Consider the following 72,089-nt stretch of genomic DNA (forward strand, 5'->3'; position numbering starts at 1 on the left):
TACAGTCAATTGTTTGCCTCTTGATTTCATCTCATTTACAATAAAACCATGAGATTTGGGCTGGGTTTGAAGGGTATTTATTTGAACTCAGAAGGGTAATTTTGTCCCGAGGGTTTAGGACGGATTACCCCTTGATTTCACCTTATTTGCAAGAAACCCATCAGATTTGGGTTGGGTTGGAAGGGCAATTTTGTCTTCTCGGTTTTGAGCGAATTTGGGGGTTGCTGTGTAGGTTTTCATTTGTTGTCCTTCAATGAGGGTTTCGGGGGGATGGAAGCTCTGACAGAGAGAGGAAGAAAGAGAGAGAGGGAGAGAGAGATAGATGGCGATGGAAAGAGAGCGAGGGGGAGGGGTATGGGTGATGGATTTCAGAAGTGGGAGAGTGGGGATGGTCAGAGAAAACCATACGGGTCGTCTGGATTTGCCGCTGCATGCCTGGATTTTCCAAAGATAAGTTCATTTTTTTATTATCAGCTTAGATTGTCATCGTTTCTGCCTTTTTATTGTGGATTATTTTTTATTTTTTTAGTGTGTTAGGTCAGTTTTTGGGGGATTCATCAGAGATATTAATTTCCCTTATTTGTTTTGCTTTCTCTTATTTTAGACATTCATCTCTCTCTTTCTGTCTGTTTGTTCTCTGTTTTAAGGTCGGTTGCTTTTTTTTTTTTATTGGGTTTTTTTGTGTGGCTTTTTATTTATTTTTCCAAGTTATAGATCTAATGGTTTTTTGTATACCAATCTTGGTTTTGCTTTTCCTAGAAAATTGTTTTTATCTGATTGTGGGTTCATGGGTTTTAATTTCTTTCGTTCGTTTCAGGTTGCAAAGCTGGAGGTTTTGACCTGAGGGTTCAGTTCAAGGTATTGTTATTATTATTTTTAGTTCTTATAGTTTAATGTTTCGAACTGATGTGATAATTTGGTTGTGAAATGTGGGATTTCTGTTCGGCTTATGTTGCCTATGTGATGTTCTCTGTTTTTATTGCTGGGTAGAGATTCCATATATTCTAGGTCTCTAGACAACACCTCTTTAGTTCTATGTGAGGAACTAATTAACACATTTTTCCTGAATCTCATAAGCCTGCAAGAAGCAAAACAAGTTAAGAGTCATTTATACAATATAAATGCATGAACTCTGTTCGAATTCTTACTCTTATTCTCTCTATTTTTTGGCTGTTTAGTTTGAACTCCCACGCAGCGTCATCATTTTGGTATGCATATGTGCTTCTTGGTTTGAAGAACAAAAGTTACCTTTGTTTTGAAATTGCAATTTAGTTGCTATCTATGTCTGTGTCTGGTTGCTCCTTAGGGAGTGAGTGAGGGCACACAATAAGCAATCATGGGACTCACTCCATGCTGTTCTAGGAGAAATGAGAAAAGGGTTTGATTTTTCCCCATCTGTTTTGCAGTCTGAGTCTACTGAGTTTTTCAGATTCACTCAATTGCAATCATCTCTTCTGCAATTAATCTCTACCTCCATTGTTAGATGTATTAATACTTGGAATGTGGTTGATCATATTGCCATCTGTTTTGCAGTTGGATGTATTAATACTTGGAATGTGTGTGATCATATTGCCAGTGTTTGCTTATTTTTTTACAGCACTTGCACTGTGAAGTCAATGAAATCGGGTTCTTTTTGTCCAGTTTATAAAATTTGATATCGGCGCAGAAGTATGAATCATGATAATTTTATGTTTGTGCTGAACTGTTAGAGGCTACAATTGTTTTATGTGAAATCATTTACTTTCATCATAATGAGTTTACTTCTAGGACAATGCAACCTTTAAAGGGAAAGATTACGTTCAGACCAAAAAAAAAAAAAGGAAGGGATACATCCATTCTTTTCTTTAAGATCAAAACTATTTATGAGTCATATTTATAAGCAAGTGTTCATATTAGGAGGTGGTATGTTGACTAAGCTTTTCAGTTAAAAGGTGGAGGTGTCTTTGAGGTTTAATACAATAGATAGGTGGATTCTTTAATATTAGATTAGATTTTCAAAATTTTTAGTACGTTAGGTCCGGTTTTTTGGGATTCATCTCTCTCTTTATTCCCTTATTTGTTTCATTTTCTCTTATTTTGGGGATTCACTCTCTGTTCTGTCTGTTTGTTCTTTGTTTTAAGGTCAGTTGCTTTTTTTTTTGTGGGTTTTCAGTTCGTTAATTTGTTTAGTTGTTGTTAATTTTACAGTTTAATTGTTTCCCCTAATCTAGATTGTTAAGTTTTGGACCTTTTTTTTCCCAAAATCCACATGAACTGAGCTTTAGTGCTTAAAGGAGACCTGGGTTTTATTCTGTGCTGGAGTTTATAATGTATTTAGATTGGGAACAAAATCTTTGTTGAATTCTAAGTTTTTATCCATTTTTGCATTTTTCCCCTTCAATGGTTTCAATTAATTGTTGTTTTAGTATAACTATTGCTCTCTAAGCTGCGAAATTAGGTGTAAGAAAATCTTTTGTGTACTTACATGGAATTGTTGATTTCCATGGAAGCTAAGGATGTGTGTAATTGTATTGTGGGCTTTTGGATCTGTTGGCTTTTCTATTTTGATCAAAATTGTTGATTTCTTTTGTGGAATTGAGTTTTAGCCTCGAATCGGAGACGTGGGTGCTTGAGAACGTTTAATTTTTACATGCATTGGAAAGTGTTTGTAATTGTAAACATGTTTGAATCTTATACTTTCTTTTTTTTTTTTTTTTTTTGTGCATTTTTTAGGCAAGCAAAATGATGTAAACTGGCGATTTATGGTGGCTTTGAAAGGGTGACTTGCTCTTATAAAGTTCTGGAAGATAAACTGCTTTGGAGCCAGAAGCACTCAGTAGCCAGAACAGCGGCCTTTCTCTCCCTTATCGGAAAATGGGTGCTTTCAAGGTGAGCCGCAATGCTCTTAATTTCAAGTAATGGGTTTGTGTTACTGTGCAGATCTGCCGAACTTCGCATTTAGTTTCTTGGAATTGTTATTTTTTTTTTCAATTATATATTTTAGTGCTATTATGTTTGTCGTTCAGTGCTGGAAAATTGGAAAGCTTTGGAAACAATATAGTTTTTGAGCTAATGTGAAGATTTTGGGTTGAATACTTTGATTCCGTTTTTCTATTTGCACTTAGAAAAACAGAGGATTATGGTTAATTATTGTGATGTGAAGATTATTCATGGTTTGAAAACCCGCAGCAAAGCGCGAACATTCTTGCTAGTATACACTAAACGCCTAACTTTCTTATAATTCCCTTTGTGTCCTTTTCACTATTCTTTCGCCAGTGTGATTCCTTTTTTACCCCTTTTTTGTTTCTTTGGTAACTGTTTATTGCATGTTATCCAGATGAAAATTTGAATTTGCAAGGTTTTTTGATTTTTTTTAATTTGGGATTTCAATTTTTTTTTGCTTTTTCGCATATATGATAATGGTTATGATTTTTCTAGCGATTTCTGATTATTTTAACATCTGGGTTTAATGATTTTAGATGGGGATCAAGTATAATACGTGTGTAGAGGTTCTTCTTTTAATTGCTATGTGTGTAGCAGCTTTGTTCAGTTAGATATCTAATTGTTGATTATCAGTTAGGATTTTGAGGATCCAAATATCAATTATTTGTGGGTTTGATTTGTCAAGAGTTTTGTTTTATTTTTTTTAATGAAAGAATAAGAATTTACTTTGTTTTGATGCTTCCTGTGTTTATTGCTTAGTTTGCAGTTATTTTTTCTTTAGTTTTCATCTACTGATTGGTTTTAGGGATCGGGGCTTGGGCTAGCACCCTTCTTCACAGGTAGTTTTTAACTTTTTATATGTTTAAATTTTTTTAATATAAATTTTGAGTGATGTTTCATTCTTAAGCCGTGGTTTTCTTTACTTTGCAATTCCAGTTTCTATTTTCTATTTGCACAAAGAACTTTGAGACAGGGTATAACTTCTTCAAGTGTGTGCTCTGTATATTTCTCAAATTTAGATTTCTCAAATCACTATTGTTTATTAGATTTTCTTTCAATCTAATTCCAATTGAGTTCAATTTCAAACTTGAATTTATATTCGATTTTGATTTACATATGTCCTAATATTTTTGAAGAAATTTAGAGATGAAGGTATTCAAGTTGGAGACTTTGAGTTCAGATTTCTTCAAATTCAGTAGACTCATTTGTTGCCCCTCTCTCTCCTCTCTTTCTCTCTCTTAATCTCAATACTATTTCTCTCTCTTAAATTCAATATTATTTATTAGTTGAAGTTGACGCATCTTTTGTACCTCTCTAATGTTGCGGTTCAGATCAATTCCGGAAGGACTCCAATCTGGCAAAAGTCTAAGGTACCTTTTATATTTTGACAGCAAGATCCCTTTGCTTATCAGCATTTTCAAACATGTTTGTGATCCTTTCATTTATGTCTGAGATATATTTCTATACAATGAGTCCGTCTGCTGCTGGTGAGCTAAATAAAAAAATTAGTACTAGACTGTGACATAGTTGTATTAATTGATCCCTAATTCTAATAAATTAGAGATTCTCAACCCTGATATGATTTTGGTGTTTTCATTTTGTGCGTCACATTTTGTTGTTCTTGCCTAATTGTTATTTAATTAGTTTTGTTTTTTAACTTCGGATAGGTTTTGTTTCAGATTTTGTGTATCTCATTTTGGAAGTGATTGATAGGTGCTCTGCAAAGGTTAGTCTTATATTCATTTTTGAAACACTGTGCATAGTAGTTGTTAAATATGGTGGCGCTATGAATGTGTCGTTTGGTTTTGTTTTTGATTTCAGGAGGTGCGGCTCTTCGGTTTTTTGGCCTTTTTTTATCTGGTGTTATAACATTTTTGTGATAGAAGTGAGTAAATTTGTAACAATCCGTCTCTAAATTTATGTTTTTATTTATTTTAATTGAGGGAATTGATGAAAATGCCCCTAGAGGCATAGACTTTGATTTCCCTGGAGCATCGTCCAGAGAAATGTATGACTTATTCCTTTAGCGCATTTGTGTAGTAATCGTTGGTACGAACACATAGGTGAAAGTCGTTTGCAAGTCCGGATTATAACGGTATAGTTATGGATGTTTGAAAGTGGTTATTTATATTTTAGTTTATAAAGTGTTAAACTCCCACGTTGCAGATTAAAGGGTAAGGACCAATCAGAAAAATAGGAGAACATAAGCAATCAATCAGAGAAAAGAGAGAGAGAAACATCATTTCCCCATTTCTTCAACCCATGTACACTACAACTCACTGGTGACCCGAGTTGATATCGGCTAATCTCCACCATTTTTTCAGGCCAACTACACCCATCCATCACCTGCAACCTCTTCCACAACATCTCCTCTACCATTTCCACCAAAAATCAAAGGGTTTTAAGGCCTAAACTGGGTAGAACTTCACTGAAGAACCCAGAGGTTCTTGACGGTGATTCCTTTGATCTGGTGAGTTTCACCACCCACCATTACCCTTAATCAACTCCCCTTGGACCCAGGAACATGACCCAACCAGTGGTAGAGACATTGGAACACCGAGGTAGGAGAATCAAAGTTCACCCATTTTAGGGTTTCGACGAGTTTGAGTGAAATTGGAGCCTTTACTGGCCAAATTGGACTTGACTACAGGTATAAAACTTGCTCTACTATTTGAGATCTTCATTTTTGTAAAATTTGAGAATTTTTGGAGATAGTTGAATTTTCTGGCGAATCGAGATGGCCGACCGCCGTGTGCGGTGGCACGTAAGCCGAGTCATCCCCTAACCTTTCTAAGCTAAGTTTGACACCTTAATTCCATAGGTGAAGTTCGATTGATGAAATCTCATCGTTTGAACATAGTTTTGATAAGGACCGCTGCTTGAACATTATGTGAATTGACGATCCGACTATTGGATCGTCACCAAACTTTAATACAATATAGTAAGTAATATTTGAGGATATTAGAAACTTACGGATTGAAAATCTGACTTATGGATCTTCCCGAATTAGATTTGTAAGTTTGTAAAATAAAACATTGACTGCCACTTGAATTGGCAATTGGCAGAGATCCAACCGTTGGATCGTAAGGAAACTTTAGTATGATGTTTTAGAAGCACAATGTGTATTTTTGGAAGTTACGGAACGAAAATCCTAGATGCGGATCTTCCGGATTGAGCTACATAGGGTTGTGGACCCTACCGTTGATCTTTGACTGACGGTTGACTTTTGGTTAATGGGTCTCAAATCATTCTAGAACGTCCTTGGGAAGTGTTTTATGTAAGTTACGTGTTCTATTGATTAGAGTTCTAAGACATGACTGAATAATTGTTCTAGGTGAAAATCGTTTGTGATATCTCGATATTCGTGCTAGGGAATCGTAACGCGGACTTCAGGTGAGTGGGTCTTTCCCTTTTTATCGTATATATATGATTGATAATTCCACAAACGCTTTTAAATTGATTTACGCATTTTATGACATGTCATATATATATATATTTATATAATCTAAAATACTATGATATGGTTGAGTTTTAGATTGCATTATGGCATATCCATATGCATATTACCTATATATAATTGTTGTGAATGCTTTGAAGTGCTAAGGTGAACGCGGGACGCATAGGTAAGTTCAGGTGAGTTTATGGTGTTATTCGAAATAATTGATTGATGGCATGACTATACTTATGTTTTATGCAACTCCGACATTGTCGTACAGGTTGCAATGATAGGCACTTCCGACACTGTCGTAGAGGTTGCAATGATAGGCAACTCTGACACTATCTTACAGGTTGCAATGATAGGAAACTCCGACATTATCGTACAGGTTGCAATAATAGGCAATTCCGACACTGTCGTACAGGTTGCCTATGAGTTATAGAGGTTGCGTTAGGCAACTCCGACTCATGGGTTATCATAGATTGATGAGCACCTGATTTTATTATGTTGTTGCTGATTTGTAGTGATTTTGGATTATTCTTGGATTTAATGTTGATTTACACTTGACTTCATACTTATATGTAGTATGATTTCCTGAAAACTATACAGGTAGTACATCGAGGAGTTATATTGTTTAGAAGGTCTTTATTAAAGCTTTATACTTAGGCCCACTCACTCTTGTTTTTTTTAATCCCTCCAAGTTCTAGTAGCAAAGTTTTCGTATCGATGAGGATTCGTGGCAAGTCTTGGTATTGGAGATTACTTTCGACGGTATGATTTTCAATCCACTCTACTGTACCTTATTTTATGCTATGACGTCACGTGTGAAATGAGTTCATTCCTGTTCACAGCGCATTCTCGTATTTAAGCACTTTTAGGTTTAAATTTATTCCCATATTCCACATCACCACACATTATGGCTTCGTCACCTTCCAGGTGTCGCCCAGCACAACTCGATTCGGAGTTCTAGTGGACAATCCGGATCAGGATGTGTCAAATTTACATTTTTTTTTCAGGCTTTTGTCTAACAAATTTTTAATTTTTTTTTTAATTTTTTTTTTTTTATGAATGTTGTGAGTTGGTAATGAGCTATTCAACTTTTTTATTTTAATTGTGAGAGTTTTCTAACTTTCTTGCTGTGTTGGGTTCCTTTTTTGGATTCGTTCTCTGTGTTTATATAGGTTTTGTTTGTGAATTCCTTTTTGTGCATGTTGTTTAGATTGGTGGTCTAAATGTATCATTTGGTTTTCTTTTTTATTCCAGGAATTGTGGGTCTTCATGTTTTGGGCCATTTTTCTTTGCTATTGTAACATTTTCATAATAGAGGCAAGTAATTTAGAGTTATTCTTTTTAGGCTTTTCTGTAAGAAAGTAAGAATTCTTTTCGCATATTCTAATGTTTTGATTTTGTATGATCTGAACGTTAAATGTGTTTTCATGTTGTTTTATGTATGTATTGAATAACTTGGAATTTATGTGATTGGTCATAGGGAATACAAAGTACTTAGTTGCTATTCTTTCTTTTTTAGTAAAGCCTCGCAAAAGTGACTGATACAACATAGAATTATTTTGTATAACCAATCATAAAAAAAGTGAAGCCTTTCAATGAGTAAAGTGAAGCGTAGAGGGTAAAAAATGATAAGACATGGTTATATCGTTCAAGATTTATTAATTGGTAATCAGTTTTTGAACATTTTAATTTTACCTGTAATTTTTTAATTTTAGCTGTGATTTTATTTTGTTTGGTTTCATTACTCTTGGCTTGGTTTGATTAATTGTTATTTCATGTTGTTTCAATTTGAGGTTTTTTTTTTTTTTTTTTTTCTTTTTTGGGTTAACGTAAGTTGGACGATAGAACTGCATTAGTTCCTTTACTGAATGGAGCAATACAATTAGTAGATAGTAATTCATATGATAATTTTAAATATCTAGATAATTGATGTTTCGTTTTTTAATTGTAATTTTGGTTTAATTTGCCATTTTATGGTTGTTTAAATGCATATTACAATCATTGATATTGATATTGGTTTATTCTCTACAATCACTTTCTTGGTTGTCTAGAAATGGAGTTACATGGTTGCGTAATTAGTTATATGTAGCGGTCTGTTTGTTATGGGAAACAAGGCTTTATACATTCAGTCAGTCAAACTTTCGAACTCAGCTCTCTCTGTCTCCCCTGATATGCATTTCATTTGAGTAATATAATCTGCAGCAAATGCAGACGCAGATGCAGGTGCAGTTGCAGATAAACAAATCACAATGAACTGTTGAAAATATATCCTTACACCATGAAAGAAATTGTCAAGTTGTGGATCACTAATGTTTCTTTTTGGATTATTAGTTACAGGGCATCCCGCAGCCCAGGTTGGCGACCTGGTGAACGAAGCAAGGCTGCACCCCCGAAAGAAAGCAATAGAGCCTGTCTCCCTGACAGAACTAGCCGAATCATCAACTTCCCGCTAGAATCTTTTACAGAAATAGCTCTTCTACTGATTGTATAGGAAGGAACCGTAACCGCAAAAAATAGGAGGCGATGAGAGTGTATGGAAACTAAGAGTGTATTGTTAAGTTACGTTAATATTTTATATTGATTTTTTTATAAAGATAATATGACAAAAAATAATATTAATATAAAATGTTAACGTGACTTAACCGTGACCGCATAAATAAGAGAGGATGAGAATGTATGAAAACTGAGAGGGTAGATATGCCAGGTCTGTATAGGAAACCTCTCCTCTGGGTATTTTCATCAGATGACTTATAGGTATAGGAAACCTCTCCTTTAGGTATTTTCATCACATGACTTATAGGTTTACTTTATTTTATTTTATTTTAATTTTATTTTTGGTAGAATTCTTCGTTTAAATTTCTATGATTTGGGACAATTTTTCATTTAAACTTATGGGTTCTTTTGATGTGATTTCGTTTTATTTGAAATAATCCTTTTATTTTATGAGATGTTATACCAAATCTCCAAATTTGCTCATAGTCATTATGCCTTGCAGATTAACGAAGTACGGAATTGGGCTTTCAGGAAGCATCAAGCACCCGAAAGTTTCAAGTAGGCTCTAAAGTTTTCTTCATCTTTCTAAGTTAATCATTTTTTTTTTTTTTAGCATTGTCATTAATTTTCTGATTGAATTTGTTTGGTTCAATGGGTTAGTTAGCTAAAATTACAAGTGGGTACGTTAAATTTTTGCTTCCATTAAGCATATCCGAAGCTAATGTAATGTTGAATTATTTTTTTTCCAACATCAAGTTTGGGTGCCACTTTAAATGTAACAAAACCGAAAAAGAATCATCAATTGCAATTTTTTGACTTGGCTCCGGTGGCCTCGCTGTAAGTGTGAACAAACCTTTTTCATCCCAAATACTTTATTATTTATGCTTGTACATGCTTTGTTTAGACCGGTGAAATTGCAAGAATTTTTTGAAGTATTATGGATGACTTGCCTTGACTTTAATCCCAAGAGGTTTAAAAAAGGTATTTATGATATTGTCCATATTGATTCACCATGATTTAACAGGTAGAACTTAAAAAATTAAACAAGCACATTCTCAAATCAGGATTTAGTTTTGAATTTCTGTGCATGTGCTTTTTGTTACATCACCAACAACTACTACTTCACATTAGGGACAATTTAACAAGCACGTTGTAGAATCTATGAAAAAATCATGTAAATTGTATTTAGTTAGGACTTAGAAATTAGCTATTTTGATGGCACATAGGCTCTTAATGGAAATCCAATAGAATCTAGATGGAACTGAAAGACGTATTATACCATGTGAATTAAGTTGCTTTGATTGATTTCTGAATTACTTAGAAGTGGCTTTGATGGATTGTGGGTTACGATTCTAAAACCCGCTGCAAAACACGGGCATTTTTTGCTAGTATCTATTAAAAGTCAATGTAAGTTATAAATAATGTATTAACTAAGTAAAACAAAAATATATATAGTCTAATTAATTAGAATATTACCATTAGAGTATACGACAGGCCGTTCATGTGCCCTCCTTTCAAGTTGTTATGAATGGTGACCCACGTAGCTGCACCCATGCATACTGGCCAATAACGTTCATATCGTCCATGATGGCTAAGTAGTGGGAATGCACAGCCCGTGTTTGTATCGGGTACTATATAAGACCCGATAACATATAGAAAGTATGCCCTAAGGTAGTGTTTATTGGAAATGTTACTTAAACCCAATCATAAGATAATATTTTACGGACATTTCACATGTTAAACTAAACTAGCTTAATATAAGAGCGAAAATTAATTGTTTAAAGTCGTCTCATTAAATGTTCCACCCTTAAATGAAAAGTCCAAGGAACACCAAGTGAGGAAGAAGTACACCATCCAGCTCAGCGAGAACGAGCTCGTCCTCAAGGAATTGGATCTCCTCAGTGAAGACACCAATGTTTTCAAGTTGATAGGTCTGGTTCTTGTGAAGCAGGATTTGGCAGAGGCCAGGGCCAATGTGCAAAAGAGAATCGAATACATCTCTGTGGAACTGAAGCGGTTGGATGCTACTCTTCAAAATTTGGAAGAGAAGCAAAATAGCAAGAAAGAAACGGAACCAAATTATAGTAGTCCACACTACTGAGCCACATGCTTATGGTGACAAAGATGTTGGAAGATTGGAAGATTGACTGATAAGGAGCAGGGAACAGCTAAGGCTTAGAGATCCAACTGCAACAAATCAATCAAGTCATATCTTTTGCTCAATGTAGAACTCTCGGCTAAAGGCTAGGGTTTTATTCAAGATATTGTTTCTAGCTTGCTTTAGCCTAGAATTAAGGGATTGTGTTTACTTGTTATTGTAAATAGTTGGTAGTCCTTGTAGGAGTGATTTAAGGACTGATTGGAGGTTACTTTCCAGTTGCTCCCTTTTCTTTCCGTCCCTTTCATATATACTTGCTTAAACCTTGTAAAGTTCTTATGAAATAACACATCAGAAATTCAATATGGTATCAGAGCAGGAACCCTAAATTCCTGCTTCTTTAATTTCTGCTGAGTTTCCTGTGCTTTAAGCCAAGATGGCTGAAGACGGTTCTTCTGAAGCTGAAAGCTCACTGCTGCTTTAGCTTCAACCAGCGTTGAAGTTAACCCTAATCAACGTCTCAGTTCTGTTCTGTTAAATGAGTTCAACTATCTTCCTTGGACTCCACTTGCACTTGGAGGGAGATCAAAGCTAGGCTATGTAAATGGCACCATCGTTGCACCTGCAGCTTCTTCTCCTACCTATGCGTCATGGCTATGTAAAGACCAGCTGGTCATGTCTTGGCTGCTCAACTCCATGGAGCGTAAGATTGCTGAGATCTTCAGTTACTCAGAGTCATCTATGCATCTCTGGAAACAAGTTGAAGAGATGTATAGAAATCAAAATGATGTCGCACATGTCTTTCAACTCAAGAAAGATATCTCTAGTCTTCAACAAAAGGAAAAAACCTTTGTGCAACACCTTGGCAGTCTTATAAGCGTGTGGAATGAGCTCGATGTGTATCGTCCTTATACCACTGACGCCATTATGTTGACCAAGAGAGCTAAAGAAGACAAGATTTTTCAGCTCTTGGCAAGTTTGGGTTCAGAATATAAAGATCTCAAAAGCCACATCTTGATGAACGCTATGCTTCCCTCCTTCACTGGTGTTTGTGCTATCATCCAAAGGGAAGAAGTAAGAAAAAAGGTCATGAGTCAGGAGACCAAAGCCATTATCTCCGAAACAAGGGCTTATGTTTCCAACAACAACTGAGAGGGCAAAGTGTATAAGGGAAAGAGACTTGAGTGCAGCTATTGTGACACACTTGGGCACACAAGAGACAAGTGATGGATACTGCATCCATAATTGAAGCCCAAGTTCTTTAAAGAGACAAAGGGTCCACAAAGAAACCTGCACAACAATGCGTACAAGGCAAATCATGCAGCTACCTCTTCAACCGAAGGAATGGTGAACTTCACAGCCAATCCTGCTGCACTAATTAATGAATTTGCAACATATCTCCACAACAAACAAGCCCATAACCATGGAGATGAAGCTCCTGCAGTTGACGAGAAGAAGAGCACAACCCTACTTGGAAAATTTGCTGGCTTCTTAGCTGAACATGATCATGTCTCGCAGAAAGATATTCCAGGTATTTTAAGTGCCTTTTTAACTGCCTTAGATGCCAGTAATGAACATGACTATTGGATTATAGACTCAGGAGCCATAAATCACATGACAAATCACATTACCAACTTGCATGATTTTAAAACCTTGTCAAAACCTACTCAAGTGTCCTTAGCTAATGGTAAAGGTGCCTCAGTTGTACGAGAGGGAAAAGTCACTCTACTTTCAAATCACATAGAGTCAGTAGCCCTTTATATTCCTTCTTTTCCTTTCAAACTGTTATCAGTAGGAACCATCACCAATGCTCTAAAACGGCCTAGCCATTTTTTCTCCTCACGATGTTATCTTTCAGGATATCACCACCAACAAAATGATTGGTAAAGGTTTCTATTTCAATGGTCTCTACTACCTAGCTAAAGACACCAAGGATCCCAAGGTTTTTCAAGTCAATTCAAATGTTTCTCAAGATCAACAACTTTGTCATCAACGCTTGGCACATCCCTCTAAGAAAGTGATGTCTTTTTTGTTTCCAAAACTATGTAAAGACAAGCTACACTGTGATGTTTGTCACTTGTCCAAGTCAGCTAGGTTGCCTTTTGATTCCTCGACCTCTAGAGCTAGTCATCCTTTTGAAATCATTCACTCAGACATTTGGGGTCCAATACTAGAGTCCTTTGATGGATATAGGTACTTTGTAACCTTTGTCGATGATTTTACGAGGATAACTTGGTTGTATCTTTTGAAATATAAGAGTGAACTTCCAAATGTTTTTCAAGATTTTCATAAACTAGTTGGTACTCAATTTTCATTGAAAATTCATGTCTTAAGATCTGACAATGGCACTGAGTATATGTCCCATAGCATGTCTCAATATTTGAGTATTCATTGCATCTTGCATCAGACCACATGTGTTGGCACACCCCAACAAAATGGGGTTACTGAGAGAAAAAGTAGAGATCTCCTTGAGAAGACAAGATCACTCATGTTTCATATGAATGTGCCTAAAAAATTTTGGTCACAAGGAGTGCTCACTGCCACATATCTTATTAATAGACTACCAAGTAAAGTATTAGCTTTCAAGTCTCCATATGAAGTACTAAAGGAAAGAAAAATTGATCTCTCACATTTGAAGGTTTTTGGTTTCACTTGTTTTGTTCATAACCAACCTTTCCATTGTGACAAACTTGATCCCAAGGCAACAAAATGTGTCTTCATGGGTTATTCATCTACTCAGAAAGATTGCAAGTGCTACAATCCAACCATAAGAAAACTTATGGTCTCAAGGGATGTGAGGTTTGATGAAAACACTCCCTATTTTTCAAATGAACTGAGTGATGTAGGTCAGAGGGAGTTCTTAAGTGATTTGGTTCCTTTGCCTAGTGTTCCTCACTATCAAGAGACCCTTACACCTTATGTCACTTTACCTATATCCCCACAATTATCACCCTCTCCATTTACAAATCTTGAACCTCAGGTTCCAATTAGACGAAACCCTTCCAGAGATAGACAACCCTCACTTCGCTTACATGACTATGCCACCTTCACCTCTAGGTATCCTCTCACAGATTTTGTCTCGTACTAGTTTTTTTCACCATCTCATACTTCCTTTCTTAGCACCTTAGACAACACTTATGACCCTCAAACATTTCAAGAAGCAAATGAACTTGCAGCTTGGAAAGATGCAATGAAGGATGAACTACAGGCACTTCATAACAATAAAACCTGGAGCATAGTTAGACTTCCCAAGGGAAAGAAAGCTATGGGCAGTCGTTGGGTGTACAAAACCAAGTTCAACACGGATGAGGCCAATGAAAGACACAAGGCTCGTTTGGTAGCTCATGGTTTCACTCAGATATATGGCTTGGATTACAAGGATACTTTTGCTTCAGTTGCCAAAATGAACACTGTAAGGGTCCTATTATGGGTTGCTGTGAACCATGCTGCACCTCCAATCGGTTGTTGAGTACAGTGATTTACAAGTCTTTCTCCTCTACAGTCCTTGTGAGCCTTGCAATTGCTTCACTGATTTGAGCTAGTTGTTCTTCAATGCAGGTAACGCCGATGGTCATGACTTGTGCAACTAATAGACACAACTTTCCTTCAGACATCTAAGGTGCTGACGAAGAACCTCGTTGGCCATTTTTGGATGTTATCTTGTGTGCCTCAGCAGCATGCTTTGGTCCCCCCAGCGAGGTCAGGTTGATGATGGACTCGTACCTTTGATGCTCCCCTTGCTCCCTTAGTGGCACCAACTTTGAAGCGGCATGTTGAGGAGTGGTTGTGGAGCCAATGGATTGCCTATTCACGCTGGAAGTGCTCAAGATCCTTCCCTTAGTGGTTGCTAGAATGGCTTGTCCCTTGCTTAATGCCATGGATTTTGAGGTGTGTTTGGATTCCGTAACGGAGAAAGAGATGAGATGTCAAGATTGTCCCATCTGGCGTGCCAAATTTATAAACACGAATTTTCCTGAAACAAGAACACATGTACAAAATAATATTTTGTATTGATTTTAGGGTTACAATCTCTTTTACAATTTGATCCTCTAATTTTATCTTCGTAAGGTGTAGCTTTGTGAATGAGTTGTTGATCAAAGGGCCATCGGGGCTTGATCTGGGATAAATAGTTGTGTGGATTTGTTGATGTTGTTGATCTAAAGGGTCGTCGGTGTTTGATCTTAGGATGAACGGATCTTCAAGGGCCTTCGAGACTTGATCTTGATGAATAGTTGATGAAGGAATCTTCAAGGGCTTTTGGGCTTGATCTTGAAGAATGGGTGTTTGAATTTGTTGATGTTGTTGATCCAAAGGGCCATCGGGGCTTGATCTTAGGATGAACGGTTGATGAACGAATCTTCAAGGGCTTTTGGGCTTGATCTTGAAGAACGGGTGTGTGGATTTGTTGATGTTGTTGATCCAAAGGACCGTCGGGGCTTGATCTTACGATGAACGGATGATGAACGATGAACACTTTCTTTAAGGGCCGTCGAGGCTTGATCTTGAAGGTTGAGGGAAGTTTCTTCAAGGGCTATCGAGGCTTGATCTTGAAGGAGGATCTGACAAAGAACGAAGAGGGCTTTCTTGATCCTTAGGGATTTGCTTGAGAGCTTTAAGTTTCAAAGCTTCAAGGTTTTGGTGTGATGTCAATTGGTGAAGTGAAATGAATGAAATTGGCTTCTATTTATAGACTTTTTCAAGGCCTAATTTTGAATATAATATTCAGATGAAATAAATCATTTCTGCCAAGTGTTGACACATGTCCTATTTGATGACTTTTCTGATTTTGTTTGATTTTTTGTTGAGTTACATGATACGCGTAAAATTTATGTGATACGTGAACATTGAAATTTTAATTATTGGTCAACATTTATTTCACCGAAATTTCGATGTCTACAGACTTTCCCAAGTAGGACTTCACTTTTCAAACCCTCTGACTTGAGCTCCTGAGGGCAAAATTACCTTCCATACTAACTCTCCTTCCTTGAAGGTTTTCAATTTCACCTTCTTGTTATAAGCTCGGGGAACAGCTTTCTTCCCTTCTTGAATCTTGTTTAAAGCTTCTATTCGAACTACATCCAAATCTTCAATTCCTTGACACATAGCCTGAATGTATTCTTCACTGTGTAGCCCAAACTAATTTTGAATTCTAACAAAACTCACATTAATCTCCATAGGGAGTACAACATCTTGCCCGAAGGTTAAGGCATAAGGAGTAGTTCCAGTTCCTACCCTCTTGGAGGTTCTGTAAGGCCACAAAGTGTCTCCCAACTTCTTATGCCATTTCTCTAGACTTTCTGCTATCATTCTCTTAATAATGATCACCAAGATCTTGTTGCTAGCCTCTGCTTGACTATTTGATTGGGGGTAGTAAGGACTGGATTGGATCATCTTTATCTTGAACTCAGTTGCAAATTGCTCTACTTCTTTTGAAATAAAAGATGGCCCGTGGTTTGTAACAATTATCTCAGGCACCCCATATCTATGTAAAATCTCGGTCACAATGAACTTTTTGACAACAGTTGAAGTGATAGTCTTCATAGCTGAAGCTTTTACCCACTTGGTAAAATATCTGTTGCCATAATTATGAATGCATGTCCCTTGCTAGAAGCAGGGTAATTTTGCCTGATGAAGTCCATAAACCATCCTTTGAAGGGCCAAGGCTTTACCATAGGATTCAAGGGTACTAATGGTACGTGTTTGAGAGGTCTGTGCTTTTGACATTCTTCACACCCTCGGGCATAAGCCTTGCAATCTTTTTCCATCTCAGGTCAGAAATAGCCATATCTTCTGAGCAACCATCTCATCTTAGTTCCAGCTTGATGTACCCCACAAATTCCCTCATGTACTTCAGCCATTACATTCATTGATTCTTCTTGGCCTAAACATTTCAGCAACAATCCATCTAGGGTCTTCCTTAGCATAGATTCATCCTACATGACATACTTAGTTGCTTGTTGTTTGTTCTTCTTACTTGTGGGGAAAGAAGGATCTTTCAAGTACTGAGTAATAGAAGTTCTCTAGTCTTTTATCTCTGGTTCTTTAGTCATCACATCTAGGCTAAATCTTCTTTCAAAGATAGAAGGTAGATTTCTCCTTTGTAATTTCACATCTACCTTGACTCTTCTCTCTTGGATTTGTGCTCCAAAAACCAAATGCGCCATCTCATTGGCAATTGCATTTGATTCTCTTGGGATGTGGTTAACTGATATTTTAGTTCCCCAATAGCTTAATAGTTGTGTAGCTGCCAAATAATAACTAGCCACGGTGATATGCATGCACTTATATTCTTCATTCAACTGATTGATCACTAATTCTAAGTTACCAAAAACCTCAACTTCAGTTGGCCACAACACTATCTGGATTTCCAAGCCAATTATCAATGCTTCATACTTTGCCCGATTGTTGGTAGTATCTTGATAATCTAGGAGAAATGAATAGCAGTGGTGAACATCTTGGGGATCAATGATGACAATCCCAGCCCCAACAGCATGTTGAGTGCAAGATCCATCAAAATACATCCTCCAAGGAGTGATCCAGAGGCTGGTTATCCTCTTTATCTCTTATTGAATCCATTCCTCTTTTCCCAAGAGAGCTCTGCTTGGTGGGATCTAGAGATTGGCCGCCTCTAGAATCCTTGGGATATTGATAAGTTCATCATGTAATTCTTGGTGCTCGGCCAAGAAGTCTGCAATCGCTTGCCCCTTTATTGCTTTCTAAGGTACATATTGAAAACTGAATTCTGATAGTGCTAGAATCCACTTGCCTATCCTTCAAATTAGCATTGGTTTTGATAGCGTGTAATTGATTACATTGGTCTTGGCAATGACGTGGATGTGGCAAGGCAACATATAATGCCTTAGCTTACAGGTAGTGAAGTACAGGGCTAAACACAATTTCTCCAATAGGGTATATCTCATTTCTACCTCAGTAATGATTCTAATAGGGTAGTATATTGCTTACTCTTTCCCACCTTCATTGTTTTGGGCCAACAAGCCTCCTATTGACTTTTCAGAGGCAGAAATATAAAGCTTTAAAGGCTTCCCTCTCTGAGGTGGCATAAGCACTGGTGGAGAGGCTAAGTAAGTCTTTACTTTGTCAAAAGCCTCTTGGTGTGGTGGACCCCACTCAAACTCTTCTTTATCTTTCAATCTTAACAGAGGAGTCAACGGCTGAATCTTGCCTACCAAATTAGCAATAAATCTCCTCAGGAAGTTGATTTTTCGCAGCAAGCTTTGCAATTGTACTTTATTAGTGGGAGGGTGTGATTCCATTATTGTCGAAGCCTTGTTTTTGTCGACCTCCACCCCTCTTTGATGAACAAGGAACCCCAAAAAGTTGCCTGATCTTACCCCAAAAGCACATTTCTTAGGGTTCATTTTCAACTTATGGGTCCTCATTCTTGTTAAGGCTTGTTTGAGATCTATTAGGTACTGTTCTTTAGTTTTAGACTTCACCACGATGTCATCAAAGTATACTTCCATGCTATGGCCAATCAAGTCATGAAAAATGGCATTCATTGCTCTTTGACAAGTTGCACTAGCATTTTTGAGCCTGAATGGCATTACCAAGTATTCATATGCTCTAACATGTCCCAGGCATCTACAAGTTGTTTTATGTATATCTTCTTTAGCCATATTTATCGGATTATAACCAGCATTTCCATCCATGAAAGATAGAACTTTGTGTTTTGCAACTGCATGTACAGATTGGTCAGCCATGGGCATGGGGTATTCATCTTTAGGCGTGTCTCTGTTAATTTTTCTATAGTTAACACAACACCGAACTGCATTAGTTATAGCTTTTAATACAGGTACAATGTTGGCCAACCACTCAACATACTTGGCAGGCCTAATAAACCCAGCCTTTACCAACCTTTCAATATATTCTTTGAACTTTTCTTCTATCTCTTTTAACTTTCTTCGTGGTGCTTGCTTTACAGGTTTATATCCCTCCTTAACAGGCATCATGTGTTCTACTAAGGTTGAATCTAAACCTGGCATTTCAGTGTAATGCCAAGCAAAATAATCTTTAAACTCGTGTAAAAGGTTAACTATCTTTGCCCGATCTTCTGCTTCCAATAGGCCATTGATCTGTATAGGCCTTGGATCCTCCTTAGTTCCCAAATCAATGGTTTCTAAGGGTTTTGTACCTCTGGTGCTGGCTTGTCAAGTTCTGTACACAAAAATTCAATTAACTCTAAGCCCTCGGACATGTCATCGAGCCAATCCAAGTCATATATACACTCAGCCATGTGTATGGCTGCCTTTATCTCTTTCTCAAAAAACTCTTTTTCTCCGGTATTTTGGCTAATTGAAGCTTCTTTCTTGGATGAGCTCTCCCTTTCTTGCTTTCTCTCTCTCCCATACACCAACAGTTTTTTGATTAAGAACCTTACTGCAACTACTTGGTCCTTTTTTCTTTGTTCTGACATTATTTGTGTTGGGGAGCCAGGACGATATAGGGTCTATCATATTCTTCCCTAGTGAGAAACATTTGTTCTAAGAGCTTTTGGGTAGTCACTTTAGTCGAGCGGCTGGTCTCATCAGCTCTTAGGCACTGCAAAATCCCAACACTGGCATTATAAAAGCTGGCTTCTACAATATTGGCTGTAGGGAGAAATGGTCATGATTCAGCCTTTACCATCTCCCAAAATCTTTGTCCCAACCCTGTGGTAAACTGCTACTTATTGATGCAGGGCGGCGGAGGGCACCGAGATACATTGGTGAATCCAATCTCTACTAAGCAAGGCTCCATAAGTGGTAGCAATTACAGCTATTGCAATCAACAACTTCACTTATTGTTCTTCAATCAACAGCTTCTCATACTTTGTGGCAGCAATTACCAGCTCCTGCAACTCAATGAATTATACATCATAAAACTTCTTCTCAAAGGCAGCCTCAATGCCTTTTAAGCAATAAATAGAAGTTGGGCATGGTTGATAGGAAATTGGCACCTTATCCTTGTTCTCCTAAACCTCATCATGAAGTCCTCTGTGGACTCATACTCATATTGCTTCACCTCAACTAGATCGTTGATAGTCATCTCAGGCTCCATCCTATAGAACTGTTCATGAAAAGCCATCTCCATTTGCCCCTAATTAGCAATAGAATTGGGGGGCAATAGAGAATACCATTTAGACGCTAGGCCAACCAACGAGTTCCCAAACAATCTTAACTTATAGCTAGGATTGTCTTGAAATGCCACATTGACACATCCTGACCTGGAATGTCCACTAGGGCCCCGAATCGAGGCATGTTGGCCGACACCTGGAAGGTGACGAAGCCATAAAGTGTGATAATGTATAAAATGTGAATAAATTAAAATCCAAAAGTGCCTAAGTACACCAGTGCGTGGTAAGTAGGTCTAGACCCATTTTATGTGTGATACAGAGCATATGTATAGTACAGTAAGGTAAGATAATGATTATACCATCATAAGAAGACATTTGTACTGAAAAGTGCCATGAATCCTCGTCGATACGGAACTCTGCTGGTAGAACCTGGAGTGGTGCAAAAATAGAAAATGTGAGTGAGTGAAACAAAACTTTTCAAACCAATTTCAATTACTAAAGGCAGTAACCCCTCGCTGTAACACCTGTATAATTTCCCAGAAAATAATAGGCGTGACTATAACTCAAAACCATAACCAAAATAACAGTCTCACAGCTATGTCGTGTCAAATATCTCAACAAGAATAAGTAACCCAGGTGAAATAAATCAATATGAAATGGTATATCATCCGGAACCAACTATTGTGGCCTGTACGGCTAAACTAATAGCTCATCAACATGGTAGCCAGAGTCACCTCACATGACTTGTACGGCTGAATCAATAGCTCATCAATATACTAGCCAATAGCTCATCAACATGCTAGCCGAAGTCACCTTACATGACCTGTACGGCTGAAGTAATAGTTCATCAACATGCTAGCCAATAGCTCATCAACATGCTAGCCGGAGTCACCTCACGTGACCTGTATGGTTGAATCAATAGCTCATCAACATGCTAGTCAGAGTCACCTCGCGTGACCTGTACGGCTGAATTAATTGATCATCAACATGCTAGCCAATAGCTCATCAACATGCTAGCTAGAGTCACCTCACGTGACCTGTACGGCTGAATCAGTAGCTCATCAAAATGCTAGACAAAAGCTCATCAACATGCTAGTTGGAGTCTCTTCACATGACCTGTATGGTTGAATTAATAGCTCATCAACATGCTAGCTGGAGTCACCTCACGTGACCTATACAACTCATCCATAACTCATCAATCAATGCTAGCACAGAAGTCGGAGTCACTTATAGTGACATGTACTACTGAATCTATAGCTCAATAAGTATACCTGCACAAGAGTAGGAACCACATAAAGTGGTTTGTACGGCCGGACTGGGTGTAAATAAATACGCTCAAGTGCTACGATCAAGTGTGCGAATAATCACGGGTCGCCTACGAGTCGAAACCACCTATTGTGGTCTGTACGATAGGATTGTACACCTACCTTGGATCCAAGGTAAGCGTAAGGTACGAGAGGTGAACATCACGTGAAGGACTGTGCCCTGGCCACAGGTGGGAGCACTAACACCAGGGTGCAAGTTTATGAGCTCTCAATGCATCTCAGCATAACATGTATGACTCATAAGCAACTTTTACGACAGTGTCGAAGTTACCTATGATTGCAACCTGTACGACAATGTCGGAATTGTCTAAAAACATAATTGAGTAACACCATACACTCACATGAACTTACCTGTTTGTCTTGCGTTCCTCTTCGCACTTCAAAGCATTTACAGTAATTATGTGAAATAATATACATATAGATATGTCATGATGCAATCCAAAACTCAACCATAACATAGTGTTTCCAAATATATAAATATAACATGGCGTGAAATGTTTAATCTGTAACGCCCCATTTCCAAACTATTTATTTTCAGGAATAATTATCGGTGATAAGCCCAACTAGACACTAATTTAATTAACCATCATTACTTACGTTTCCTTACTTCATTTCCTTGATTCCTCACATATTGATTTATGACCAACATTTAACGACCAAAATCATAAGTTTAAATCTCACATTTTCCACCCATATCCTTTGCATTGCTCAATTCCCCAAACATGGCTATTGTCCCAATTAAGTAGTCTCGTTTATTGTATGGCTGCATCTAACATCTCGTTAGAGTACCTACGTACCCTAAATAGGGATCAAGCTATTTGTAGTTTGCACTAATCCTCCAAAGCATTCACATAAATTATATGAAATATTCAATTTATAAACGTTTGTGGAGATGTCAATCTTATATATATACACACGATAGAAGGGAAAAGACCCACTCACCTTAGGTCCGCGTTACAACTCCCAAGCACGAATATCGAGATGTCACAAACGATCCTCACCTAGAACAATCATTCAGTCACGTCTTAGAACTCCTATCTATAGAACCCATAATTTACATAAAACACATCCCAATGGCGTTCTAGAATAATTTGAGATCCATTGACCAAAAGTCAACCTTTGGTCAAAGATCAACGGTAGAGTCCATAACCTTACGTAACTCAATCTAGAAGATCCGCATCTTGGATTTTCGATCATGGTTTTGACGCGTCGAAAAATTGAAAAGAGTGGCCGAACATGGTTTTGACGCGTCGGATTTCGTGGCTTCGCCCTGCCACATTTGGTGATTTATAAAGGTGGTTCTTGGTTGGGTTTCGTAGAGAGGAATGAGAGCTTCAAGATGGTGGTGGTGGCATCGAAAAGCTCCATCGAAGTTGGCCGGAATCCGCATTAGAAAATGAAAGGTCGCGAAGGTGGTTTTGGGTTGTGCACGGGAAGAAGAAGCTGGGAGCTTCTCTCCCTTTCTTTGATTGGCTGCTGCCCTCCTTCCTCCCATTCTGATTGGTCATTCACTCCTTTATCTAATTGGTCATTTACTAACATAAATCTGATTAGGCCACTTTCCCACAAGGTGGGAATTCAAATAATTTATAACTAAACTTTAAATAACCATTTTCAAACATCCATAACTATACCGTTATAATCCGAACTCGCAAACAGCTTTCGCCTATGCATTCGTACCAACGAGGATACGCTAAAAGAATAAGTCCCACATCTCTCAAACCGCTGGTCAATGGAAATCAAAATCCTTGCCTTTAGGGTATTTTCGTAAATTCATGCCTTTAAAATTAATAAAAACGTAAAATTAAGGACGGGTTGTCACACACACAGTAATTGGAAAACTTAAAGATGTGATATCTAGAGGACACATTGCCATCTTCTCCACTAAACGTTGGAAACGCAGGCATCTTGAAGTTGAGGGGAAAAGGATTTTGCTCATCAATATACTCGGGATAGGGCTTCTGGTAGGTGATCCTGAACAACGGGCGAGCATGGGGTTAAGCATTTTGGACCACCAATCTTCTCAACTCGGCTAACTCATCTCTAAGTTGCTGGTTGGTTGTATTAATATGTGGGGTGTAAAAAGGTTCCCACTTCAAGCTACGCTCATTGCCCAAGAAAGCCTCATTCTTTGGATCAAGCTATCTCCATCTGGCCCCTCCTTCTTTATTAGCCAGTGGTGGTGGCCTATAAGGAAAAGGCTTGCCCGCAGTTGTGGACACAACTTTTCCACTGGATTCTCCAACTTGTTGCTTCATTATGTACTTCTTCTTGTCTTGCCAGGCTTGCCCCCTACTATCTAGTAAGGATAGTAGTGGGTCGAGCAACTCTGTCTCCAGGATTTCTCCTAATATTAGCTGGCTGGTCCCAAGCCCTACTTTCTCATTTCCTCTTTCCTTCTCTTCTTTAAGTACGGGAAATAAGGGAATAGTTGGTTCCTTCTCAGGGCTTACCTCTGTCATCATCTCTTTAGCATAACTATTTTTTGGAGTAGAGTACTCCAGATCTAGTATTCTCTGCAAACTTCTTGTTAAGGAACAGAGTCTGCTCACCTCTTTTATGGTCTCTAGAGAGATTTTCTCAATACTTTTCAACACCTGCACCATGGTAGCTTGTAAGTCTTCATTGGTCACCTTTCTTCCCGACTTCTCAAATGAAGTCAGGCTTTGTAAAATAGCTGGTCCTTGTAGGGAGGGGAAATCTTTTGGATGAACTGTCATTTTTTATCTTGGTAGATACTGGGCTGGTCCGTATTCTGTGTTCCACCTGAAGGTTCTGTCCTTTCTCTTTATTTTTAGCATACAAGACTAATGAGATCCCACTGGGCATGCCAAAATTATGTTCGGACAAAGATTTCTTTGGAGAAGTTCTTTGGACCTTAGCACAGCTCCTCAAGGGATTGGCACTTTGAATGTGTATGTTTGGTAGTCAGGCTCTTACTTGCCTTGCATGTTGCAATAAGAGCTTAAAGTTAGTTTTGAAAGGTGCCTTTGTGGTGCCTTAAGTGTAGGCCTTGAGGCTCGCAATCAAAACTAACTAAATGCTTAAGCATGCCATTGTTATCTCAGTATAGTAGATGTAGAACAAGTGTGTTTTAAAAGGATTACTTGCGCCCAAGTTACTCAAACTTCTTGATATCAAAGGATTGTCACAGATGAGTTAAGTCTGTATTAAGTTCTTTTTCTTGCCTTATGAGCAAAGACTTTTAGTTCATAATCTTGTATGTTCAAATGAAGGGTGTCCAGAGCCCCTTAAGTCATTTGTTTGGTTCCAAATTGCTCTAAATGAAACCATACCCATTAAGCTAACCAGATTCAGATGCAAATGAGACTCTTAAAATAGAAAAACAAGTGGAAATGACTTGAATACATGCTGAAGAGTGCATTAATCAATAGATCTACTAATTTAGAGAACAAACAAAGAGACTCGGGCAAGATTTCACTTTGTCTGGCAAGGTTGAACTTCTTACATCCACTTCTCTTTGAGTTTACAGGGGTTGTATGCTAAAAAAATGATGGATGGTAAACAGGTTTAAACGAGGGAATTGATACTACAATACTAAGGGAGGTAGTAGAGCTTTTATACTAGACAAAACATAGCTTTTGTAAGGAAACTATTGCTGAAAAGACTGAATCTAAGTTGATTTTAGGCTTGAAGAGCAAGAATTGGCTTGAGAGCAGAGTTTGTTTGCTTGTTTATTTGATTGGTTGAGTGTCCTTGTCTCTAGGGCCTATCTTCCCTTTTATAGGCAGTTTAGTCTGACTGCTGTAGCTTTTGCTCTTGCCCGAAAACACTAGGAAGGTAGTGAGTTATCAGCTTTTGACTTGTAATGCCACTAGAAAGTGCTTTTTGGCTGATAGTAGGTTGGTCTTCATCACTTGTCACTTCCATTATGGACACATGCCTTTTGTCTTGGCTGAGAAGACTTCAGTTTGCTTCTGAGCTCAATGCTGGGCCTCAGGCAAATCTTCAATTAATTTTAGCATCCTTGGGCTTGTCTTCATTCAAGCCTAATATTTAAATATTAATCCAAACATAATGCATAGCCGTTTATTTCAATACTAATTTTCAAATCCACAGACTACTTAACAAGTTCATTCGCTGATAACCAAAGCAGAGAAGTGCAACCATTTCCTTTCCCATATGTATAAATTTACAAATTAATCAAACCCAATCATTAATTAATTATACAAATTTAACACAAAAGCAGTCCAAAAAACGGTCCAAGTATGAGAACGTGTACAGCAGATCTAATTAACCAAAGTAATTTACCATCGTCGGTTGAGTCCTCCAATCGCTTTCTTCTCTTGCTTTTGCTTTTGCTACCCATTCTGATTTGGGCTTAGGAGTTTGGGATTTGGAGTTTGCGATAAGAATAGCAGAAGCAGCAATTGATTGAATTTCATGGAATCACGAGGGCAGGAAAGCGCCAACTGAAGTGAATCAGCTTTTCACCACCAAGTCCAAGGCGACGGACAGAAATAAACGGGTCAATAATTGACTTTAGGGGTAAAATGGGAAGCTTGATAAATTACTTTGTTTGGGCCTGTTTATTGGACTGGTTTGACATTAAGTTTTGTCGTAACCATTAAATAAAGTTAGTACATGACTTTTGGTTAAAATTCAAAGTTTTTGAAGCTTTTTTCATTAGTTTTTCATTAGTTTTCCTTTGAGGATGGTTACATCGCCTTTTTAATTTTTATTGTAAAAAACGTGCAAGGTTCCTCAACCTTGACACACAACTCCCTTCATTTTGCATATCCTTGAACATTTGGTATTTTAGAGTAATGTACTAATATTTTTTTCATTAGGCTCTCATTTTGGGTATGTAATAGTTGTTTTTTTTTTTTCTTTATGATTTGAAGTAATATTTATGTGACAATGGTGCATACCAATATAGTATTATGTTTTCCATTTTTTTTTTATGCCAAGTTATGTTTTTCATTTTTATTATTTATTGATTTAAAATATTTTCCTTTAACGAGTAATGAGTCGGGTCATATTACCTGATAATATTAATGGGTCGACTTTGGGCTAGGTCATATTACCCATTTACCTTAACGGGTATTACACGACATGACCCGTTAAGATAGGGGTGTGATATCCACACACCTCTTTTTACTTCTCACACACCCTTCTAATTTTCAACCGTAGGATCGAATGAATAAAAGAAGATCAACGGACAAAAATTAACAAAGGGTGTGTGAGAAGTAAAAAGGGGTGTGTGCATAGCACACCCCTTAAGATATCGGGTATGTCACGAACACGAAAAATACGACATGAATGCCAGGTCTAGTGGTTGTTGATGATTGGATTATTGCACGTTGATTAACATGCTTATTTCCTATTAGTGACACATCATTTGGTTTAAATTTTTGGTCTCTCTAGCATTCCACTATAATATATAGATGCTCTCTCTTGTTCATATAACTTTTTTCTCCTTAATTTGATGACATATTCATTTACTTGAAATAAAAAAATAATAAATTTGAAACACCAGAGACACGAGTGAGAATGAATATGCATTAGATTAACTAGTGTTCCCAAATCGATCTAATTGTAATATGGAAGTATCAAGCAAAGATGATTTTGCTCTTTTTTCTTTTATAGACTTTGCTTTTGCCTTCCCTAGGTTCTTTTGTTTTTGTTTTTGTTGGCTAAAAAGACAAAGGCTCTCACTAGTGCACCATTATAATAAGCACGTGAGGAATATTTTGCATTGCATGTTGTTCTTTGAGGACTAGTATCATCTCAGGAGCTTTGCCTCCAGAGCCAACAAACCCATTAATTCTGGCAATTGAATTTAATCGTGTGGCCATGAAACCAGAGTGAAATGGGTGCAGTCGATGGGAGAGGAAGGAGGAGGAGACGGGGGTGAGATGACCAGAGGGGAAAGGGTGCTGTGTAAAACTCTTATGTGAATGACAATGAGTTATGCCAAGAATAATGGAGAACTAAGATGACTTGACTTACAAGTCATGGATACGCTTAAGGATTCTCGGAGGCCTAGTGTTACAAATATATTGGAGTGGTAATAAGTATCATGGTAGGACTAATTGATTTGATAGTATTTGGGTGAATATCCTTTACGAAAATAGTGAGGAATTGATTGAAACCAAGCTATAAAATTAAAGGTAGTCCCTACTTCCATATCGATTAAAACTCACGAAAACTACAAGCCTATTTCGATTGTGAAGTTCATTGAGAGGTACTGGAAGTAGAAGATTACTTCTACTTTGTTCAATAGCATCTATGGCTGCAGGTAAGTTCTTTTGTGATTAACTCATGCATGACATAAATGCCAGGCTGTACGTATGCATATATATATATATATATATGTATATATATATATATATGTGTGTGTGTGTGTGTATATATATGTGTGTGTACATATATATATATATGTGTATATATATTGTTTCACTTGTAACCCTAGCTAGTTTCATAATGTGTGATCTTGGTTTAATCTTACATATGGTATAAGAGCCATTCAGTGTGGTTGCGGTTCAGTATTTGGTGATTTAAAATACCTGTATAAAATTGCTTCCGCTGTGTTCAAGTTTGTATAATATTTATACATCTCTGCATGTTGTAATCTGCACGATCAATTTAATTCATATGTATATATATGAAGTTATACACACACACACACACACACATACATGTTTTTGTGATCTTGGGCTAAATCATCTGCAGGAATACAACCCTCAGTGAAGGACTAATGAAAAGGAGAATTCACACGGATCGTGACTCTAAGATCAAAAACTGATGAATATAACTACAAGGGTCATAAAGGCTAATCTGCTCAAAAGTGTTTGGCATTATGATTGCTTGTTGTTCAAGTAAAATTGAACCTAACTTATTTGAAAGAATTGAATTATTAATCTGCCCAAAGGTGTTTAATTGCTCTTGAAGAAATCTAATGAGTTAGTGTATAATGAAACATGGAATTGACAAGGTTATGTAATCAATCATCTCAAAATTGACATGCCCGGATCCCACTATCCTCCAAATCACTAGGATGGACACGCACTGGCCAACACTCGATGGTGACAAAAGCCATTCTAATATGCTTATGCTAAGAACATGTAAAAGATGCATGCAATTTGTGCCTAAAAGAAACAAACGTAGATAAAAACATGTAATGTTAAATATTAAAAATATGAGAATGCATGGATATGTTCAGAGCATACAATTAATTAAGATTATAAGCGAAAGGAATATTGTATAAATGTGGGATTATAAAGAAAGGAGTCCAACACCGAGAGGAGGACTCGAAGCTACTAATATAAGAATGCCTCAACGCTGGAATCGCATGCCTCATTTCTAAGTTCTAAAGGGGGCGCAAAACAAAAGGTGAGTGGACCAAGTTTAAATATAAATAATAACTAAAACCAACTTCTCTGCAAACGTACTAACCCCCAGTTTTAGAAAAATCATATAGCATAATATGTAGTAGGTTTTCCAAAAACCCTAATGACACAACCCAACCCAAAATGTCCACTAGGACCCCGAATCGAGCTATGCTGGCCAACACCTGGAAGGTTACGAAGCCATCAAGTGTGATAGTGTATAAAATGTGAATAAATTAAAACCTAAAAGTGCTTAAGTACATAAGTGCGAGATGAAAGGGTCTAGACCCATTTCACGCGTGATACAGAGCATAGGTATAGTATAGTAAGGTAAGATAATGATTATACCATCATAAGAAGACATATGTATTGAAAAATGCCACGAATCCTCGTCGATACGAAACTCTACTGCTAGAACCTGGAGGGGTGCAAAAATAGAAAATGTGAGTGATCAAAACTAAACTTTTCAACTCAATTTCAATTACCAAAGGCAGTAACCCGTCTTTGTAACACTTGTATAATTTCCCAGAAAATAACAGGCGTGACTATAACTCAAAACCATAACCAAAATAACAGTCTCATAGTTATGCCGTGTCAAATACCTCAACAAGAATAAGTAACCCAGGTGAAATAAATCAATATGAAATGGTATGTCAGCTGGATCTACCTATTGTGACCTGTATGGCTGAATCAATAGCTTATCAACATGCTAGCCAATAGCTCATCAACATGCTAGTCAATAGCTAAAGAACATGCTAGCCAATAGCTCATCAATATGCTAGCCAATAGCTCATCAACATGCTAGCCAATAGGTCAATAACATGCTAGCCAATAGGTCAATAAGTATACCTGCACACGAGTCAGAAACACCTAAAGTGGTCTGTACAACAGGACTGGATTTAAATAAATACACTCAAGTGCTACGATCACATGAAGACTGTGCGAATAATCGCGGGTCACCTACGAGTCAGAACCACCTATTATGGTATGTACGACAGTACTGTGCACCTACCTTGGATCCAAGGTGAGCGTAAGGTGCGGGAGGGGAACATCACGTGAAGTTTTGTGCCTTGGCCACTGGCGGGAGAACTAACACCGGGGTGCAGGTTTATGAGCTCTAACTACATCTAATATAACATGTACGACTCATGGGCAACCTGTACGACAAGGTGGAGTTGCCTATTATTGTAACCTGTACGACAGTGTCGGAGTTGCCTAAAACATAAATGTAGTCATGCCATAACTCCATCATTTCAACTAATACCATAAACTCACCTAAACTTACTTGTGTGTCTTGCGTTCACCTTTGCACTTCAAAGCAAACACAATAATTGTGTGCAGATAATATACATATGGATATGCCATGATGCTATCTAATAGTCAACCATAACATAGTGTTTCCAAATACACACACACACACACAACATGGCGTGAAATGCATAATCTATAACGCCCCACTTCCAAACTATTTAATTTCGGGAATAATTGTCGGTGATAAGCCCAACTAGACACTAGTTTAATTAACTATCATTACTTACGTTTCCTTACTTTAATTTCTTGATTCTTCACACATTGATGTATGACCAACATCGGTGATAAGGTTAAATCTCACATTTTCCACCAATATCCCTCACATTGCTCAATTCCCCAAACAAGGCTATTGTCTCAATTATTTAGTCTCAATTATTATATGGCTGCATCTAACGTCTAATTAAACTACCTACGTACCCTAAATAGGGATCAAGCCATTCGTAGTTCGTACTAGTCCTCCAAAGCATTCACAGAAATTATATGAAATATTCAATTTATAAACATTTGTGGAGATGTCAATCTTATACATATATATATATATATATATAGATGTACGATAGAAGGGAAAAGGCCTACTCACCTTAGGTCCACGCTACAACTCCCAAGCACGAATATCGAGACATCACGAAGGATCCTCACCTAGAACAATTATTCAGTCACGTCTCAGAACTCTTATCCATAGAACCCATAGTTTACATAAAACACATCCTAAGGACGTTCTAGAATGATTTGAGATCCATTGACCAAAAGTCAACCTTCGGTCAAAGATCAACTGTAGGGTCCACAACACTACGTAGCATAATTCGGAAGATCTGCATCTGGGATTTTTGATCCGAAACTTCTAAAGATCCACACTAAACTTCTAGAACATAATACTAAAGTTTCATTACAATTCAACGGTTGGATCTCCGCCAATTGCCAATTCAAGTGGCGGTCAACGTTTTATTTTACGAACTTACAAATCCAATTTGGGAAGATCCATATGTCATATTTCTAATCCGTAAGTTTCTAATATACTCAAATATTACATACCATAATGTATTAAAGTTTGGTGACGATCCAACGGTCAGATCGTCAATTCATGCAAGGACCTCGTGGTGGCCAACTAGGTGATCAACGACGAATTTTCATTAAAACATTAAAATTTCACTAAGCAGATGACAATATATGGAATCGGGTCATCAAAATTAGCCTAAGATGGCCAAGTGGGGTCTTGCCCCACGCGCCGCCATGGTTTGCCGGAAAATTCCACTATTTCTAAAAATTCTCAAATTTCACAGAAATGGAGATCTCAATGAGAGGAACAACTTTCATACCTGCCATGAAGTCCAAAAATGGACAAAAATGGTCAATTTTGCCCATGAAGCCGGTGGGTGCCTAAACCGTCCCGGCGTCGATTCGTCATCTACGGTGATCCAACGGGGTCAAGGTTGGTTGGGATTTTCTCTTGGGATGATGGGCTACAAAGCCCAAGTGGTGGCATCGGCCATCACTTTGTCGATTCGCTAGAAAATTAAAAAAGGTGACCGGAGCACTTTGAGAATCGTCGATTTTCATGGCCTCAGAACTGTCTCATACAGTGGTTAATCAAGATGGTTCTTACTTGGGTTTTTTTAGAAAAACTCCACCGGAGTTGGCCGAAATTGGCCTTGGAAAACAGGATGTCGCGGTGGGTGGTTCACAGGAAAGCTGAGAGCTTTCTCCGTTCTCTCTTTTTCTTTTCTTTTTTTTTTTGATCGGTCCCCTTGACCTTGTAGCTAATTGGTCCCCTTTAAAGTGCCTAAAATCTGATCGGGCTTCACCCCATAAGGTGGGGATTTAATTTAATTAAAACTAAACCTTGAATAACCAATTTCAAACGTCCGTAATTATACAGTTATAATCCGAACTCGCAAACGTCTTTTGCCTATTCGTTCGTACCAACGAGTACTACGAGGATACACTAAAAGAATAAGTCCCACATCTCTCAAACCGATGGTTAACGGAAGCCAAAGTCCTTGCCTTTAGGGCATTTTCATAAATTCATGCTTTTAAAATTAATAAAAACGTAAAATTAGGGATGGTTTGTCACACCTAACATGCCATAAAACATTCATAAAACATGCATGTGTGTGTGTGTGTGTGTGTAATGTGCTTAGTAGTGGTATCATAGTCGCCCGAAGGTAAATCCATCACTCGAAAGTGAAGTTGTACGACACTGGGTTACACCAGTGAAGAAAATATGGTCCATCACCTGAAGGTGAAGATGTACGACTCTCCAAACAAATGTGTCTTTATTTTTACACCTGATTGGGAGATATTTATAGGAGTAAAAACTACTGATTTAAACCAACTGATTCTCAAAGAGTGGAAAAAGAAGAAGCATGAGTAGTATGTATTCTAAATTCTTTATTAAATTTGTTACAAGATATCTAACATTATATATGCCTTTAATATATAGGTGGCGCATGAAAAAGGCTGTAGAAGAATTAAAACCTTCAACAACTCCTTACATCATACGTATTTGGAATAAAGTCTAACAAATTAGGTACAACACCATTTCTTACCTATTTATTTTTAATGGCATTCTCTATTCTTCAAATTATAAAATTAAAAAAAAATTCTACAAATCAATTTTCTCAAATTATAAAATTATAAAAAAAAAAAAACAATTTATGGGTTCAGGAAAAAGATTAATAGTGACCAAACAACTTTTCTAAATACGGTAACTCTTCTCTTATTTTCATATGGAAGTATACTATAAATTCAAATTGCATTAAATTTTCAAATAGAAATAAAATTGCATTTTTTATTAGTTTTACAAGCATCACACTCATCTCAAAGTACAAAGGTTAAAGTATAAGATTAAGGTAACATTTCTTACTATTTAATTTTGTAAACATGATTACAATTTGTTACCTCAAACTTGACAAATTATTTATCTTTTAGTATTATAAAAGTAACTGGAGTAAAAGTATTGATATGGGAAAATTTCAAAGTTAAAGGTATTTAGGTTAAATTGCATACAACATTTATATTTGGGATTGTGCATTATAGTGCATTATTCCCATCTTAATTAGTTAGATTTCTTATTTTATAATCATTACTTGCAGATTAACCATGAAAATCTAAAGCATCAAGTGCAAGCAAATGGGTGGCAAGCATGGCTTCGATTTCACACGTAGACGCTATGTTTACATATGTACATATTGTCCATATTTTGCTTTGCTTCGCTTCATATTACATATGTCCATATTGTCCATATTTTGCCTTGCTTCATATATTAGGAGTTCATCCCTACCTAGCTTATAACTTTGACTGAAAACTTATAAATATGAAAATTTTGATTTAAGGACATTAAATGTTATCAGCATATTTAGAAATGAAATCACATGTCATATTTTTTGAATTTTTTAATAGTTTCTATTTTCCCATTTTATCTTCATTGTTGTTTTAAAGGAAAAATAGTAAAAATTGTATGAGAGATTTGCTCACATCTGTGCAAATTGGATGCTAAATTCTTCAACGAAAGTGGCAATATGCCAATATGGCATGCATAACGATGTCATAGTAACCGAAATTGAAATCCACCATTTTTAATCCCTATTGACTAAGGAACCCAACTCTTGATTTTAAGGAACCTAACTCTTGATTTTCTTCCTGTACAATTTATAGGGGTAAAACGATACTGATGGATATAAGAGAATTATAACTACACTGATTAACTTAATTTTTTTTGTTAATCAGTAAGTACCAAAGTGATGGTAATGACCAAGCATAGTTCAATTCGTGAAACCAAATTCTATCAGCCAAACAAAAAAAATGACACCATAATAATCAGCAAGCAAAAAAAAGTGGAATGCTTAGTGTGCAATTTATAAATTTCATTTTTTATGTACAATGGGCAGGTGCAAAAAGACTAATGGCTGGTTTGGTATTGTTGTGCTTTGAAAAAAAATTGCTTCTGCTGTGCTATGAGAATAAGCAGCTGTGAAATAAAGTAAAGAGTGTTTGGTAAACTTTTTTGTAAAAGTGCTTTTGGAAAAAGAAAAAAAAAAAAAAAAAGTATGATAGTGTTTGGTAAACGTTTATGTAAAACAGCTGTGACTGTGTGAAATGACCAAAAAGGGTATAATACTAGATGTGCCATTAATTTAATTTTCTTAACAAATAAAGGTGAATTACTAAATATGCTTTATTTTTAAAAGAAAAATATTTATAAACTTTATCTTAAATATTAATTAGTATGACAAACTACTTCAATTGAAGTATTTTAGACTGAACAACTAGAATTCATTAGTACAATATTGTTAATGTACTTGCAAGTAGTCTAAGTAGATGCATTCATCAAACTTGCCGCTATTCTATTTCTTAATGCTTATATCTCATATGATCCTTCAACTTGATAATTTTGGTATTCTTCATCATCATCATCACTACTATCGCTCTCTTCACAAAAGTCCCTGGGGTCATCAAAATGACGGTCACGTTCAGAATACCTCTGTATGTAGTTATGAAGAGCCATTGTTGTGAGAACCTTTGTTTTATGTTTTTAGTTTTAGTTTTACTTTTATTCGTGTACCGGGTATGGGGTCCCAATGACTCTGGGTCAGGGGCATAACACTGACTTTATTTTGTCTCTGTTTGATTTTGTTCCAATTTCTTTCTCTATTTTTTACATTTGATTCAAGGATCTAAGTTCATGTTTAATTTCACTGGGCGAGTCATTGTCGATTCCAGTGATTCAAATTAAACGACTTCGAAGGGCGAGTTGGCGTCGTCAATGCAAGCAAGAAATGTGAGTCTGATCGTGAAGTTTATCTGCAAAAAAATATTGAACAGTCATGGATTCATGGCCACCACCAGTTTTGTTCTCTCTGTTTCTCAATTTCAAACCTACTGAGGAAGAAGAACGAAGAATGAGAAGTGAAAAGTGGTTCTCAATCCTTCTAATAATTCTTAGTTGCACCAATGAAAATTCAAATGTCAGAAACAAACCCAAGAAAACTAGTAAACATGAGAATTTGAGCCTAATTAGTCAAAGAATCTCAAACCTCAGGGTTTTCAAAACCAGAATGCACGTTTCTAAAAATTACCTTAGCTAGTTGGGTTAGATTCACTGATTCCTTAGCAAAAAACTGTTTGTCAAACCGACTTCTAGATTGAAAATTCTGAAATTTTCTTTCTGAAATTTGTTCGAAGAAGAAGAAAAAACAAATTGGAGAAGATGAAGTCGTGAATAATGAGGGATTATGAGTTTAGGGGTGACGAAGAGGGATGGGAGGTCAGGAGGTGGGATGGTAGATGGAAGGGATGGATGGGGCCCACTTCCCACTTAATTTTTTAAGCTATTTTTTATTTTTAAATTATTTTCTTTTGGAAAAATATAAACTGTTTATACTAACAAATTATATGAATTGGTTTGACTTAAAAAAAATATACCAAACTGATTTTACATATATTTAAAGCTGATTTACAAAAATAGTCGAAGACGTGTTGAACTGATTCCACAAAAAATGGTTAAGGACAGATTGAACTGATTTTGCAAAAATTGTCGATGACGGGTTGAGCTGATTCTGCAAAAATGGTCGATGACTGATTGAACTGATTCTGCAAAAATGGTCGAAGATGGGTTGAATTAATTCTGTGAAAATGGTCAATGATGGGTTGAACTGATTCTGCAAAAATGGTCGATGACTAATTAAACTGATTTTGAAAAAACGATCGAGGAAGAGTTGACCTGATTATGCAAAAATGGTCGATGACTGATTGAACTGATTCTACAAGTATAGCCAAAGGCGGGTTAAATTGATTCAACAAAAATGGTCGAGGACGGGTTAAACTAATTCTGTAAAATGGTCGAGGACTGATTGAACTGATTCTGCAAATATAGTCGAAGACGAGTTGAATTGATTCTGCAAAAATGGTCAACGACAAGTTGAACTGATTTTGCAAAAATCGTCTAGGACTGTTTGAACTGCTTCTATAAAAATGTTTGAAGACGAATTGAACTGATTTTGCAAAAATGGTCAATGATGGGTTGAACTGATTTTGCAAAAATGATGGATGACGAGTTGAACTGATTCTGTAAAAATGGTGAAGGACAGATTACTCATCCTGAATAAATACATATTTTATCCTCAAATGTGTGAAAATGACGATTATGCCCTCGTTGGCCGGGTGACGTGCATGTACATACATAGTTTTAAATTATTTTTCCCGCTAACGTGATTAAATTATACTCAACATCACGATAGTGTTGACGCGAGCTAGGCTCGAATCAGAGTTATAACGAGAAAGTTATGAATATTTAGGTGCGTAAACGGGTAAATTTTGGACTGATTATATGGGCTCCTATTCTTTTGGGCCTAATCAAATCATATTATTTTCTTATGTTGCCCAATCCCGTAACACACACACACACATACAACCTCACCCTCTCCTTCCTTCTTGAATTTTCTCTTGTCCATACAACCGAGAGACCATCACCTATAATGCTAACCAAACGTCACGGATCGAATTGTTGAAATCCACCATTGTAATCCTAGTAACCTCACAAGTTAAGTGATACCTTTTGGCTATGGAACGGGACACGGGAACTTGAGAACTCTCGAACTCCGACGAGATGGTTGTTGGTCCATAGTGATCAAGGCCTTTTTCCAAGGTTTTAAGGCTCGAGGAAACTCCTAAACAACTTTATAGGAACCTTAGAAGGGATTTGGTACAAAGTTGACGTTGGAGTAGGTGTTTTTGAGAAGTTCCAATTTAGCCGGATTTTCCAAGAGTTTTGCAACCGTTTTCCATAGGTTTTAGGACTTCAAATCGGTAAGATGATGTTCTCCCTTGTTGAGAGCTTCAAATCCATATAAAATTCGTGAATTTTGGTTGAGAAATGTAGTTATAAGCTTTAGAAAATTTTCCAGAATCCAGCATTAAAGGCGGTGGTTTTTGGCGAGTCACTAGAGAAGACAAGGAATATTCTATTAACCTTGACGAAATATACTGACGGCGTTAGGTAACTCCGTTAAGGATTCTGTCAGCGTGCCAGGCACGTGCCTTTGCGTGGTCGGCGCATGGGACATCAGAAAATTTTTCTAAAAATATGGGAATGCTCGTGGTGGTGAGTAAGTCACAATGGTATATTCAAACATCCCAATTGAGCAATGAATGAGAAGTTATTACACGGTTTGGTTATGTGCTTAATATTAACGTTAAATTAGTTGTTTCATAAATAGGTGAGACGTTTCTAGAGGACGATAGTAGCCAGGTGAGGCTTGGGGGTTACGACCCTTACGACCTGCTACATACTAGTGAGTGGGCTTTTGGTTTTCTATATATACGTATATATGCTTTACATTTTCCTAGAAACTTTTTCTAACGAGCGCATTCTTCTAAATGCCATGTCATGCTTGCACTCCATTTTATTATATGCATTAGCATGTGTATGCATAACATTGCATGATGCTGCAGAGGCTAGGTAAGTTGTAGGTGAGTACTATGTGATGATAGTGGTTGCATTGTTTATGATTATGCGTAGATGCATTTGGAGCTCATTATCCTGCACCTCGGTGTTAGTGCTTCTGCCCGTGGATAAGGCATAATCCTTCACATGATGTTCACCTCTTGCACCGCACGCTCACCTTGGATCCAAGTTTGGTGCATAGCCTTGTTGTACAAACCACATTAGGTGGTTCCGACTTGTAGGTGACCTGTAATTATTCGCACAACCTTCGCGTGATCATAACACTTGAATGTACTTATTTACACCCAGCCCTGTCGTATAAACCATAATAAGTGGTTCTGACTCGTGTGTAGGAATTGGTTTATGAGTTATAGGTTCAGCCATATAGGTCATGTTAGGTGACTCCGACTAGCATATCCTTTTATATTGATTAACATCACTTGGCTTACATATTTGTTACTGAGATACTTGGCATGGCATATACTTTGGTTTTCATTACGCTCAAGCATGATTTTTATATACGTATGTATTATTATTTTATGGGAAATTATACGGGTTTTACGGTGAGGGGTTATTATATTTGGAAAGAGAAATGGTTTTAAAAAGCTTTGTTTTTGCCCACTCACGTTTTCTATTTTGTGCCCCTCCAGGTTCTAGTTAGACGTTTGTGTTGGTGGCCTACGAGGACTCTATGGTGGTTTTTACAAACTTCAACTAATGTAGGAATTTCTCTCTTGTCTTGTATAATTAATATTTAGCTTACTGGACTGCATTTAGGTGACCTACGCTCTGAGTACTTGTATTACTACTTTAAACATCTCTGCATCCTTTTATGGTTATCTTAGTGTAAATTAGTTAGTTTTGGTTTTTAATTACTCACACTTTCATATCCCTATCACTTCCGCAATGTGCTTATGGCTACGTCACCGCACGTGAGGGCCAACATGCCTCGATTCCGGGTAGGGTGTGTCAATTTGGTATCAGATCTTAGGCTTGGCAATCCTACATATTTTGTGGGTATTCTAATCATTTTGATGTCGTAAGTCAAAACTATGCTGCCTCGTAGAGAGCCACGTGCTTTATCTAAGTCTAATTTTCTTGATATTGCCTAACTTGGTGAAGCCATTGCTAGTGCCATTCAGTCCTCACTTCATCCTCACCAGAGGATTCCCTTGGAAACTGTATATAACTTAAAGTTGAATAATTTTGTTGGCACTGAGGGACCCGAGGGAGCTGAGCGTTGGCTCAATCATGTCGAGAAAACTTATCAAGTGATGCAGCGACAGGGGAATTTCCCTGAGGATAGATAGGTCGAGACGACCACTTGGCTTTTAGGTGAGGAGGTTGCATCCTGGTGGAGGCAGGAATCTTTTCAATTATCACCAGAAGAAGCCGCAGATTGGGAGGTTTTTAAGCAATTATTTCAGAAGAGATTTGTTCCCCCAGAGTATGTGGATTGTAAGAAGTAAGAATTCTGGCATCTAAAGCAAGGGAAAATGTCAGCTAATGAGTATTATCGTAAGTTTATTGACTTGTCCCGATATTATTTGGAGATTTCTGCAAATTCTGCGGAGACGCTTGGCCGTTTTAAGTGGGGTACTCGAAAGAAGTGGCTTTCTATGGCGACCACGACTCCCTGTTCTACATATTAGGAGTTTTATGAGGTTCTACTTCGGGTTGAGGATTCTGAGAACGCTCCAGATGATAGCGAGGAGGAGGAAGAAAAAGATAATAACCAAAAGAAAAATAATAATAAAGATAAAGGCTAGTCATCATAGGGACCTCGCAAGATGCAGAGTTTTAAGAGAAGTGGTACTAGTTCTGGTTCTTATAGTGGGGGCTCTAGTTCCACTACGCCGCAGAGGGGCGGCCAATTTTCAGGAGGTTCCCAATTCCAGAGACAGAGAGATTCGAGCAGTTAAGGTGCTCCACTTTGTCCTAGGTGCAATAATCGGCATTTCGGGGAGTGTAGACGAGGTAGCAGTGGATGTTTTACTTATGGCCAGACGGGACATCAGGCTAATCAGTGCCCACAGAGCTAGCAGAAGCCCCAGCCTACCTTACCACCAGCAGTTCTACTTCAACAAGTTCCAGGGTCTAGTGGTCATACCTCGACAGGTTATGGTGGAGCATATCATTATCAGGGTGATATAGTTCCATATTCTGAAGGACAGTATCAGTACCCACACAATCCATATCATCAGAGTGGTTACGCTTAGTATCTAGGAGTATACACGTCATATCCGCCATATCCAGGCGGTGGATCACAGTGGTATCCCGAAGAACAGTCCCAGAATGTTGAGGTTGCTTCTAGCAGTGCTGGATCGACTAGGCAGCCTAACTAGCCTGGTCATGGACGAGTCATGCAAGTATGTGGAAACCAAGGTAACAAAGGTCGTGGAGGTCGACAGCAGGCACAGGGTCGTGTCCATCATATCACTCTGCATGATGCTCAAAACAACCCCGATCTAATTATAGGTACGTTGAATATTCTTAGCCATTTTGCTAAAGTATTAATTGATTCTGGTGCCACACACTCTGTTATTTCTCATACATTTGTTCATACAATGCAACCCTACCCCACACCTCTCAATTATGAGTTTGAGTTTTCGATGCCTAGAGGTGAGACATGTTATGTTAGTTGGGTATATCAAGGATGTCCTGTTCTGGTGGAGGACATCGTCATGCCAGCTAATCTTGTTCCACTAGATATCGTTGATTTTGATGTTATTTTGGGCATGCATTGGTTACATTATAATCGTGCCAACATGGATTGTTATGAGAAGACGGTCACTTTCCATCGGCCAGACTTGCCTGTGGTTACCTTTCTGGGTGTACGTAGTGGATTAAAACACAACATCATTTCTGCCGTGAGGGCCAAGCAGCTATTGAGAAAAGGTTGTCAGGGTTATTGGCTTACGTGGTATTAAACGAGGATACTCTTATCCGTGTAGAGGATGTACGGGTGGTCAGATATTTCCCTGATGTTTTCCCGGACGATTTACCTAGATTACCACCAGATAGAGAAGTAGAGTTCACTATTGATTTACTTCCAGGTACAGATCCTATTTCCTTAACTCCTTATCGAATGGCTCCCTCTGAGTTGAGGGAATTGAAAATCCAGTTGCAAGAATTGGTTGATAAGGGTTTCATTCAGCCTAGTACTTCACCTTGGGGAGCTCCAATTTTATTTGTATGGAAGAAGGATGGGACTTTAAGGCTATGTATCGATTATCGACAACTGAATTGAGTAATGATTAAAAACCATTATCCGTTGCCATGTATAGATGATCTATTTGACCAGCTTCGAGGTGCCTGCGTGTTCTCTAAGATGTATTTGAGGTCTGGGTATTATCAATTAAAGATCAGAAGTGAAGATGTCCCTAAGACGACTTTTAGGGATCGATATGGTCATTATGAGTTCCTCGTAATGTCATTCGGGTTAACGAATGCACCCGCAGCTTTTATACACCTGATGAATCGAGTATTTAAGCCATACCTCGACAGCTTCGTTATTGTCTTTATTGATGATATTTTGGTGTATTCTAAGATTAAGGCAGAGCATATTCAACATCTCACCCTTGTTTTGAAGAAATTGAGGGAACACAAGTTATATGCTAAGTTTAGTAAATGCCAGTTTTGGTTAGATCAAGTGGCATTTTTGGGGCATGTAATATCAGCTCAGGCTATTTAGCTGGACCCACAGAAAGTAGCTATAGTTGAAAATTGGGAGCAACCACAAACCGTCATCCAGGTGCGTTTCTCGACTTAGTAGGCTACTAGCGACGATTTGTTAAAGATTTTTCAACCACAACTTTACCACTAACAAGGTTGACTAGAAAAAATGTTAAATTCGAGTGGGACAATGATTGTGAGTGGAGTTTCAAGTAGCTAAAGTATTGTCTCATTCACACACTTGTTTTGGCGTTTCCAGACGATAGTGGTAATTTTAAGATTTATAGTGATGCTTCCTTGAGTGGCTTGGGTTGTGTGCTAATGCAACATGGCAAGGTGATTGCTTATGCTTCATGACAACTGAAGCCCCACATGATGAATTACCCCACACACAATCTTGAGCTAGCCACTATTATTTTTGCCTTGAATATTTGGAGGCATTATTTATACGGGGAAAAGTGCAAGATTTTCATAGATCATAAAAGCCTCGAGTACCTTTTCACCCAGAAAGATCTTAACATTCGACAACGGAGGTGGATAAAAATGCTCAGTGACTATGATTGCACGATTGAGTATCACATTGGTCGTGCAAATTTGGTGGTAGATGCACTTAGCAGGAAATCACATGGCCGACTTAATACTTTACTTGCTTGCCGTGTCCCTCTTCTCACAGAATTGAGATCTACTAGAGTTGATTTGGGAGTGGTAGATCGAGAAAAAGCCCTACTTGCAAGTTTTTGAGTCAGAACAATCTTGAAAAATTATGTGCTCGAGGCTCAAATGAATGATGAGGAATCTCAGCAGTTAATTCAGGCAGTTTCAGACGGGAAAAAGAAAGATCTCAGGATTTGGGAATCTAATGGCATGCTTATGTAAGGAAGTCTGATGCATGTGCCGAATATTGCAGAACTAAAGAAAGATATTCCTGATGAGGCGTATATATCGGCCTATGCGATGCATCCTGGGAGTACCAAGATGTATCACACTATTCAACCTTTCTACTACTGGCCTAGCATGAAAAGAGAGATTGCTGAATATGTGAGTCGATGTGCAATTTGTCAGCAAGTCCAATATGAGAGGAAGAAGCCTTTTAGATTAATGTAGCCACTTCCCGTTCCCCAGTGGAAATGGGAAAATATTACCATGGATTTCGTGTACAAGCTTCCTCATGCACAAAATGGTTATGATGGCATATGGGTGATACTGGATCAACTGACTAAGTCAGCACACTTTATACCAATTCGAGAGAACTATTCTTTAAGCCAATCAGCCGAGCTATTTATATCAAGGATTGTTAAATACCATGAGGTTCCAGTTAGTATTATTTTTTATTGGGATCCTAGGTTCACTTCTAAGTTTTGGATAGTTTTCCAGGAAGTTCTTGGTTCGAGATTGCTTTATTGTACGGCATATCATCCACAGACAGACGGGTAATCTAAGAGAACTATCTAGACACTAGAAGATATGCTAAGATCTTCGGTACTGAAGTTGGCTACGCTTGGCATAAGCGTTTGGATTTGATTGAGTTTGCCTACAATAACAGCTACCATTCTATTCTTGGTATGTCATCTTTCGAGGCACTTTATGGTAAGTCCTGTCATACTTCACTATGTTGGTCAGAAGTTGGCGAGAGGGTGTTAGTGGGCCCTAAGATTGTGATGAGATTACCCAAAATATTCAGGTAATTAAAGCTAACCTGAAAGTGGCCTAGGATCGACAGAAGAGTCTTGCTGATAAACATGCCACTGACAGAGTATATAAAGTTGGAGATTGGGTATTTCTGAAGCTATCCCCGTGGAAAGGCGTGTTAAGTCCTCGATACATTGGACCATACCAGATCACCGAGCGAGTCGGTGAAGTTGCTTATAGACTTAAGTTACCTCCAGAACTATCAAGGTTGCACGATGTTTTTCATGTCTCTATGCTTCGTCATTATGTCTCCGATCCATCACACGTGATACCTCCTCAACCATTAGAAATTAATCTAGATTTAACATACGACAAGGAGCCAGTGAGGATTTTAGATTGAAATGATAAGGTTCTTAGGAACCAGACTGTGCGCATGGTGAAAGTTTTGTGGAGGAACCATTCAGTGGAGGAAGCCACTTGGGAGACGGAGGATCATATGTGAGATTTATATTCACGCCTATTTTATGGATATTAATGTGTTGCTATACTAGTGTACAGAAATTTCGGGGATGAAATTTTCTTTAAGGGGAGTAGCTTGTGACGACCCGTCCCGAATAAATACATATTTTATCCTCGAATGTGTGAAAATGATGATTATGCCCTCGTTGGCTGGGTGATGTGGATGTACGTATATAGTTTTAAATTATTTTTCCCATTGACGTAATTAAATTGTACTCGACGTCACGAGAACGTTGACGCGAGCTAGGCTCGAATCAGAGTTATAACGAGAAAGTTATGAATATTTAGGTCCGTAAACGGGTAAAATTTGGACTAATTATATGGGCTCCTATTCTTTTGGGCCTAATCAGATCATATTATTTTCTTCTATTGCCTAATCCCATAACACACACACACACACGTACAACCTCACCCTCTCCTTCCTTCTTGAATTTTCTCTTGTCCATACAACCGAGAGACCATCATCTATAACCCTGACCAAACGTGATAGATCAAATTGTTGAAGTCCACCATCGTACTCCTTATAACCTCATGAGTTGAGTGATGCCTTTTGGCCGTGGAACGTGTCATAAGAACCTGAGAACTCTTGAACTCTGACGAGGTGGTTGTTGGTCTGTCATGATCGAGGCCTTTTTCCAAGGTTTTAAGGCTCGAGGAAGCTCCTAAACAACTTTATAGGAACCTTAGAAGGGATTTGGGACAAAGTTGACGTCAGAGTAGGTGTTTTCGAGAAGTTCCAGTTTAGCCAAATTTTCCAAGAGTTTTCCAACCGTTTTCCTTTGGTTTTAGGACTTCAAATAGGTAAGATGATGTTCTTCTTGTTGAGAGCTTCAAATCCATATAAAATTCGTGAATTTTGCTTGAGAAATGAAGTAGTTATAAGCTTTAGAAAATTTTCTAGAATCAAGCATTGCAAACAGCGGTCGACGGCGGTTTCCAGCAAGTCACCAGAGAAGACAAGGAATATTCCGTCAACCTTGATGGAATTTACTAACGGCGTCAGGTAACTCCGTTAGTTTTTAAACGGAATATTCCTTAATGCCGTTAGGGATTCTGTCAGGGTGCCAGGCATGTGCCTGAGCTTGGTCGACGCGTGTAGTCGTGCTTTGGCCAGCGCGTGAAGGCATGTGGGACATCATAAAAGTTTTCTAAAAATATGGGAATGCTCATGGTGTTGAGTAGGTCACGATGGTATATTCAAACACGCCAGTTGAGCAACGTATGAGAGGTTATTACACGGTTTGGTTATGTGCTTCAAATTAACGTTAAATTAGTTGTTTCACATATAGGTGAGACATTTCCAAAGGATGAGCGTAGCTAGGTAAGGCTTAGGGGTTACAACCCTGCCACATACCAGTGAGTGGGCTTTTGGTTTTCTATATATACATATATATGCTTTACATTTTCCCAGAAACTATTTCAAATGAGCGCATTCTTCTAAATGCCATGTCATGCTTGCACTCCATTTTATTATATGCATTAGCATGTGTATGCATAACATTGTATGACGTTGCGAAGGCCAGGTAAGTTTCAGGTGAGTACCATGTGATGGTAGTTGTTGCATTGTTTATGATTATACGTAGATGCATTTAGAACTCATTATTCTGCACCCCGGTGTTAGTGCTCCCACCAGAGGCCAGGGCACAGTCCTTCACGTGATGTTCACCTCCCACATCGCACGCTCACCTTGGATCCAAGTTTGGTGCACAGCCCTATTGTACAGACCACATTAGGTGGTTCCGACTAGTAGGTGACCCGCGATTATTCGCACAGCCTTCACATGATCGTAGCACTTGAGCGTACTTATTTACACCCAGCCCTGTCATACAGACCACAATAGGTGGTTCTGACTCGTGTGCATGAATTGGTTTATGAGCTATAGGTTCAGCCGTACAAGTCACATTAGGTGACTTAGGCTGGCATATCATTTTATATTGATTCACATCACCTAGCTTACATATTTGTTACTGAGATACTTGGCATGGCATATACTTTGGTTTTCATTGCTCTCAAGCATGATTTTTATATACATATGTATTATTATTTTCTGGCAAATTATACGGGTTTTACGGTGATGGGTTATTATTTTTGGAAAGAGAAATGGTTTTAAAAAGCTTTGTTTTTGCCCACTCATGTTTTTTGTTTTGCACCCCTCCAAGTTCTAGTTAGATATTCGTGTTGGTGGCTTGTGAGGACTCTACGACGGTTCTGACAGACTTCAACTAATGTAGGAATTTCTCTCTTGTCTTGTACAATTAATATTTCGCCTGCTAGATTGCATTTAGGTTACCTACGCTCTAAGTACTTATATTACTACTTTAAAAATCTCTGCATCCTTTTATGGTCACTTCCACACTGGGCTCATAGCTACGTCACCCCACGTGACTGCCAGCATGCCTCAATTCCAATCAGGGTGTGTCAGAACTGATTTTAGTAATATATGGTACAAACAGATTCTGCATATAGTTTCAAAACTGATTCTGCACAAATAGTCAAGGATGAGTTAAGCTTATCGAACATATTAATTTTGTTGGAGTTATGATGGCTGGGTTTTGTTTAACCTAAAGCCTTAGGGGTATGACTGCTATTTTAAAACTTTGTTTTAATGTTTTTGGGCTAGGCTTTAGTTGTTTTTATATTTTTGTCTCTTCTTGACATGTTTAAAAACTAGTGGAGTTCCTTAAAATATAGTGAAAGTTTTGGTCTCTATATATAAAGCTACCAATTTTGTTAGATATTAATATTTCCTCCTAAAATGGAGGAGACGTTATTCACAACGTTCGTATTGTTTTATTTTTTTTATTTTCCTTTTTTTCCAATATAGCAAATTTTAATTTTTCTGTTTAATATCTCTCTCTCCTAAAATGGAGAGCAATTATTCACCATGTCGCCTTTTTTTTACTTTATTTTTTAATATTTCTCTCCTAAAATGATGTTCAATATAGTTATCTCTAACTTTAATATCTCATTCTAAAATGGAGTTATTCATCACATCCCTTTATTATTATTTTTTGTTCTTTTTGTTTAATATAATTTTGTGAGATACACTACTAGAATTACGCTCATTGCACACCCTTTGCAATTGGTGGCCATAGATATAAAGCTGCTACTCTTACTATTTTTTGGTCGCTTTACAGTGGGAGGCCACTGATATTAGTGGCCTTAAGAAATCAACCACCAATGATTGGTGCCTGTTAACTAACTTTATTTCTTAAAATTACACCAAAAACTTTTTACATGTTTTTTCAACTGTGGGACCTGTTTTTTTTTTTTTTTTAATTTCTTTTTCAGTCTTCTCCTTTTTATCTGTAAAAAATAATTGTTTTTTCATTTAATAATCATATTCTACAATAGTTTCACCCCCAAATAAATACAAAGTTAGACAACCTTAATTTTCAACCCAGCCGTTCTCTCTCTCTCTCTCCTCCTTGAGCTCAACTCGTCGCCTCCTCCCTAACCCTTTCGATGGGATAGACGACTCGGTCTGGGATTTGGTGAGGGGAAAACATGCGGCTTATTGAGAGGAGGAGAGATAGAGGGCGGGGGAGAGAGAGAGGGGGGATTCGATGAAGGGAAGGCATGCAGCTTGCAGAGAGAAGGGAATGAGGAGAAGATGAAAAGCAACTGCAACAAGTTCATGGACAAGGTCGCAGGAATGAAGACCCCTCGGTAGCAGATTCAAGTCAATCTGGTAAATATTGATATATAAAACTTATATATATGTTAATAGTATGGTTTCTTTACTTTTGAGATTGGTTGAACAACAACATTTTCTACTTTCTAAAGTTCATCCTCTTTATTTTACCCTAGGCCGACTCACTCCACTCTGTTTTAAGATCTTCAACTTTTTCACACAAATTGCTCAAAAATTCCTGCTCTCAAACATCTTAGATCCCTCACTCAACCTTCTGGCATCAACGTCCCAAAGGAATATTTCTCCCATTGCTTTCAGAATTCAGTGTATATATGTATGTATATGTATATATATGCTGACATGTATATGAAGTCATTCACATATGGTAGAACTAAAAGGACGGTAGAATGCTTGAATAATGAAATAGAGTCGAGATTATGGTGAGAAAGGACAGTAAATAGCTATCACTATGTGAATGTCTTATTTTCTTTCACTATGTAATAGCTATCATTAACTTTTGTTTTTACTGTCTTATTGTATTTCTCATGTTGAGAGATAGAACTAAAAGGATAGTAAAATGCTCGAATAATGGAACAGAGTCGAGATTATGCCTGAGGTATCTGGTAATCTTTCTACTTTACCAAAGCCAAATTGCAGTTTGTTTTGGAACAAAGAAAGATGCTCTGTTAATCTAGGGATATGGCACCCCTTTGGTTTTTGGATAGGATTTGGTGTATTATCGAATAAGAGCTTTTTTTCTTTAGAATTATCGAATCAATGCTTATGCATGCTGTATGCAGATGTACAATAACAACTGCAAATACAAGTTGAGAGAAAGATCATATTCCTTTTGTGGTGCAACCAGAGTTTGGTATCGTATGCGGTGCTTTTAGTTGTATGGCCATATGAAGTTGCAGATGCAAATATTTCTTAAGGTAGTCTTCTTCACTATGAATAGATTCATACACGCATACTTATTCACGCTTGCATACAGACTTTGGGGTTGCTAAGATTTTCCTTTGGGTTTCATAGGTACATGATGATCCTTCTAACACTCCATTTGATGGTCCAACTCAATGGGTGAGTAATGCCGTTTATTTTCTTGCGCATGTTTTTTGGAAGTTCATTCCTGTTTTGGGATGTTTGAATATACAAGCATTGTTTAAATTACAATATTTTATTAAGTTAAACTATTTAAATTACTTCTTATTTATAATTTTAGCCCTTGCGCCACTTGGAATTGATGTAAGTTCCTTACTTCCATAATATGGTGCTTGGAGTGACTGCTGGTAGAGCTCATAGCAAATGATGTAAGTCCCTTACTTCCGTAATACGGACACTTACATTTATGATCATTTTTGTGTTAAGACGATACAATTATAACTTATAACCATCTTACACAGATCAACGCATAGGAATATCGAATTTACCTGCATTACTCGAACAATTTGCTTTTGATTAACGAAGGGAATTAATAAAAACCCAATATCTATGTAGAAGTTTAGTTTCCAACTTTCTAGCAGTGAAAATGTTGCCCATTATGCAGACTACACCCTTTCACACACTCACTTTGATATAGTTAAAAATATATATTCAAGATTTTGATCTCTGTGTGATTTGGCAATACTTTTCACCTAATATTCCTCTCTTTCTCTCATGAAGGCATTCATTGCATTAAAAAAAGGTTCCCAGTTAATCAAGTATGGCCAAAAAGGGAAGCCAAAACTTCGTCCATTCAGAATTTCTACTGTGAGTAATTTCCTTAAGAGAAGAACAAGTTTGAATCACTTTTTTTGGAATTGTGTTTGTTATAGTTCTTTGAATGAAAATCCTAATTTGTACAAATTACAAGGTATGTTACCACTCTCCTTAGTCTCCATATATGCAGTGTGCAAAATTACATCTGTTCTCAAGAATGAACCTGTTTTGTTCCATCCTTCTGTTATACTCCTATATAAACAAATTAACATAATTCATCCGAGGGCTATATAAATTAGGATACTAAGTGTTTTATGCATTTCTTTGTTTATCGTTTCTATTTTCACCAATTTTTCATCCTTGCCAAGTAGGTTTTTGTGAAGAGTTACTATGATCAACTTCCCTTTTACAATTTTTGTCTTCTATCATTTTCTTTTATGTAATTAAAATGTCATATCTTACTGAAAAATAATGTCATTGTTGATGACTCGCAGCATCGCGCGGGCATCAGTTCTAGTTTAACCCTAAGTCTTAATGGCGTAGGGTATATGTAAATGAATTCAATTAGAATTCACTTTTTTGTTTTCTGTTTTGTAGCTGCCTTGATCATTAGTTGGTGATCTCTCGTATTGGAATTTCCTAGTTTTTTTAGTTTCTGAAAAAAGAGAAAATGTTAATGCATTTATATGTGTGAGTATGCGCCTGCTCTTCACTGATATTCCATTCTCATTTATGTTCTCCCACATTCATATGTAAATGCCTTGTTGTATCTTGTCCTCTGCCCATTGGTTATAAATTTAGTATCTATACTTTCTTTATCTTATCCTTGAATACCCATGTTAATTGGGAGATCATTTGTTGTTTCAAGGTTGAAGGTGGTCTGCATATTCATGAACTTGTCAATTTATTATGTTCTTAGTTGAAGTTGCAGAAGGGTTGCAGTGAATTTGTGGAGATTTTTGTATGGTAAATTATGACTGCAAACCCCTTGAAAATCTACTTTTCCCTGGTATTTATATGATCATATCTCAGTGTTGTCCTCAACTCTAATCACTTTCAGTTGGACTTGAGTTAAGATTATTCTTACGAAATTTGTGGATTTGATTTTGGGCGCAAGCTGCAGCTGATGATCAAATTCAAGTTATTGAGATGATTAAGCTCTTGGAAACAAAGGGTTCAAAGACTTTTTAAAGTTTGGTTCCAACATTTGTACAAAATTCTATAAAATATCAGTTATGCAAATTTATAGTTGTATTCTTATATTTTAATGATATAACAATTTGTTTTCTCACCAAAAATAGAAAAAGAAATATGATACTCCAATTTGGGTGCCCACACAAGGCATCCTTCTTTTTAATATAATTTTGCAACTTTGCCATCGATGTGAATTAGGGTGGCACTGCAGGAAAGGTACCAATGCAATATTGGTAGCCATTGTTACAATAGAGTCCCCTACATAGGCCAGACTCTCTAGTTTAGTGGTTGCTTGGTGGCCATAGAGGTTTGCCATCAATGTGAGTGGCAACACTTGACAATAGCCACCAATAAAAATGGTGGCTTATAGCCAAATTTCTAGTAGTGATATTAATATCTCATCCTAAAATGGAGGAGTTATCCATCATGTCCCTTTACTTTTATTTGTGATATTAATCCTAAAATGGAGGAGTTATCCATCATGTCCCTTTACTTTTATTTGTTTCTTTTTGTTTATAATGTTAAATATAGCAATAATCGTACTAATCAAAATGGAAGCTTAAATATTCTATGTAATATTTGTTAAAATTCATGCATCAAGAAATTAAGGTGAATAAAAGAGAAAAATAACTAAAAATGAAATTCGGCCAGTTGAAATTTTTTGAGATGCTTTTCCATCGATATCTGTGATCGCCCCGAATTATGTAAATTGCCATTTTAACGGGATTGTAAAAGGACCATTTTGCCCCCTTAACCCCCTACCCTATCCGGATTCCCTTTCCCTATTTAGATTTTTGTCATTATTTTATAACTCTCCTCCTCTCACTGCCTGCCACGTGGCAATTCCCCATCCCTTTTCTCTCATTCTCTCTTCCCTCCCTGGAGTTCTCTCTCAGCTCGCTCACTCACTTTGTCTCTCTCTCTCTCTCTCTCTCACACACACAAACTCTCTCTCCCTCACCCCGATGTACACACACGTCCACACACACCCAAATCGAGACACGGCGACGACGACGGTACCACCATCACCCCCGTCATCGACTCCCTCTTGTTGGAAGTATGCCCACAAAGCCATTCATATGAAGTAATATGTTTAATGAAGGGCAAAGCTTATTGTTAATCACTATTTATTGTATTATGCGTTTAAGCAATAAGGGAATCCAAGGAATGTAGATAATAAAAAAGAAAAGTGATCTAAGTAAGTTAGATTAACGAGATCTTTCTCGAGAGAAGTGATCTAAGTAAGTTAGATTAATGAGATCTTTCTCTTATGTTCATTCCTAAAACGTTCCTAGCCATAGGATTGCCAATCAGGCATTGACAATCTGCTAAGGTTAGTATGTGTTATGTTAACTCAAGCGTGAGTATGACTTGTCTCAAGTCGTTTAGTGTTGGACACTAAGACAAACACATAGGTGCTCGAAAGGGTAATCGAGTACACTGAACAACGATCAAAAGAGAGTTCGAACATACATATCATGAAAGAACTCATAAGTTGCAATATGCAAAGTAGTCCTTTGACCTAAGGCATCATAGATGTCTAATGGTTAGGTCCTTGATCTTTGATCATGTCAAAGGCATTCTATCAAGAGTGTCCATGACATTGTTGGGGTCAAGCTATCTAGTCATGTAGGCATATGAATGCACAACAAGGGATCTCTAACCTTCCATGGTGGAGGGAGAATACTCTGAGATATGATTCGGGAGTCTTTGGCCAAAGCATGTGAATATGACTTAGCAAGTTTGTTCCAAATCATATTCAATAGAATCATATGGAGAAGTATCACATTGGATAGTAGACATGAAACAAACTATCACTCAAACAATGTTATTAAGAGTATTGTATTAGGGAATGATCGTATTGCATTGTAATTGTAACTGGATAGGTTCTCCAACCAGTTCTACTTAGCTTGGGTAGCCATGACATACTGCTAGGTGTTACTCATGGTTTGTGGAAGCCTTGAAGATTAGCAAACACTAATCTTCATCAAAGGGAGAATTGAAATGTAGTTTCAATTCACAATCGATCGTTAAGAGTAACAATCACCCACTGCCTCGCTAATTGGAACCTAATGGATCGTACACCGAGTAAGGATGAAAGTGAAGAAATATAAATAAGATGGATAAGCAATTAAATGGTTTAATTGAGAATGGTCAAGATTAATTAATTAGTTAATTAATTACATGAAAGGTTCGTATTGGGCTTTCAATTTAGTTTCGGGTCTCGGGGGCCTAAAAATGTTTTTGGTCCACAAGGCCCATTATGTTTAAGTTGTATGACAACTAAAACAAAATGGGCAATTAGCCAATAGCAAAGTCAAGGCCGGCCATAAGGGTGAGCGGAAGCAAACTTGGATTAATTGCCAGTTTGCCCCTCACATGTGAGGTGGTATAAAGCCATCTTTATAGCTTTTTCTCACAAGGGTTTTCTTGGGTCAAAGAAGAGAAACTTTTTCTCTCCTTTTTCTCTATAGAGGCCGGCCACTTAGAGGATTTTTCACTAGCATCAAAATCTCTCTAAGTCATCCATCTTCTCTTCACACTACATCTTTGGTGTGGAGACTTAGAGGTACCAAACCATTGGTACTTTTTGGAGTTCCTTTCCTCACATCCTCAAGGAGCAAAGGAGATTCAAAAGGAAGAAAAATCACAAAGAAGATTCAAGGAGCTAGGAGGTGACTTGAAGGCCCTCCACTTGGGAGATTCCCTTGTGTAAACAAGGATGAGCTTCAAGGGTAATGAATCTCAAAACCTTTCTTCTCTTTAATGTTGTTAAATAGTCTATTGGTTCACCATTCACTAGGCTTTGAAAATCATGGGGTTTAGAATTTTTTTTGAATGCATGCCTACATTAAAGTGTAAATAGTTTGCTTATGTGTTCAAATGTTCTCACTTGTTCTTAGCTAGGACAAAAATTTTCCTTCACCTCTCCCTCTTTCTCCATGAAGCCCAGAAACCCAGCAAGCTTTCCCAGTGAATCTCATGGCCTTCGAGGCATTTTTCAGCCAACTCCGGCCACCACTCATCATGGAATTGGTATGAATCTCTTCCTTTCTTTCTAAGCTTTATTTATAGCTAGATCACAGCCTAGGGTTGGGAATCGATGTTGAACGGAGCTCAGGAAGCTCCGGCCTTCCCTTTCATCAAAACTAGGTCGAAACAACCCAAACCTAGAGCCCAAGTCTTTAGGCCCAAACCCTTGGGCCCGGCTTTCAAGTCCAAACCATTTAAAGCCTAACCCTTTAAACCTTCGGACCCCAAACCTAAAGTGAAATAGGCTTTGGGCCGTCCAACTCGAGCCTTAGGCCCGATAAATCAAAGTCAAACCCCTTTCAAAGCCCAAGCAAAACCCAAGTAACCTCAGGCCTTTGGACTGTCCAAGCTTGGGCCTTCGACCCAAGGAACCCAAGCCTAGAAACCCTTTAGGCCCAAGCCCAAACCCGGTCCAACCCAGAACCCAGGTCGCGCATAGGCGCGCCGGAGATCGAGCCGGTGCCAGTGCGTGGAGCACACGCGCCACTGTCCATGGTGGCATCGACGACTTTTCTGGCCAACTTTCCAGTGACCCACGGTGGCGCATGAAAGCGCGTGCGGTAGCACGTGGGGGTACCCAAGGTCCCCCTTTATATTTTTAAACGTCCTGAATTGGTTTATGACGTCCTTTTTCCAAAATTCAATTGTTATGATAAAGTTTTATTAATTGGTTTATGTGCTTAGGTGCGATTATTAGCAGCGATTCCGTGCTTCCTATTTCACATGGCTCATCGACGACAAAGTATCTGTGAGTGGACCCCTTCTAAAATGCATGTTTTAATACTAGAAATGCATACATGAAAATCATGATTTAATGGTTACGTTTTATGAGTAAATTAGATTTAAACTTTATGATTAACATGCTTAACTAAGAATATTTTGGAAAACCATACTTTATCGAATTTATGTTCTTGATAGTATATATAATGGATGACTATATACTATTTATGAACATGTTTTTACACTCTTTGTAGTATATATGATGGATGACTATATACTATGAAGATATTTTGAAATATATGTACTTATGTTGGAAAGATTATATTTAATGTTTTTGTGTGTAGTGGTCACTGTTTTGTCCACGGGCGATGATACTTATATTGGGTTCGGCCAGGCGTAGGTTGGTGGCTTCAGCAGTGAGATACTAATACATGATACCACTATTTAGCACACTATACGATATATGTTTTAGGGTAAAGTACAAAAAACTACCTCAACTATTGGTGTCACGACACTCTCATACCTTATCTTTTAAAATTGACAATGTCATACATCATCTTTAGAATTTGGTCCAATGTTATACCTTATGTTACTTAGCCATTTACTGTTTAGTTAAATGCTGACGTGGTTTGATTCGGGGCCTACTTTCTATTGAAAAATCATTAAAATATTATTAAAAACTAAAAAAATTTATTTAATATTTTTAAAATATTAAAATAATAAAACAAAAGTTAAAAAAAAAACCTGATTTCATCCCTCCCCCCTCCTCTCTCTTCTCCCCATCTTCATCTTCTTCCCCCACCTGCAAACCCCAAAAAAATAAAAATAAAAAAATTCTAATTTGTCTTCCCCCACACCCACTCTCAGTTTCCCCCCTCCCCACCCCCTCTTCTCCCTCCTGCAACCCAGGAAAAAAAAAAAAAAAAACCCAGATCCCGTCAGCGGGAAGATGGGTGCGTAGAGAAGGTGGAGGATGGGTGCGGAAGAAGATGTGAAGAATGTGACACACCCCAACCTAGAAAGTCCACTTGGACCCTGAATCGAGGTGTGCTGGCCGACACCTGGAAGGTGACGAAGCCATAAAATGTGATAGAGTGTAGAAAAATGTGAATAATTTGAACCTAAAAATTATTAATACCAGAGTGCGTTGCGAGCGGGAGCGAACCCATTTCACGCACGATGTCAGAGTATAAGTAAGGTACATGAGTGTGGGTAAGAATCATACCCTCAGAAATATCCATCAATACTAAGATTCGCCACAGATTCTTGTCGATACAAACTCAGAAGCTAAAACCTGGAGGGCACCAAACAAAGAATGTGAGTTAGCAATAAAACCAAGCTTCCCAAAGTTATTACCTCTCTAAAAGTAATGCCCCTAAATGTAAAACCTGTATCGTTTTCCATAAGACAATACAACATATATACATAATCCAAACCATACTCAGAAATGGCTAGAACCACGGTTTGCCATCAACTCCACCATGCAATAATAAGTAGGCCAAATGAACTTAATCAACACAAAATGATATATCAGTCGGAGTCATCTAATATGACATGTACAACTTATCCATATCTCATCAATCATGGCTAGCATATAAGTCGGAGTCACCTATAGTGACATGTACGACTTATCCATATCTCATCAATCATGGCTAGCATATAAGTCGGAGTCACCTATAGTGACATGTACGACTTATCCATATCTCATCAATCATGGCTAGCCAATAGCTCAATAAGTATACCTGCACATGAGTCGAAACCACCTAAAGTGGTCTGTACGACAAGAATGGGTGTAAATAAATACGCTCAAGTGCTACAATCACGTGAAGACTGTGTGAATAATTGTGGGTCACCTACAAGTCGGAACCACCTAAAGTGGTCTGTACGACAGGACTGTGCGCCTACCTTGGATCCAAGGTAAGCGTAAGGTGCGGGAGGTGAACATCACGTGAAGGACTGTGCCCTGGCCATGGGCGGGAGCACTAACACCGAGGTGCAGGTTTATGAGTTATATTATATCTCAACACAACATACTCACTAACATCACTAACATCAACATGTACTCACCTAAGGCTTACCTGGGCGTTCACAGCGTCATATAGCACTTCAAAGCATTCACAATAGTCAGGTCCAGGTAATATCCATATGAATATGCCATGATGCAATCTAAACCCAAACATTTCATGATATTCCCAAAATATATATAATACGGCGTAACATGTACAATCAATAACACCCTACTCCCAAACTATTTACTTTTGAGAGTAATCATTAGTGATAAGCCCAATTAGACCCTAGTTACATTAACTATCATACTTACCTTTCCTTACTTCAATTTCTTGATTCTTCACGCATTGATTTATGATCAACATTTAATCACCAAATCATAAAGCTAAATCTCACAATGCCCACCAATGTCCCTCACATTGCTCAATTCACTGAACAAGGCTATTGTCTCAATTATTTAATCTCATTTATTATATGGCTGCATCTAACGTCTTATTAGACTGCCTACGTACCCTAAATAGGGATCAAGCCATTCGTAGTTCGAAATGATTAATTGTAGGTAACAAGCATAGATCACTATAGAAGTGCATGTGGAACTATCAATTATATGCCTATGAAAGAAAAAGGCCCACTCACCTGGAGTCCACGCTATGATTATCTTGCACGCACATCGAGACATCACGATCTATCGTCGCCTGTGACCAATTATCAAATCACGTCTCAAAGTTTTCACCGATAGAATACATAATTTACATTAAACATATCCTCAAGGACCTTCAAGAATAATTTGAGACCCATTGACCAAAAGTCAACCGTTGATCAAAGATCGACGGTAGGATCTACAACCCTGTATAGCTCGATTTGGAAGATCCGCATATCAGATTTCCAATTTGAAACTCCTAACGATCCACAATATGTTTCTAGAATAACATATTAAAATTTCATTACGATCCAATGGTTGGATCTCCGCCATTTACCCAAAACCAAGTGGATGTGAACATTTATTTTACTAACTTACAAATTCAATTCGGGAAGATCCGTACATCGGATTCCCGATCCATAAATTCCTATGATCTTTAAATATTACATATTATAATGTATCCAAGTTTGGTGACGATCCAACGGTCGGATCGTCGATTCACATTTTCATCAAGCAACGTATCGTAACGAATTTAGGTTCCAACGATCAACCTATGTCATTCAAATAACAACACTGAATTCAAGACATTCGGCATAGCCTAAAAATAGCATTGGCGGCCCACTGGCCACGCGCCGCCGCGGGTGTTGGTCGGCCGCCCCGACTTGCCGGAAAATCCAACTATTTCCAAAAATTCTCAAACTTCACAGAAATGAATATCTCAGTGAGTGGACCAACTTTCATACCTGCCACGAAGTCCAAAAGTGGACGGAAGATGGTCAATTTTTTCCACAAAGCCGGCGGGTGCCTAAAACTTCCCGACGTCGATTCGTCGTCTACGGTGGTCCAACGGGGTCAAGGTTGGTTGGGTTTTGCTCCTGGGATGATGAGCTACAAAGCCCAAGTGGTGGCATCGGCCATCGCTTTGCCGATTTGCCGGAAAATCAAAAAGTGTGGCCGGAGCACTATTGATTTTCGTCAACTTTCGTGGCCTCAAACCGCCACATCCCATAGTTAATCAAGGTGGTTCTTGGGTGGCTTTTGTAGAGGGGAATGAGAGCTTTAAGATGGTGGTGGTGGCATCGAAAAACTCCACCGGAGTTGGCCGGAATTAGCCTTGAAAGATGCATAGTCGGAGAGGTGTACGGACGAAACCCACGGGAGCTTTTCCCCCCTTTTTTTTTTTTTTTTTTTTTTTTCTCATTTCTGATTTTTGGCTTCACCCCACAAAGTGGGGATTTAATTTAATTAACACTAAACCTTGAATAACCAATTTCAAACGTCCGTAACTATACTGTTATGATCCGGACTCGCAAACGGCTTTCGCCTATACGTTCGTACCAACGAGTGCTACTAGGATATGCTAAAAGAATAAGTCCCACATCTCTCAAGTCGATGGTCAACGGAAGTCAAAGTCCTTACCTCTAGGGCAATTTCGTAAATTCACGCATTTAAAATAAAATAAAAACATAAAATTTAGAACAAGTTGTCACAGAAGAATGGATGAGAGTGGTGGATTTGGGGTTTGATGGGTTTTCAAAAAAAAAAAATTTTTTTTTTCTTCCTCCTTTTTTTATTCTTCTTCTTCTTCTTCTTCCTCCTTCTCCTTCTCCTTCTCTTCTTCTTATTTCGCAGGTTGGTTGATGGTTTTCAATTTTTTTTTTTTCTTCCCCCTTCTCCTTTTTTTCCTCTCCTTCTTCTTCCTCCTTCTCCTTCTCCTTCTTCTGCAAGGGGGGTTGATGGGTTTTCAAAATTTTTTTTTTTCCTTCCTCCTTCTCCTTTTCTTCCTCGTCTTCTTCTTCTTCCTCCTTCTCATTCTCCTTCTCCTTCCTCTTCTTCCTCTTCCTCCTTCTTCTTCTTCTTCTGCAACGGGGGACTGATGGGTTTTCAAAATTTTATTATTATGTTTTTTTTTTTTTTTTTTCATTTTATTTTATTTTATTTTATACTTTTTATTATTATTTCAATATTTAAAAATATTAATTTTTTTTTTAGTTTTTAATAATATTTTAATGATTTTTTAATAGAAAATGGGCCCCAAATCAAGCCACGTCAGCATTTAACTGAAAAGTAAACGGCCAAGTAACGGAATGTATAACATTGGACCGAATTCTAAAGATGAGGTATGACATTGTCAATTTTTAAAGATGAGGTATGAAGGTGTTGTGATACCAATAGTTGAGGTAGTTTTTTGTACTTTACCCTATGTTTTATGAAGGTTTTTATGGCATGCTAGGGACCCTTCGGAAAACCTATTACTTATTATGCTATATGAGTTTTTATAAACCTTGCGCCCCTCAGAACATAGGAACAAGGCATACGATCCGAGCTATAGGCATTCCCCTACCAGTGACATCGTGCCATCCTCTCTGCTTTGACATCACTTGTAATAACACCTTCCGTTTATATTCTTAATTAGATGTATGCTTTGAATGTCACATCCCGGCCCGGGGCGGATCACTTCCCGGGCCCGCTCCACCACCGTAGCACGATATTGTCCGCTTTGGGCCCAGACCACGCCCTCACGGTTTTGTTTTTGGGAACTCACACGAGAACTTCCCGATGGGTCACCCATCCTGGGAATGCTCTCGCGCACTACTCGCTTAACTTCGGAGTTCCCATGGAACCCGAAGCTAGTGAGCTCCCAAAAGGCCTCGTGCTAGGTAGGGATGGGAATATACATATAAGGTTCACTCCCCTGGGCGTTGTGGGATGTCACATTGAACATGTCATGCATTATCACTAACAATATCATTGTTGGCAGTTGAATATTATTATATTATTTTATAAGGTTTATGTTGGAACATTACATTGCATGGTTCACATGAAATTTACATGCATGTTTCACATGTTGCATTCATTATATAGCTTGCGTCACCCTCGAGTGTCGGCCAGCATGTGGTCATCCCGATGTCCCCCAGACATCGTGATCGGGGCTTGACAATATCCATTTAAAAAATCAAATGATAACTGCTCATAGCAGTTTCAAAATGACTCCACGCTCATCCTCCCCATTCCGAACGGTTTTGCCATTTTAGTTTGGATTATCTATTTTTTATATTTGTTTTATTTTTAATTCGTTTTTGTTGCCTTTATCATTTATCGCTCTCTGCTCTCCATAAATGCTAACTTTTACAGGATAATTATCATGATTTTTTTTTATTTTAATTACCATGCTTTGTTTCTAGTGCGGTTTTTGATAAGTTAAGTTCTTTTTTACATTTTTTTTCCTCCTTTTTTTGGAATTTTTGGATATTGGTTGTAAAGAAAACATAGGGATATTCTAGGCATTTTGGAATGCTTCACCGTTTTGGGCTCTAGCTTTATATATATAGATGATAAACCCTTTTTCTGTTTAATAAATAGAATTGATTAAACGATTTTTAGTTTAACCGATTTATTTGTAAAGTTAACCTTTATATAATGATTAAGAAAGCAAACAGTTTTGATTATTTGGTGGATGCAAGTACTTTTTCAAAAAAAAATAAATGGAACTAGCCGATAAGCACACACTCTGTGCGTGTGAACAATTTCATTTGTATTTTTTTATTTTTTTATTAAGGAGTGATTAATTTTTAAAATTTTAAAAAGAGTATGAAAAAATGATGGTGAGACAATTTCTCTTACTAAGTGCATATTTTATCTTCATATTACATAATTACTGTTTTTTTTTTGTCCTCCTTATGTAAATATTGTGTATCAAAAGTGAGGGTAAAATAAGAAAAATAGGGATATGATTGTCATTTTGTCAAAAGGTACAGAATTACTATTTTGCCCTGTTCATATCAATATTATGTATTGAAAAGTAAAGGCAAAATTGAAAAAAATAGGGAAAAAAATTGACAAGGGCTCTTCTCTTAATAGAAAAGAAAAGATTATGCTCTCCCATCCTATGGTATCGTCATTTGCTGCTTTTCCATTCACAAGTAAGGGTTTGTACGGCCCTTTGCTATAAACGAGGTCATAAATTTGATGATATAATCTCTTTTTTTTTTTTTTTTTTAGCTTGAACTAGGAATCGAAATGTGGCAATTTCATATAGGGAGATAATTTTAATTTTATTAGTTTCTCACAAATTCGTTTTTTCTTTAAGACAGTCGGATTGTACGGATAAAAAAAAAAAATAGATATGATTAAACGGTGATGTGTATAAGAATAAAAAGGATGTTTCAACTTTTCTCATTTGTTCCGGCATTAGCGAAGCCAACTGATAGAATTTTTACCATCTATAAAAGTAGGGATAAAAACACATGAAATACTTGCAAGAATACAAAGATGTTGTAGTATAGATGCTCATGCAAGGTCGTTCTCCTCAAACACTATTTGGATAATTTATGTAGAAACAATTCCTAATGAAATACTTAAAATTAAAAGTTGAGAAAAGAGATTTTAGACTTGAGTAATATTAAAAACGAATTTTAATTAAAAAAACCTAGGATAAAAGAAAAGAGTTTTAAATACCAATTTATAAAAGCACTACGATTCCACCATCACCTAGCAATCCTATATATTTTTACCAATTACTTATGATCCACACATGCCACTTTGAAGGTTAGGTTTTCCTAATTTATATTTTACTTGGAACCTCCAACATAGAACGTACATCTAACATGCAACCCATCCGGACATTCGAATCAAATTTGAACATGAGAGATTCATTATGCTTTATGAAAACCCTTTGAAAAACCATACAACCCTTAAGACGTGGTGTTCATCTTAAGTGAAATTACAATTATTAACCACATGAAGCCATCATCAATTTTAGGGAACCTTCCAACCAAAATTGCATCAAATTATTTTTCTAAAGATCCTAATGGTGATCAGGCATTAAGACAATTAGATAGTTTTAATCACGGTGATCAATTGACACACCCTGACCAAGATCAAGGCATGATGCCCGTCACGTGGAAGTGACGTAACCATGTGCACAGTGCGGAAGCTAAAAGATAAAAATAAAGTACGAATAAATAAAAACCACCTATACACAAAGTAAGAACATACATGTGCAAGCGTAAGTGTGAAAACAAGGTTCATAGCACAAAGACCTAATGCAGTCCGGGAGAAATAACACTACAAAACACACCCAAATGTGGTCCTACACTGGTGATAATCTGTCAGATATGCCGACAAAATCCTCTGGGGAGCCACCAAAAGTGCTAGCCAACTAGAACCTGGAGGGGCGCAAAACAGAAAGCGTGAGTGGGCAAAAACAAAGCTTTTCAAAAACCACTTCATAAACAAAGTTCTAACCCCTCGCCATAAAACCTGTATACTTCCCAGAAAATAGAATATACATATATATATAAGTCATGGTCAGAAATATGCCATGTCAAATGCCTCTAAACAGAATGCAAGTACTCAGGTAATGCCAAACAATGTCATGTAATCTGTCAGCCGGAGTCACCTAACGTGACCTGTACGGCTAAATCTAGAGCTCAAATCTCCATCCCACTAACTATACCTGCACACGAGTCGGAGCCACCTAAAGTGGTCTGTACGACAGGACTGGGTGTATAGTAAGTATGCTCAAGTGCTACGATCACGTGAAGGCTGGGCGAATAATCGTGGGTCACCTACGAGTCGGAACCACCTAAAGTGGTCTGTACGACAGGACTGTGCACCTAACTTGGATCCAAGATGAGCGTGTGGTGCGGGAGGTGAACATCACGTGAAGGACTGTGCCCAACTCTGGGCGGGAACACTAACACCGGGGGTGCAGGTTATGAGCTCTCTATGCATCTCATATCACTACTGAACAATAAATATAAACCATAACTTACCTGGTACTTACCTGTGCATCCGCAGCACCAAACACGCATATAGATATGCAACTACTAATGTATAATCAACGGCAAACAATATGCATGGCATATAAACGTTTCAATTCACTTTCCGGGAAAAACATAAGTATATAGGTATATACGGAAAACCAAAAGCCCACTCACTAATATGTAGAAGGGTCGTAACCCCCCTGCCTCGAGTGACCGCGCTCGTCCTCAGGATAAGTCTCACCTATATGCGAAACAACTATAAAAACGTTAATTTTAAAGCACATAACCAACCTTACGAAATAACTTCTCATACAATGCTCAAATGGGGTGTATGAATACACCAACGTGATCTACTCAACCTCAGGAACATCCCCATATTTTTAGAAAAATTTTCCGACGCCGCACGCTCCCCCATACGCCGGCCAAGGCACGGCCACACCACCGCCAACCCGTAGGCACGTGCCTGGCACACTGATGGCGTTAGTTAACGCCGTCAGGAATATACCGTTAAATCTAACTGATGCCGTTAACGTTGTTAGGAATATTCTGTCCAAACTGACGGAATATTCCGTCATTTTCTCCAGCATCGGTGATGAAGAGTTTAATAATTAATGCATGTAGGTGGTTGAAATGATGAAGAATGAGTGGTGGATGTGTGAATGATTTAATGTGCATGTGGGTGAATGTGAAGGGAATGCATGTGAGGATGCTGGAAATGCAATGGAACTCACGGCACAAAGGTTCTTTGGTGATGAATGTGGTTGATTTAATGGAGGAACAAGTGCATGTGTTGAATTAGTGGTGCATGTGATTAAAGATGGAGAAGGTGGTGTAATGATGAAGTGGAATGGCTGAAAATGCAAGGGGGAGTGAAGGCCACGGCAAAGGTGTTTTGGTGCATGTGTTGGCTGTTTTGTTTGTTGGTTAAAGCTTGTGTTTGCATGTGAATGTTGTTTGTGTTTTAAAGAATGAATGGTGGTGTAATAATGAAGTGTGATGAGTGATAAGTGTATGATATGTTGAGTGATAAGATAAGTGGTTATTGATATGTGGTTATTGATATGTAGATGAATGAATGATATGATAAGTAATAAATATATGATATGTGGTGAGTGATAAGTGAATGGTTTGATAAGTGATAAATGAACTAGTTTAAAGGGCTAGGGTTTAAGTACATAGAATGGGCCTAAAATAGGTTGGTTTGTATGGCATAATGTGTTGTGTCTTCAAGTGCATACAAGGCCTTCAAATTCGTCCATCCTCTTGGCTCCATGGATAAGCTATCCAATCCATGCCCAAAATTGCTCCAAATGGCCTCAAAATGCACTTTCTTGCTCCCTAGGCCCTTAGAACCTGAAAACACACAAAAGAAGCATAAAGGACTAAAATAACGAAAGAAACATAACGTAAATGCACGAGAACAAGCCATTTAAGTCGCATGAATATGCTCCTATCAATCGGGAAATTTTTAAAACCTTGTAACTTCTTCGTTTTTCAACCAAATTTCACAAAATTGGTACCAAAATGAAGCTTACAACAAGAGGAACAAATCCATACCACTTTAAAGCACTAAAACCCACGGAATCTCGACTGGAAAACACCACCAACTCCGGCCAAACTTGTAACTCATGATCCCGACGTCCAAAACCTTCAAACGAACCACCCCGAGCCTCCTAAGGACCTCACCAAGCTTCATACAAGCTTGAAATTCCCAAAAACACAAGAATTAACGTGTGCATAAACAGTGACCAAATCGGGGAATCCCAAGTTCGACGTGAAAACGAAGGTATCCTTACCTGAAATGGGTATGGTTGAACTCCTAAGGACATCACGAGCACGAATATGTAATTTGTTTCCTTGATCTGTGAAGGTTTCAATGGTTTTTGGGTGTGTCCGTACATATGGGGATAGGAATGGGAGAGAGAGAGGGAAAGGGACAGTGATACGGGATAGGGAAAAGGGTGAGGAAGTGTGGGAGTGTGTGTGTAGTCCAAAATCAGCCAAACAAAACCCAAAAACAACCACACAACAAAACAACATACTAGAGGCAAAACCGTCATTTCGCCCCTACGGTATGAAAAGTCGGGGGCGGGCTGTCACAACCTACCCACCTTAAAAAATTTCATCCCGAAATTCAAAACAACCACACAAAGCAAACCCCTAGCGATCAAAAAACAACCGAGGATACAATTCTCTCATCCGATCTTCAGTTTCCCAAGTAGCTTCCTCCACGGAATGATTCCTCCACAAAACTTTCATCAAATTCACTGTCTTGTTCCTTAGAACCTTTTTTTTCCAATCTAGAATCATCACTGGTACCTCATCATAAGTCAAATCCGGATTGATTTCCAAGGGTTGAGGTGGTATCACATGAGACGGATTTGCAACATAATGTCAAAGCATGGACACGTGAAAAACGTTATGTACTTTAGCCAACTCAGGAGGCAACTCTAGCCTATAAGCTACCTCACCAACTCGCTCAGTGATCATGTACGGTCCGATATACCTGGGACTCAGCTTACCTTTCTTTCCAAACCGTACGATGCCTCTCCACAGTGAAAGCTTCAGAAATACCCAATCGCCAACCTCATACACTCTGTCAGTATCATGTCGATCTGTTAAACTCTTTTGCCGATCCTGGACCGCCTTCAGGTTAGACTTAATTACCTGAACATTTTGAGTAGTTTCCTCAACAATCTCCGGGTCCACCAAGACTCTTTCTCTGATCTCTGACTAACACAAGGGTGTGCGACAGGATCTACCATACAACGCCTTAAATGGTGCCATGCTGATACTCGAATGAAAGTTGTTGTTGTAGGCAAATTCCATTAAATCCAACTGCTTGTGCCAAGCATCACCAAACTGTAACACCGAAGATCGTAACATATCCTCCAAAGTCTGAATGGTTCTCTCTGACTGTCCGTCCGTCTAAGGATGATACGCCGTACTATAAAGTAGTCTCGTACCCAACGCTTCTTGAAACGCCACCCAAAATTTAGATGTAAATCTTGGATCACGATCCGAGACAATACTCACAGGGACACCATGGTACTTCACTATTTTTGAAATGAACAACTCAGCTAATCAGCCCAAAGAATACTTCTCCTTCACTGGAATGAAATGTGCTGACTTAGTAAGCCGATCAACAATCACCCAAATGTCGTCAAAACCATTATGTGTACGCAGAAGCTTGTACACAAAATCCATAGTAATGTTTTCCCATTTCCACTCTGGATTGGGAAGTGGCTGCAATAACCCAAACGGCTTCTTCCTTTCCGCCTTAACTTGCTTACAAACAGCACACCTACTCACATACTCAACTATCTCCCTCTTCATACCTGGCCAATAATAAAATGGTCGAATGGTATGATACATTTTAGTAGCTTCTGAATGCATAGCATAAGACGAGATATGTGCTTCATCGAGAATTGCTTTCTTTAAATCCAAATTATTAGGCATAAACATCCTACCCTCCTGCATCAGCATGCCATCCGAATCACGAACTCTGAGGTATTTCCTCCTCCCTTGATCTTGAGCTTGGATTATTTCTTGAGTTTCCCTATCAGCTACCTGAGCTTCAAGCACCCGATCAACTAAAATTGGCCTAACTTGAAAATTAGCAAGTAAAGCCACATCTCGATCTTCTGCCTCTAACCTCACTCCCGTGGATCTTAAATCTGCCAGAAGAGGAATGCGAGTAGCGTACAATGCATTGATACGACCCTGAGACTTCCTGTTAAGTGCATCAGCCACTACATTTGCACGACCAGGGTGATAATCAATCGTGCAGTCATAATCACTAAGCAGCTCCATCCACCTCCGCTGATGAAGATTAAGATCCCTCTGCGTAAAAAGATACTGAAGACTCTTATGATCTGTAAAGATCTTACATTTCTCTCCATAAAGGTAATGTCTCCACAACTTCAACGCAAAAATAATGGCTGCTAACTCCAAATCATGTGTAAGGTAATTCAACTCATGAGGTTTCAATTGTCGTGAAGCATAAGCAATTACCCTACCATGCTGCATCAACACACATCCCAAACCATTCAAAGAAGCATCACTATAGACCTTGAAATCACCGCTATCGTCCAGGAGCACCAAAACAGGTGCATGAGTGAGACAATACTTCATCTGCTGGAAACTCTACTCACACTTATCATCCCACTTAAATTTAACATCTTTCCTTGTTAACTTCATCAATGGTAAAGCAATCATAGAAAAATCCTTAACAAACCGTCGATAATACCCTGCTAAACCAAGGAAACTCCTCACCTCAGTGACGGTTCGCGGTTGCTCCCACTTCTCCACAGCTGCCACCTTTTGAGGATCCACCAAAATACCCTGAGCTGAAATGATGTGCCCCAAAAATGCAACTTGGTCTAACCAAAACTGGCACTTGTTAAACTTAGCATATAATTGGTGTTCCCTCAACCTTTTCAACACCAAAGTAAGATGTCGAACATGCTCCGCTTTAGATTTAGAGTACACCAGAATATCATCGATGAAAACAATAACAAACCTATCCAAATATGGCTAAAATACTCGGTTCATCAAATCCATAAAAGCAGCTGGTGCATTCGTCAATCCAAATGGCATAACCAAAAACTCGTAATGACCATAACGAATCCTGAAAGCCGTCTTACGAACATCATCCCTACTAATCTTTAGCTGATAATATCCAGACCTCAAGTCAATCTTGGAGAATACATAAGCACCTCGAAGCTGATCAAATAAATCATCAATATGCGGCAACGGATAACGGTTTTTAATCGTTACCCGATTCAATTGCCTGTAATCAATACATAGCCTCAAAGTTCCATCTTTCTTTCTCACAAACAACACTGGAGCTCCCCAAGGTGAAGTACTAGGCTGAATAAAACCCTTATCCACTAATTCCTGCAACTAAACTTTCAATTCCCTTAACTCAGCAGAAGCCATACGATAGGGAGTCAAGGAAATAGGATTAGTACCTGGAAGCAACTCAATGGTGAACTCCATGTCTCGGTCTGGCGGTAAACCAGGTAAATCCTCAGGGAAAACATCAAGAAAATGTCTGACTACCCTTACATTCTCCACCCTACTAGGAGCAGCATCATCCAACACCATATGAGCTAAGTACCCCTGGCAACCTTTAGATAACAACCTTTTCGCTTGCATAGCAGAAATAACGCCATGTCTCACCCCACTCTGCTCGCCCACAAAAGTAACCACAGGTAATTTAGGACGATGGAACGTAACTATTTTCCCGTAACAATCAATATTGGCACGATTGAAATGCAACCAATTCGTGCCCAAAATCACATCAAAGTCAACAATATCCAACGGGATAAGATCAGCTGGCATAACAACAACCTCCACCATCACTGGACATCCTGGGTACACACAATCTATAATACATCTCTCCCCTCTGGGCATAACAAACTCTAAATCATACCCTAGAGATGTAGGGCGAGGTTGCGTCACTTGAGCAAATGTATGAGAAATCAAAGAATGTGTAGCACCACAATCAATTAATACTCTAGCAAAATCACCAAGGATATTTAACGTACCAATGATCAAGTCTGGATTATTTTGAGCATCCTGCAGAAAGATGTTGTGAATACGCCCCTGGGTCTGCTGCCATCCACCACGACCCCTACTCGTCTGGCCACCACGACTCTGTGTACCACACCCCTGACTAGGCTGACCAGACTGCCTCGAAGACCCCGCATTACTCGTAGCAATCTCCCCCTGCAGAGACTGTCATCCCTGAAACCACTGAGACCCGCCTGCTGGAACTGGAGGATACGGCCTATAGCCACCAGAATACAGAGGATAACCACTCTGAGAATATGGATCCTTGGGATATGGATACTGTCCCGAGGCATAAGGAACAGCATCACCCTAATAGTAATAGGCACCACCTCGACCTGTCTGCTCGTAACTACCAGGACCAGGAACCTGCTGAATCGGTGCAGGTGGTGGCAAGAAAGTCTGCTCGGGTCTCTGCTGACTCTGGGGACAATTTGCAGCCCGATGTCCCAACTGCCCACAAGTAAAGCAACCACCGCTGCCTCGCTTGCACTCACCAAAATGTCGGTTATTACACCTGCGGCAAACTGGGGCCCTACCTCTACCAGCATCACCCTGCCTCTGGCCTCTAGCACCACCAGCAAACCTACCACCACCTTAACAAATACACTCCAGAGAGGAAGAAGTTCTTACGTGGTAAGCAAAAGGAAATTTTACGTAAGTATGCCACAAGGAGTATATTTCAAGATGATGAATCATCTCAACCCTATATCCCAAGTCCACCACCAAGTCAAGATGGTAGATATCATTATTAAGTTTATGTAGTTTATGAATTATCGATTGTATGAAGTTTATGTGATTTATGAATTGTTGTTTGTATTAAGTTTATTTACTTTATTAATTGTCGTGTGTATTAAATTTATGTCTTATTAATTATTGTTTCTATTAATCTAGTTGTCTTCAATAATTATTGTACTTATTATTGCACACTTTGATGTATAATAGATGCCTTCAATGATTCAAACAACATTCAATAATTTTGACAATGTACTAGACAAAAGACTTTGCACAAGAAGACACTACAATTTATTACTAGAAAATACCAACATAGTGCACTTAAAATTATTACATAAAATAACAACATAGCACACTTAAGTTGAACACAACAACACATTAATACACCAACATCATCAACGTTCACCTTCTCGGCGCCATACATGTTCAACCAAATCCTTCCTTACGGAGTGTGTCATAACCTTGAGGAGTTTGAATTCTATTTAGACGTCTCATATACTCACTCAATGTGACCTTATCCAGTCGGGTCTCATATGTGGTTGCAGCAAGATATTCAACGTTTCTTGCCATGGCTATCGCATGTGTTGGTTGGTCATTATCCACATCTTCGTCTGAATCTTTTTCAATTTCGATGTACTCATCTTCCACAATTATGTTGTGCAAAATTATGCATGTCATCATGATTGAATAGAGGTCTTCGGTATGCCAAAGTCGTGCAGGTCCTCTAACAATTGCCCATCGAGCTTGTAGGATCCTGAATGCTCTCTCCACATCCTTTATGTAAGACTCTTGCCTCTGCGAAAATAATTTCTTCTTTGCACTATTAGGATGAGAAAAACTTTTGACAAAGGTAGACTAACTAGTAAGATGCCACAGCCTCAAGCACAATGGTTGGCTTGTTATGATGGTCCTTGAATTGGCCAGCCCAAGCAGTAAGACAATTCTTCCAATCCCAATGCATACAATCGAGACTTTCTATCATGCTAGGGAAGCCTCTTCTGTCTGCCTTGCGTAAAAGCCTTTTCAAGTTTTCACGATTTGGCTTGTGGAGGTATGTGGTTCCATATATGGCTTCAATTGCCTTACAGAAGCACTTCAGGTTCTCAATAGCAGTAGCCTCCGCAAGTCGGCAATACTCGTCAGTTGAGTCTAGAGAGCACCCATTAGCTAGCATCCGAAATGCAGATGTGAGCTTCTGATGAGGACTTTGTCGGCCTACGACATCTATCTTCCTTGCAAAGTAGTGGTCATGATTGACAACTGCGTTCAAGATGCTTTCAAAAAGCTCTCTCCTCATCTGAAACCGCCTTCAAAAATCATGAGCAGGAAATCTCGGACGTTCGATGAAATAATCTTTCATCATTCAGTCATGACACTTTTCTCTATTGCGTTGCACAAATGAACACCCCGTGACAAAACCACAATAGCTAGATTCTGCATGGTGCTCATATTGCATAAGCGAGTTTGCAAATTCAGCCTTTGCGTTGATCATTTTTGCATCCTCAATGTCAAGGCTTGCTTAGTATTATGCCATCTACATTGTCCTGCTACGCCTTCTTCTATCACCCATTGATGAGATATTGAGGATTTTTAGGAAACAAAAACACTTTAAAAGTTGGAAGATTGGTGAATATAGAGGATGATTGAAGATTGAAAGATTGTGTAATCAACTGATATTCAACCTGTGTTTATATAGAGGATGGTTGAAGGTTTCAGTTTCATGTGTTTTGTATGTATTTTGTATGTGTTTCGTGTGTGTCATGTGTTTCACATGTGTTCTGTGTGCGTTTCATCTCTATCATGTGTTTTGTATGTCCTTCACATGTGTATGTGCTTTACATGTGTTTTGTGTATCTTATGTATTTTGTGTTTATACATCTCTATTATGATTATCATATTCTTCCATAGTGTTTCATGAGTTTTATGTATCAATTTAGTAATTTTTCAATATTTATTGGAATTTAAATATTTTTAGATTAAAATGTTCATAAAATTAATTTACAATAGTCTACATAATTTTTTTTTAAAGTAAATTTAAGAAAAAAATTAGCCTAAGTTCATTCTTTAATAATTTGGGGCTAAAATTTTAGGCTAAAAGGGTTGGAGCAGAAAAGTTGTTTCTGGGCTAAAAGCTAAATTTTTCGGGCTAAAAAATTTGGCTTTTAACCCAAGGGTTGGAGATGGTTTAAGTTGTCTAATTATAAACATACATATTTTTCATGTATAGTACTATACCTGTTTCGTATTTCATTTAGTTGCAAGGAAAGTTTTTGATATTTGTGTCATCTACTCCATAAGCAACTCTTTAGATGGTACCTTGCTATTGGGATAGATGATCTATGTTCACGAAATTCATAAGACCCGTTTGATAATCTACTTAGAAACTCGAAGTTAAAAGTTATATTCTTTTTCAAGTAGAGAATTTTTTTTTGGGCAAATTTCAATCCAAAAACTTGTTTGATAGGAAATTAAAAGTACATTATCAAAGTTAAATAAAAAGTTTTATTTTCAAAGAACAAACTTACTAAGCACCTTAACATAAAAAATATATTTGTGAATAGTAATTGTTTTTCCTCTTTCTTTTCTCAAATGAATGAAGTGTACAAAGATAATTACTGTTTAAAATAAATAGTAAAACAATTTCGTTGTCCTTGCCCTCTCCTCTCTTAGAAGAAAACTGAAAACGTAGAGAAGAAGAGAAGTAGAGTGGGTCTGAATTGTGCAACTCCAACCCTGCCCCCTTTCTTTCCCTTTCTTTCTTCAACTCTCTCTCTCTCTCTCGCCACTTGCTACAAATTTACAATCACCCTCCAACTCACCCTTCCCTGCCTTCCTTTCCAATTTTCACAATTTTCACAGTTTTCCATTCTCCATCTCTGTCTCCTCTCTCCTCTCTCTCTCTATCTCACTCCTTCAATGAGTTGAACAAACAAATTAACCAGAGAAGAAAAAGAATAGCAGGAAATGGGCAAGTACATGAGGAAATCCAAGGCCACAGGGAAAGTCGCAGTCATGGAAGTCTCACACTCACAGGCCTCTCTTGGGGTTCGCACCCGAGCCAAAACCCTAGCTCTCCAGAGGTCCTCCGCTCCACCTGTCACCTCCGGCTCCTATCTCCAGCTCCGTAGCCGCCGACTCGAGAAGCCTCCGATTCTTATGACCAAGCGGCTCGAACCCAGGAGGCCGAAACCCAAGACTGGTCCTAATTCTAGGTCAAGTTCGAGGCTTGGGGTCGAGTGTCGGTGCCAAAAGCCGGAGGAGGCTGAAGAAACGGCGGCGAAAGAGGAAGATGATCGACGACAGAATGAGCAGAGTAACACCAACAACGACGAAAATGGTGATTTGGGCATCGAAGAAGCTTCGTTTGGAGAGAATGTGCTCGAGTTTGAAGGTAGAGAGAGGTGGGTTTTCTTTATTTATGTTCAAAATTTGTGTGAAAACTCATTGTTCTGGGTTTTTTTGGGTTTATATTTTTTTTTTCAAGAATAAAAAGAGTTAGACATCTGTTTGGTTTCTGAGAAATTGAAGTAAAATTGAATGGAGATTTTGGGGCTTGAGTGTTTTGGTTAGGGAAAAGTGGAGAATTTTGTTCAATTGAAAATTTGTGCAACCAATTGCTGTTCTTTGTTTTGTTTTTGTTTTGAAAATTTAGGGTGTTCTTCAATGCCTATTACTTAGGGTTGAGAAAGAGAAAATAAAGGAAATAGCAGAGAGTGAGAATGTTGTTAGTTGGGGAAATGCTAATTATTGTATTGAAGATTAATTGCAAGTTTTTCTATATTCTATACTTACACCCACAACAT

General features: G+C 38.1%; 4 protein-coding genes across 4 annotated transcripts in view; 1 reads left to right on the forward strand and 3 right to left on the reverse strand.

Annotated features, from left to right (window-relative positions):
• Window positions 1–15,875: 15,875 nt before the first annotated feature.
• Window positions 15,876–16,499, reverse strand: LOC137735941 (uncharacterized). The gene is made up of 2 exons (XM_068475293.1): window positions 16,191–16,499; window positions 15,876–16,094 (listed from the first exon to the last, which is right to left on the reverse strand). Exons 1-2 carry the CDS (start codon window positions 16,497–16,499, stop codon window positions 15,876–15,878), a joined length of 528 nt encoding a protein of 175 aa, XP_068331394.1.
• A 479-nt stretch (window positions 16,500–16,978) lies between these two features.
• On the reverse strand, window positions 16,979–17,479 carry LOC137735942 (uncharacterized). The gene has a single exon (XM_068475294.1). It carries the CDS (start codon window positions 17,477–17,479, stop codon window positions 16,979–16,981), a length of 501 nt encoding a protein of 166 aa, XP_068331395.1.
• Window positions 17,480–69,145: 51,666 nt separating this feature from the next.
• Window positions 69,146–69,583, reverse strand: LOC137735943 (uncharacterized). Its single transcript, XM_068475295.1, has one exon. The coding sequence runs from the start codon at window positions 69,581–69,583 to the stop codon at window positions 69,146–69,148; it is 438 nt and encodes a 145-aa protein (XP_068331396.1).
• Window positions 69,584–70,964: 1,381 nt separating this feature from the next.
• The window catches only part of LOC137738056 (cyclin-dependent kinase inhibitor 4-like), a 3,151-nt gene continuing 2,026 nt past the window's right edge, over window positions 70,965–72,089 (forward strand). Inside the window, exon 1 of the mRNA XM_068477660.1 lies at window positions 70,965–71,687. Within this exon, the coding sequence (XP_068333761.1) occupies window positions 71,251–71,687 (437 nt within the window). The 5' untranslated portion in view covers window positions 70,965–71,250. The remainder of the gene's footprint in view (window positions 71,688–72,089) is intronic.

The sequence above is a fragment of the Pyrus communis genome, chromosome 6, assembly GCF_963583255.1.
Source record: "Pyrus communis chromosome 6, drPyrComm1.1, whole genome shotgun sequence".
NCBI classification, from domain to species: Eukaryota; Viridiplantae; Streptophyta; class Magnoliopsida; order Rosales; family Rosaceae; genus Pyrus; species Pyrus communis.

Coding starts and splice junctions, on each gene's coding strand:
- LOC137735941 (XM_068475293.1), bottom strand. CDS start 16,499: ATGAAGACTATCACTTCAACTGTTGTCAAAAAGTTCATTGTGACCGAG. Junction 16,095..16,190: donor CTTACAGAACCTCCAAGAGG/GTAGGAACTGGA, acceptor ATTCAAAATTAG/TTTGGGCTACACAGTGAAGA.
- LOC137735942 (XM_068475294.1), bottom strand. CDS start 17,479: ATGTATTTTGATGGATCTTGCACTCAACATGCTGTTGGGGCTGGGATT.
- LOC137735943 (XM_068475295.1), bottom strand. CDS start 69,583: ATGAGGAGAGAGCTTTTTGAAAGCATCTTGAACGCAGTTGTCAATCAT.